Raw genomic sequence first — 71,094 nt, 5'->3', positions numbered from 1 at the left:
TAGAATTCTTTTACTTATTACCTTCACTTAAGTACGATGTGGTGCAACAAAATTCTATGTCACATATTCCCTTTCCAAACATGTTCATCATCATATCTGAATCAAATATACAGTATTGTATCCATCCTGAACAGAGTTCAATATTTCCATTTAATGTAAAACCTCTATACATTAATGTGCATGTCTCAGACCTGTGTGGTGTATAACAGGATTGCACTTATAGTTAAAGAGGATTCATTCTTCTAGTGCTGAAAACATCGCTAGTAAACGTCCATGGCTGTTTTTATTTTGTACAGTAAATTATAATTTTTCTCATTTTGGAAAAGTAGCTCCTGTGTATTTAGCTACTTTATAAAATTAGGGTCTAGTGTAGCTAACTGTTTGTTGTTAAAACAGATCATTTAAATCAAGTAACTTCTATCTTGCAATGATACATTTGGACTGTAGCATCTCCAGCTGTGTGTGAGTGTTTGTGTGTGTGTGTGTGTGTGTGTGTGTGTGTGTGCTTGAGAGTAAAGGAGAAATACTGAAGGAACAGGAAGGAAGAGTCTAGTCATTCACAAAACTTATCAGACAGATATTCATTTTTGTGTGGTTCTTTTTAGGAAAAATTTCATATGGCTCGATTCAATCAGGTCATAAGTGCATCGTCCATCACTGCCACACCCAGAGACACGGTGTCCTTCTGGAGCCGTTGCCTGGCGACGGGGGCTGATTGAGTTTCGTCGGATGTGTGTTTGTGTGTGTGTGTGTTGCTATGGTGTAAACTTAAAATTGAAAACTTAATAATTGTTTAAGCTAATACAGTAAATGTCTAGAAATACTGCCTGATACACTAAACATCACACAGTTTTATCTTGAATATAAGTATGATTAGAGTTGCATACCTACATTTTAAAATGTGTGTGTTTGTGTGTGTGGGGGTTGGTAGGTAAAGTTCAATGTGTTCTCCCCACTGTGATGCAGTGATATGAGTGTTAATAAACCTAATCCAATCTGACAGACAATAAAAGGTTCTCCCGAACTCCTAGGGTCTTTACACCTGAAGGAGTCTCTCCATCTCTCTCTTCCTTTTCTCTCTCACACATGCACACATAAGTACGCATAGCAGTCGAGAGTGATGCTGAAGGCTACAGTATGTAAGAACTTCTTTTCAAAGCAAAATATAGATAAAGATAGATAGACATTTAGATACTCCGATTAATTTATATTGTAAATAATTCAGTTTTTTTTCATTACTTAACTATCCTCACATTCAAATTTATAGCAATCATTCATTGAAACCATGAGAGTTGAATTAATAGCTGATTTAGTAGTTTTTTTTCTTCGTGTATTATAGCTCTGCTTTCACTTATATTGTACTCTTTAGTAGTTCTCTCTCTGGCATGATTGTGTGGTCTGTCACTACCACACGAGAAGACGCAGTATTCTTCTGTATCCTCCTTCCATTTAATTTCATTACAGATTTGATTATTTTCATTCACTTTTTGGGCATATTTCTTCATTTCATTCTCCAGTTTGTACCTTCATGTTGATGTTTATTTATTCGTGTATTAATACTGTATTTCATAAGACATAAATCTGACAGGCAGATGTGTTGATGGCTGTATGTTTATTACTGTCTAAGATGTTTATTTATAAAGAGAAAAGGTGAAGATATAAATTTCATTCATATGCTTCATATTTCATTCATATGTAGATGGTTATACATGGTTTGGCTTTACTTCCTAATGCAACAGGTGATTTTTTTTTATAAATATGATTGATTGTGTGATTGAAATTGATATTATTTCTCTCTTGTTTGATTTTTAATTCATGCATTTAATTTGTCAAGTTTCAAAGATTAGACAAACTGTTGTTGTTTACAAAAATTTATTCATACAAATCTTACAACACCTTATTTTTGACATTTTTTTTTTTACTGGTGATCTCTTTTGTGGTTCCCATTTTTTTTAGAATCTACTATTTATCTACACAAGAAATAGGTTTGTTTATTTAAGATTCATCTAAAGTAAGGCTTCAGGCGCTTTCAGACGTTACACACAGGATGAATTTCAGTGTGAGTGTCCTATGATTTCTACTCTGCTATCAAATACACACTATGCATAGTGAAGCTAAGACAAAGAACAGGAAATGGTGCAGGAAGTCAAACAAAATAGAGTGGGCCAGGTGACCACTGAATGAAAGTTATGTGATCCAGTGAAATGGAAAGAGTGTGAGCAGGTGATGTGCAGCATTGGAGGGCCACTAACGTGCCATCTGAGATTGGTGGCCATTTTTAAAGTCGAAGCAAAGGCACCCGAGCTGCAAGCTGCCCTCCTGCGTCACAAAGCCTGCAGGAGAATGCATAATTAAACAAACATTGATTTCACACTCACACCCTCTCTCTTACACTTTCACACATACATTCACTGCAGTTTTGAGTAGGTGTGTTTTAAGCAGCTCCCCCCAAGCCCCCACCCATCATCCTTTACTAACTCTGTAATTTTAGTCAATCCATTCTCATCCTGTTGCACACATAAACATTAACATCAGCAAACTGATTGTAATATGGTTACATTTAAGACTGCACATAGGCTCATACAGCTGTGAAATCCTAATTAATACTATTTGCATTTGCAACAAAAGAGAGATGTTACACTAAAAGTACCCAGAAGTCCCAAATCACGTCTCCACACAAAGCAATAGGATGAAAACAGGGAGAGCTGAACATGGAAAACACAGATAACTGGCATTAAGCAGATTTCAGGGCCAGTTTTGTCAGAAGGAGAGACTTTAATCTGTAATTCTGTAGATGCCCAGTGTGTTTTTGCAACAGAAGGAAAAAATTAGTTCAAATACAGAATAGAAGAATAGAAAGAAAAAAAAATCCCAGATCGAATTTTCTACCACCAATAAAATTCTACCAAGAAACATTTTACACACATACACATACACCATCACTATAACAGCTGAACTGTATGCTTGTAATAAATAAGTAAACACATTCACAAGCTCCCACTCGCAAGACAGAAAGGTGAGGAATAACAGCTTGGAAAATAGTAGATCAGGTGCTTGGATATTCTTTTACAGAAATAGGAAAGATTGTGTAGTGGCTCATATCTGAGGAGTTCTCTACTCTACTGTGTTCTGGAGAGTGTGTCATATTTACTTCATGAAAGGAACCCAAGAGTTATTTTCAGAGCAATCTTCTGAAGTGAGAATATACCAAGGTGTGAAAATTAATGTGCTTATCAAGTACAGTGTGAACAGGTGAGAAAGGAAAGGACTTGGCTCATGAAATTTAAGTTCTAGATGACAGAAGGGGAGAACGTCACGGGAGAAAGAAGGAAGAGTGAGAGGCACTTTTCCAAAAAGTAAAGGGCTAAGGTACGGACCAGAGCCACAAAGCCACTCACCAGGAGCCTCAGCCAGTTGCTCATAAATGCCTCAAACTCATCCCCATCCGGGAGCTCCCCAATGTCTATGCCTTGTAGAAATTGGTGCAAATCTAAGTCTTCAGGGCTGTTGTAAATAAAGAAGACTTCACGCTTAATTTCACGTTCCAGCAAATAAAGAAGAGAGGTAACATTCAGTGCAATGATTGTCTTTAAGACAAATTTATTTACTCATACTCATAATGGTAGATTGATATATTTGAAAGACAAAATATCGGAAGCATACCCTTTAAGTGCACATACACTTTGTTAAGGTCTAAAAAATAAATAAGGAAATATAGACTATATTTGGTCAGACTTAACAATTGGTCCACATAGTAGTGTTGTGCGCTTTCAAGTGCTCCAATACAAAAAAAAAAAGGAAAAGAAAAAGAAAGAAACAGTGTCATTATCAAAATATTCATTTCAACGTCTTTACTTCATACATAAAGTACATGTTTGAAAGAAACAGAGGTCGCACTCTTCAACTCAACACTCTTGACTGACCCGGGACAGCACAGAACAAGGTGGATTAAGCGGCTGTGGGGGTTTTTTTGTGTGTTTTGAAAGCACTAAAAATAGGTGAATCGTCGTCCTTTGGTTCTAACTCTCTGTCTGTACCTTTTGCCGAGGACCGCGGCCAGATATTTCCGCACGGCCATTTGCTTCCGGTAGCGGCTGTAGCTGTCAGTGAACACGCCGTCCGAGTGGCGCTTAGCCAGTGTGTCTGCCTCATCCATAGCACTGCCTCCTCTAATAGAGAGAGAGAGAGAGACAGACAGAGAGAGAGAGAGAGAGAGAGAGAGAGAGAGAGAGAGAGAGAGCCGAATCAACATAGTTAATTAGTGATAACGAAACGAAATATATAACAAAAATTGAAACAGGATGAAATTGTTGTTTTTGTGTATGTTGATCTTGTCTGAGCGGCTACACTATACACCATACACCCTACACCATACACCCTACACCATACCCCCTACACCATACCCCCTACATCCTACACCATACACCATACACCCTACACTATACCCCCTACAGCCTACACCATACACCCTACACCATACACCCTACACCATACACTCTACACCCTACACCATACACCATACACCCTACACCTGAAGCCATAAACACCTTTTATGTAAACAGGCATCAAGACTGCATACTAAAAACTTGTTGATTTGTTGTTTGTTGGTTGTACTACTATAGTATTCAGCTTCTAACATAATAACATAACTAATAAATAGATTTCTGCTGGGGGGCAGAGCATCAAGGTACACAGATAGAAGGTAGACAGGACAGATAGAAAACATTGAAACATGAAATGACGGTGTGAGCATCCAAAAAATAAAGACGAACTAAAAAGGATCAAATAGTACAAATAAGTGTGCTGAGAGAGATAGAGAGAGAGAGAGAGAGAGAGAGAGAGAGAGAGAGAGAGATAAAAGAGGGGGGTAGAGAGAGAAGGGGGAGAGAGCGAGACAGAGAGAGAGAGAGAGATGCACTTACCCTACGCGTTTTGCCATCAGAGAATGCAGGTATTTCCGGGCTGATAACTGACCCAACGCTTGCCTGTAGGCTTTATTAAACATCCCGTCTGCATGTCTTTCCGTTCTGGGATGACAAAAAGCCAAACATTCACATCGTCATATTCCTTGCATGGCGAGATCAACATGCTGGACCACAAAGACAATCATACTTTTACAAAACCAAGACAAAGCTCTTTTACATGTCTGTGTTCAATTCGTTCCCCACACACTCAGAGTGTGTGAGATAAATCTGTTTAATATAACTAGATCTACAACCTCCTGACATAAAACATACATGTCTATCTCACACCGGTGAACAAAACATTTGTGACAATACTGTGCTTTAGTACAAGACTAATAATGTTTAAATGCATGTAAGAAAGTGTCTGTTAAAACTTCACCTTTTTTCTGGAGGAGAAATGATCTCGTAGACATCATCTGTCCCTGATGGGGAGCTTCTGAGTGCGATCTGCTCTGAGTCAAAAGCCATGTCTGCTAATGAAGTGCCATCTTCATCATAAGCTGCAGTCTCCAGTCTGTAATAAACAACACGGCATTAGAGGATGCTGCTTTTACATTAAACAGTTTTCCTTTTTTGCATATAGAATTAATCTGATATGCGACACATCTGTGTGTGACTCAGGATGGAAAGACCAAGTGATTCTGTAAAGCTATAAAAAAAACTGACAATGATGATTAATAAACTTAAGCCTCTGAAATGTCTAGGTGTTACATCCCACAACTCCCACAAAGGGCTTTGTTCCATTATAAATTTATTCACTACAATATTACAGTATTAAATTAAACTCTAAACATTACTATTTATGTACATTTAAGTTCATTGTTTTCCCCCTGCTTTATATATATATAGTATAAATAGATATAATCTTTAAATAGATATAATCCTTTAATATAGGGCACTATTTGGAACAATTCCAGCTACATTCCTTTTGGCATTTTTATAGGTGAGAACCAAATGAATCCCACAAAAAAATCTTTTTCTTAGACATTACGCACGCGCCATCGGTTATGGTTTTGGTCCATTTTACCATCGAAAAATAAACGTAAGTTCCGACTTTTGTCCTTTAATTACCCCCTGATTCCCCACCACACTGCCCCGTTGTTCTTGCGCACGGTCTTGTTGTTGTACCTGAGCGGAGAGGACGCACTGCACTGCACCAGGAGCGCGTAGATGAGGAAGCCTAAAGTCCCTCTGCTACCCGACATGATCATTCTGTAGGAGAAAAAAAGACCAGACCACATTATAACAGTACACACATTGGCTAAAATGGCGTTAAGGTGTAAAAGCAAATGTTTGAATGGTTTTAAAGAGGTTTTAGGAGAAGGATGTAAAGTTGTTTGGATAAAGCGCAGCAGGTGTCCCGGGTTCCAACGCACGGAGAGAAGAGACATGAAACAATGAAGTCGAACAGATAATGGGACAGATTGCTGTTTAAATCACTACGCCTTTACAAAACCATATATTACCAATAAGTTCAAGCTAAAATGTTTATTGAAATAATCATCCAACGTTTTCTGCTCATTTTTTATATATTTGTTCTAGAAGTTTGTGGGGCTTTGACATACCTACCACGGTGAAAATTGCGGGATGCAGTCCGGTGAGGCTGCGAGATAAGATCTCTCTCTCTCTCTCTCTCTCTCTCTATCTCTATCTCTGTACTGCGCTTCCCCAATTCCTATAAAACTTAACTGTCGCGCTCCCTATTCTCTGCCCACCGGTAGCGCACAAGACTCCTAGTCTTCTAAATACTCAGAGTTCTCCCATGTGCTGGACGCTAAAAAGATCGCGTGTCGCCATCATATGTCCCACTATCACGACGGCAGTGCGAGTTTTATTCTGCTGTAGCGAGGCGAGCCCTTTTTCACTCCCTGTCGACGTCACTCACCTCGTTCCACCGGGACCGACGCGCTTTCTTCGTCATTTACTTGGGCTGTACGTGTAGAAAAAAAAGAGAGAAGAGCTGATTTGAGACCAGGAGTGAATACTAATATTTGTTTTTGTGTGCGTGTGTGTATGCGTGTGTGCGTGAGTGTGCGTGCGTGCGTGCGTGCGGGTGTGTGTGTGTGTGTGTGTGGTGGGGTGGGGGGTGTTGTCTCTGGTGAGCAGGTTCAGGTAGACGCTGAATGACTCATCCTTGACAGCCCAGTGTTCCGCGCTTGTACGCGGTGCCGTCCGTCTCCATCGGTCCGGAAATCGCCCCTTTTAGATTCATCAAACTAATCTGAACTTCTTAAGAGTGTTATAGAAAGGCCACAATACCAGGGGGAAAGTGGACGCTGGCGTAACTGATTTTAGAAACATCAGTGAATCCATGCGCAACAGTCTGTCTTTTATAGGCAGATCTTCAGCGTTAGTTAGTTAGTTAGTTAGTTAGTTAGTTAGTTAGTTAAAGAAAGGAAGATGGAGTGAGTTTAATAATGAGAATTGAGTTGAAGTACATGGTCACATTTTTACAATCTGTTTGATGTGAATGTAGACACCAAGCTTCCTAAAGGTCTCCATACTGATGAAAGGATTTGGTTTTAATTCCACTCTACTTTAGTGAATGAATCACCCAGCTTCTTACGTCATGCAGCCATGTGATGAATATTCCCGAGTAAAAGCTGATGAACTTCAGTTAAAGTTCTAGGATCTGGGATCTTTTTCTTCACTTCACAAACTACACGGTGCGCAAATGACTTGACCGCGCGCGCCATCCAGTGTTTTACATTAATAAATAAATACGTTATTGAGAGTATACATGCATGAGTACATCAATCATGTAGGGGAGGCATACTATTAACAATAATTATTCTTTTTTATATAAAAACCGGATGATATATTTACAGGAATCCAAGTGAGCTCTGTGTTTTTAGCCTATTCCAATTGCCTGATAAACCTAAGCAAAATCTATAAAACATGATGCCGCATCATATCGTGTTCTACAACAATACCCCAGCTCTAGAGTCTCGTTCCTAAATCTCTGGAGAACTCTGTGAGCTGCTCTTCCCCGAAATAAAACCACACCGGTAAATAGACCAAATCTAATACTGGAGTCACCATCAATATCCCAGCGGCATGACGACCTCAAACCGGGGAAGCGGTAAACATGTCGGAGTCCCGTCATGCAACTGATAACACCATATTTACTTCATTATATTTTGATGTTTAGAATAGAGACTTTTTCAGATAGGATCTGGTTACAGCCTCAGATTAGATTACCTAAGAATTTTGTTAATGAGAGCTATTTCATGAGTAATAAGGTGGATTGATGTAATCTGTTGTAAACTGTATAGTCTCTCTCTCTCTCTCTCTCTCTCTCTCTCTCTCTCTCTCTCTCTCAATCTTTCTCACTTACTCTCTCTATGCCAAGAAACTGTCAGTGCTACATGCCACAGCCAAGACAGGAAGGTTATTTACTTATTCAGAGGTCATTAGGAACTTAAACAGATACATTACATGATTATAATCAACCCATTTAACCTTTTAACTGATAGCGATTTTGTTGGAGGTGTATAAAATGAGTAGAAAATCTATGAGGAGTAGGACGTCTTTCTAAATTATGCATGTTGCTGGATTTGACTGAGCTTGGACTGAGAAATATTCCTTACTTCATGTCCAGTAATCATAATACTGGAACGTGATCACTTTATCCGTAATCCCAGCAATGCCCAATGCCATCATCACTATTTGGTTACCTAACAGACAAAACAAAGAATACAATATTAACGTGCTTGTCATTTTACAAATGATTTTTGGCTCTACTGATGTTTTGTGTCATATCCAGTCTACAAAGCATATCAAATTATCTCACTGTTAAAAACTTTTTGTTACAGCTCACTACCTGGACGTTGCATGACTAGTAATGACAAGTAATGTTGAATCTTCCAAATGCAACTGGTAGTTTGTATAGTCTGTTAGATGGATCTGCAGAACCAAGTTTCCTTCAGTTTCCTTCAGCATTGCTCTGTTAATTAATCAACCATTTTGTCCATTTTTGAATTATTTGGTGCTTACTATACAGATATATATTGTCAATACAGATATTCATTCATTCATCTTCTACCGCTTATCCTGTGCCTGTGCCTATCTTAGGCGTCATCGGGCATCAAGGCAGGATACACCCTGGACGGAGTGCCAACCCATCACAGGGCACACACACACTCTCATTCAGTCACGCACTAGGGACAATTTTCCAGAGATGCCAATCAACCTACCATGCATGTCTTTGGACCGGGGGAGGAAACCGGAGTACCCGGAGGAAACCCCCGAGGCATGGGGAGAACATGCAAACTCCACACACACAAGGTGGAGGCGGGACTCGAACTCCGACCCTGGAGGTGTGAGGCGAACGTGCTAACCACTAAGCCACCGTGCCCCCTCTAATTATTCAGAAGTAACTTAATTAAAACCGAATTAACTGATTCTGTATTTTTACACGTACTTTAGTTCATTAGAGAACTGAAAGCAATATCCCGTGATATAACGTTTCTATTTGTGAACATTTCAGAATGATCTCAGACCCTCACAAACGAATCGCACTGAGACGACATCAGGAGGTGTACCTTGAGTTGCCATCTTCCATCACTGCTAAAAACAAAACTTTTCACAATATCTTGTGGTCTTAGGACACTACTGCACTTGATATTGAGAGAGATTTGCATGAAACATAACATCTTCAACATATTAACTCAAATAATACAAAAGTTTACCCTATTTTGCAAGTAATGGAGTTACTGCAGAAGTACAGAAAATATATATCAACAGATATAATATAATTTGAACACCAAATTCTTGAACACCATATTCTGGTTCACTTTAACTGTGTGTGGTTTATTTAAAGTGTAAATCACCATAAGTACAATTTAAGATATTGGCCCCCAAATAAAGTACCTTGTGTACACACACACACACACACACACACACACAAAACTCAGGACTTCTGTTAGATCCCAAAATATCAAAGTCTACTAAAGGTGGTAGAACATTTTTTCGTGTTTAGTTCTTAAACTTTGCAATAGCCTCCCTGACAGTGTTTGAGGGCTCAGACAAACTCTTTCAATTTAAACGTAGATTAAAGACATGTCTCTTTAGCCAGACATACACATAATACATCCTACAAACATAGATATACATTATTACCTAATTATGGTTAATATTATGAACAGCAGCTACTGTACACTAATTCCTCTCCACTTGCTTCTCTTTTTTCTACATATCCCATATCATCCAGAGATTGTGCTAGCTCCAGTTGTGTTCCGCTTCTTGTAGATTGCGACCATTTGAAGAGAAGTTACGAACTCCATGTGGTCTCTGAGGAGAACAACCTACTAATGAATACACAATTGTCGGACTGTATATGACTGTAGAAATGACATTATTTATAATAACACTTGCCTGTGTTTATAATAATTTATAATCACACCCTCTAGTGTCACCTAATTGAGGGTGGGTTTCCCCTTTACATCTGGTTCCTGTTAAAGTTTCTTCCTCTTCCATCTAAGGGAGTTTTTCCTCACCACAGTTGCCTCAGTCACCTCAGGCTTGCTCATAGGAGGTAAATACAAACACACTTAAATATGTCTAATATTCATCTTAAATCTTGAACTATATAATGTTAACCTATTTGTACTTTTTGCAACATTTCTTATGTTCTGTAAAGCTGCTTTGAGACAATGTCCATTGTTAAAAGCACTATACAAATAAATACAAATTAAATTGAATTGAACACATACACACATACACATACACACATACTGTACACTCACTGTTGAGGACACTTCCTATTAACCGTTCAGTTTATTTTGTTTTCTGTCATTTTTCACACAGGTATGACTAACATTCTTTAAAAAAACACCTAATCAGAGTGTGCTACCTGGAATTATTTGCATGCTGTGGTGTTTAATGTATATAATGAACAGTATGAAGTAAGCTGTTAGTGTGTTAGTGAGACCACATGATCCCACAGCATGGCAGCAAATTTGTTTTTCTGGCTTGTTTTTCGCTTTATTATCTAGTACCTACTGAATGGTGACAGGATGTTTTGGCAATTAATCTAGAAACACAATAAAAAGGTTTGTGAATCTTTATAAAAAAAAGAAACTAAAATGTTTCACATACGTTTTCATACACCTTATATACTACTTTGTAAAAGCATCTATTTAATTCTTATTGGCCAAGCTTTGCACACCTGCATTTGAATAGTTTCTCCCATTCCCTCCATCAGATCCTCTCAGACTCAGATCAGATGGGGAGAATCTGAGAAACTACTGTATCTTCCTGGCTCAGGCAGTGCAGTCCAGTATTGCCATAGCTGTTTGCTTTGGGTTGTTTACATGCTAAAAGATTCATTTGAATTTGTGTGTACCATGGAGAACATTTTCTTCAAGGACCGTCCTTTTCTCAGTTCGGAATTATCGTGTCTTAAGCCCTTTGCCTTACTCAGGATGGGCTTCCATCTTTGCCACTTTCAGCCTCCTCCTTTCTACAACCATGGAGCCCACTGTTTAACCTCCTGGTAACATTCGTTGCTTTAGTAGTGGTTTTATACCTTTTCTTAGATATAAAAGATAAAAATAATATTTGCTTGTAGAGGTCATTTAAGAGATGGTCTGACATGCACTGTGAAGGTCCAGTCAATTCAATTTGAAACAAATTCTAGAAAAATTTGCTTTCATTATCAAGCCAAGGAAATATTGGAAGTATATTTGTAACCTTTTAATATTATTCCTCCAGCTTTCAGTTCCAGCTCAAATTAATGTGTGTACAAGGGGTCCTATGATGGCAGACCAACCATAGTGTCTTCCTACCTGATACATAAGTGTTACTGTGGTAGGCTTCAGATCCACCACAATCATGACAAGCAAAAATAATTTATTTAAGCAATATTGCGCTCACAAGAGTGCAGTTATATTGTATATCAAGAGGTAATCACAGTATGATGATGTATGTGTGTATGATTGTGTTAGATATATTGCTTTTAAACTACATTTAATATTATTGAAAAGCGACAATTATGGCCAAATAAATTGTTTATCTTTGCTCTGTGAATGGAAAGAGATCCAGACAAAACCACACCCATTGAAAGACTGTTGACAATCTTCATCTGTGGAGCTTCATTCATTCATTCACTACCGCTTATCCGAACTACCTCGGGTCACGGGGAGCCTGTGCCTATCTCAGGCGTCATCGGGCATCAAGGCAGGATACACCCTGGACGGAGTGCCAACCCATCGCAGTGCCAATACTCATCGAATGAATGAGTACCCGGAGGAAACCCCCGAGGCACAGGGAGAACATGCAAACTCCACACACACAAGGCGGAGGCAGGAATTAAACCCCCAACCCTGGAGGTGTGAGGCGAACATGCTAACCACTAAGCCACCGTGCCCCCCATCTGTGGAGATTTGAATTCAAAAGTTCTTGTTATAAAAAATTTATCCTATGCCATGTCCACTGATGCTGCTAACACGGCTGTAGGAACCGCTTCGTTGGGACTGTTGCTAAAATTTAAATTTTACATTAAAATAAAACCAAGAGGATTAATGAATGATAGCCTATTTGTTGATAAATTTATTCCATCTTCTGTTATAACAAGTTAGTTATGCACAATGGTGCATTTGTCCTCCACATGGCAGTGTTCTCCCTGCTCTAACAAACCATTTAAACTAATCAGCTAATTACAAAATGTCCTGAGTTAAAGTGGAAAAATACTAAAACTCCATGATGAGGCTTGGGAACACGCTCCTTGGTACTTGTCCCACAAGAAGTCTAATTTGTGATAGCCTAGTGGTTAAGGTGTTGGACTACTGATTGGAAGGTCATGAGTTCAAGTCCCAGGTCCACCAAGCTACCACTGAGCAAGGCTCAATTGCTCAGGTGAATGAAATAAAATGTAAGTCACTCTGGATAAAAATGTAATCTGTTGTTGATCTTTGCTGTAAGTAAATGTAATCTATACCGTTGATGAGGGCGAGAAAAACTGCTGATTTATACGCGTACAAAGTTTTACAGCTAAACAATAAATTCTTGCTTAAAGCCTGGGTGCCTTTACTGAGACAGGTACAGTATAAGCTGACCAATCATAGCCTTAGGGGGAGGGATGTGTGGTCCAAGTTCACCAGTTTCCCCAAAGCATTTCAAACTATTGATAAGACGCCAACATGCTGAAATCCATCATCACCAAGCTGACTGTAAAAGATGTGAGGTTTCCCACCTCTTTGGAGCAGCATGGATCGGACGCCATGGTGTGTATAAACATAATACAAAAACATTTTGCACTTGAGCAAATTCAGCACAATACACTTACTTCCGCAGGAAGTCCGATCTAGTTAACTTTTTTTTATTTTTCTGATGTTTTTTTTTTTTTTGGAATAAAGTAAAGGACACAGCAGGTTTTATGTAGAACTCGTCGATCATTGTATATGTTTCCAGCACACCGTTAACATTTGGACTGTTGTTTTGTTTGGGTCATGTGACCTGTTTCAGCACACAGACCCGGATTACTCTGTTGCTTATGTTACCATCGACACAGACTGTGAAAGTCTTAAAGGATACGGAATAACTTTCACTGTGGGAAGAGGCACTGAAATCGGTGAGCTTTAGCGATAATAAATAAACATTTATTTTATTGAATGAAGCTTTCGGCGGCACTGTGACAATAAACAGTCTGTACAATTCCTGCTTCCTGTTTCTGTCACCTTACAGTTTGCTGTAATAAGGCGCCACCACGTGGTGGTATTAATATTGTTGTTAATATTGTCTCTCTCTCTCTCTCTCTCTCTCTCTCTCTCTCTCTCTCTCTCACACTGTCTCTCTGTCTCTCTCTCTGTCACTCACCCACTCACTTTCTCTCACTTTCACTCACTCTTTCTCTCTCTCTCTCTCTCTCTCTCTCTCTCTCTCTCTCTCTCTCTCGCTCACTCACTCTCGCACTCTCTCTCTCTCTCACACTCTCTCTCTCTCTCACTGTCTCTCTCTCTCACTCATTCAACTCACTCTCTCTCTCTCACTCACTCTCGCACTCTCTCTCTCTCTCTCACACTCTCTCTCTCACTCATTCACTCACTCTCTCTCTCTCACACTCTCTCTCTCTCTCTCTCACTCTCGCACTCTCTCTCTCTCTCTCTCTCTCTCTCTCACTGTCTCTCTCTCTCACTCATTCACTCACTCTCTCTCGCACACTCTCTCTCTCTCTCACTCACTCTCGCACTCTCTCTCTCACTCTCTCACGCTCACTCACTCTCTCACTCTCTCTCTCTCACTGTCTCTCTCTCACTCATTCACTCTCTCTCTCTCTCTCTCTCTCTCTCTCTCTCACACACCCCTATATTTTTGCGATGAGGGAGGAAACTTGACATCGTGAGAATATGCAAAGAAAATTCACACAGATATTAACCAAGCTTGTGATTAAATCCCAGATTTGTGAAACAACAACACTATTTGCTGTAGCAACCATGTTGCCCTATAATACTACTAATTATAATATTAATAAACTAAAAATAAGACATTACAATAAATAACATGTAATAACAATAAAGTGTCTCTGTGTAGTTGTGTGTGCAGTAAAGGTTTTGTCAGCTCTGGTGATTGGAAAAACACTGGAAGAAATAGTGAGTGATTTCAGAGGATTCTACAGACTCCTGACAAATGATGGGCAATTGAGATGGGTAAGTAAACCAAGCACATGCCAACATGTGAAGGCATGTTGACAGTTAGAACCATATTTACTGACTTTACATTGTGCCAGATTGGTCCAGAGAAGGGGGTCATCCAGCTCGCAGTGGCCGCCATCCTCAATGCTATCTGGGATATGTGGGCACGTGCAGAGGACAAGGTGAAACTTTTCAGTTGGCAAATTCTTTCCTTCTTATACTCTGATACTCTTATATATTTATTGATGTGCACCAATGTCACTGAGCCCCTTGTAAATATACAGATATCTTTCACACCAGTAAAAATACAAGAAAACTGATTAAATATAAATACCTATAACTTAATGTATTATTGCCTGTAATGTCATTTTGTTTTTATTAATGCAGCCCCTCTGGAAGCTCCTTGTGGACATGGTAAGAAGACAGTATAACCTAAGTTTTTAAATCTATCTTCTCAGGCTGTGGCAGTTTTGCTTCTGTGACTGTGATAACGTATTGTCAGAAGATTAAGAGAGATTTGTAGAAGTGGTTGTGAATATGTGTATGTGTGTGGTCTCACAGGACCCAAAGCAGCTTATCCGCTGTATAGATTTCACTTACATCACCGATGCGCTCACTGAACAGGAAGCATTAGGTAAGGTCATTATTGTTATTAAATGATGTTTACACAGAATGATGTGACCGCTTTTCTTTTTAAAAACCTCTCTCTCTCTCTCTCTCTCTCTCTGTAAATAGATATCCTGGCAAAAGCCAACAAGGGAAAGCAGGAGAGAGGTAGGAATTACACGTTCTGATTAATTTTATGATGTAACAGATATCTAATGGACGTTGGTTGTCACTAACATGCATAATGTAGTAGAACCAAACATGACGTCATACTAAGAGTATGCAGAAAGTTGCAATCCTTTGCCACCTACTTGGACAGGAAAAAATGGCTTTGAACCGAACAGATATTGTAGCCCAGTTTTAATAAGATTATTAAGAATTCCTGTGTCTAAGATAATAAGACCATTGTGGCATGATTTATCAGCAAAGATAAATATTTACTTTACCTGTTTTTTACTTTAATTCTCATCACCTTTCCAGAGACATAGTTCAAGTAGATTTTCTTATACTTTGCTCTGGACTTCCGAAGCACTGATACAATTTAGTTAGGATGTGTGGAAAATCAACTTGGAAATTTTTAAGCACTATGGATTGCTGAAATAGAATTAATATTTGGACATAAGTTTTGGTTTGTTTGAATATACAGGGTTGTCCAGGATGGTGCATGTAACAACAATTGCATAAGACAACAATTGATATGAACATAATTTTGTTACACAGCTATTTTGGGCACATTTTCCACTTTTAAGCACTTTTTCCTGAAGATTCCTATATCACACCTATTATGAAGTGTGAGATCAAAGTGCAGAGGAGTGATGTAGATTAAAATGTGTGCACAATCAGATTTTCCCAACAGTCATACAGTCGCCCAACTTCATTTTGAATTCTTTGTGACTTTCACCAGCAACTTACCATACAGACCGTACCATACAACCATATCAGCAAGTTTCACTAATAATGACATTATGACCCCTTTGATCCTTGTAGAGGACCAGATGCTGAAGGAAGGATATCCAGCCTACACCACATCCTGTGCCTGGCTAGGATATTCAGATGAACAGCTCACACAGGTGTGTCTGTGTTTTGATCATTGATTAATGAGAAACACCGCAGCATAAAAATGTGAGTGTGCATATGCATTCAGGTTAATTATACTTGTGTATGCGTGTGTAGCTGTGTTCTGCTGCACTAGGTGAAGGATGGACCAGGTTTAAAGTGAAGGTAGGGGTGGACTTGCAGGATGACATTCGCAGATGCAAGCTCATTCGAAACATGATCGGCCCAGAAAACAAGCTGGTAAATCTAAATCATATACTAGTACTGTGATTTAAAAAATGTATGTTCAGACTTCAGCAAATATTATATGGATGTTTGTTTGCAAAATAAGTTATAAGTGACCAAATCGTATCGCAACTTTGGTTGTTAAAGTATAATAGTAATATAGAGTAATACAGTATATGCATTCCTTTAGTCCTCAGGAGGTAAAAGAACTCGGTGTGGATTCATTTAAACATTAGCATTAACATATAACTTTATAAAAGCTTGGTGTGCAGATGCAATCATTCATTCATTCATTCATTTTCTACCGCTTATCCGAACTACCTTGGGTCACGGGGAGCCTGTTTATCTTTGCTCTGTGAATGGAAAGAGATCCAGACAAAACCACACCCATTGAAAGACTGTTGACAATCTTCATCTGTGGAGCTTCATTCATTCATTCACTACCGCTTATCCGAACTACCTCGGGTCACGGGGAGCCTGTGCCTATCTCAGGCGTCATCGGGCATCAAGGCAGGATACACCCTGGACGGAGTGCCAACCCATCGCAGTGCCAATACTCATCGAATGAATGAGTACCCGGAGGAAACCCCCGAGGCACAGGGAGAACATGCAAACTCCACACACACAAGGCGGAGGCAGGAATTAAACCCCCAACCCTGGAGGTGTGAGGCGAACATGCTAACCACTAAGCCACCGTGCCCCCCATCTGTGGAGATTTGAATTCAAAAGTTCTTGTTATAAAAAATTTATCCTATGCCATGTCCACTGATGCTGCTAACACGGCTGTAGGAACCGCTTCGTTGGGACTGTTGCTAAAATTTAAATTTTACATTAAAATAAAACCAAGAGGATTAATGAATGATAGCCTATTTGTTGATAAATTTATTCCATCTTCTGTTATAACAAGTTAGTTATGCACAATGGTGCATTTGTCCTCCACATGACAGTGTTCTCCCTGCTCTAACAAACCATTTAAACTAATCAGCTAATTACAAAATGTCCTGAGTTAAAGTGGAAAAATACTAAAACTCCATGATGAGGCTTGGGAACACGCTCCTTGGTACTTGTCCCACAAGAAGTCTAATTTGTGATAGCCTAGTGGTTAAGGTGTTGGACTACTGATTGGAAGGTCATGAGTTCAAGTCCCAGGTCCACCAAGCTACCACTGAGCAAGGCTCAATTGCTCAGGTGAATGAAATAAAATGTAAGTCACTCTGGATAAAAATGTAATCTGTTGTTGATCTTTGCTGTAAGTAAATGTAATCTATACCGTTGATGAGGGCGAGAAAAACTGCTGATTTATACGCGTACAAAGTTTTACAGCTAAACAATAAATTCTTGCTTAAAGCCTGGGTGCCTTTACTGAGACAGGTACAGTATAAGCTGACCAATCATAGCCTTAGGGGGAGGGATGTGTGGTCCAAGTTCACCAGTTTCCCCAAAGCATTTCAAACTATTGATAAGACGCCAACATGCTGAAATCCATCATCACCAAGCTGACTGTAAAAGATGTGAGGTTTCCCACCTCTTTGGAGCAGCATGGATCGGACGCCATGGTGTGTATAAACATAATACAAAAACATTTTGCACTTGAGCAAATTCAGCACAATACACTTACTTCCGCAGGAAGTCCGATCTAGTTAACTTTTTTTTATTTTTCTGATGTTTTTTTTTTTTTGGAATAAAGTAAAGGACACAGCAGGTTTTATGTAGAACTCGTCGATCATTGTATATGTTTCCAGCACACCGTTAACATTTGGACTGTTGTTTTGTTTGGGTCATGTGACCTGTTTCAGCACACAGACCCGGATTACTCTGTTGCTTATGTTACCATCGACACAGACTGTGAAAGTCTTAAAGGATACGGAATAACTTTCACTGTGGGAAGAGGCACTGAAATCGGTGAGCTTTAGCGATAATAAATAAACATTTATTTTATTGAATGAAGCTTTCGGCGGCACTGTGACAATAAACAGTCTGTACAATTCCTGCTTCCTGTTTCTGTCACCTTACAGTTTGCTGTAATAAGGCGCCACCACGTGGTGGTATTAATATTGTTGTTAATATTGTCTCTCTCTCTCTCTCTCTCTCTCTCTCTCTCTCTCTCTCACACTGTCTCTCTGTCTCTCTCTCTGTCACTCACCCACTCACTTTCTCTCACTTTCACTCACTCTTTCTCTCTCTCTCTCTCTCTCTCTCTCTCTCTCTCTCTCTCTCGCTCACTCACTCTCGCACTCTCTCTCTCTCTCACACTCTCTCTCTCTCTCACTGTCTCTCTCTCTCACTCATTCAACTCACTCTCTCTCTCTCACTCACTCTCGCACTCTCTCTCTCTCTCTCACACTCTCTCTCTCACTCATTCACTCACTCTCTCTCTCTCACACTCTCTCTCTCACTCTCGCACTCTCTCTCTCTCTCTCTCTCTCTCACTGTCTCTCTCTCTCACTCATTCACTCACTCTCTCTCGCACACTCTCTCTCTCTCTCACTCACTCTCGCACTCTCTCTCTCTCTCTCACTGTCTCTCTCTCTCACTCATTCACTCACTCTCTCTCTCTCTCTCTCTCTCTCTCTCTCTCTCTCTCTCTCTCTCTCTCCCACACACACCTATATTTATGCGATGAGGGAGGAAACTTGACATCGTGAGAATATGCAAAGAAAATTCACACAGATATTAACCAAGCTTGTGATTAAATCCCAGATTTGTGAAACAACAACACTATTTGCTGTAGCAACCATGTTGCCCTATAATACTACTAATTATAATATTAATAAACTAAAAATAAGACATTACAATAAATAACATGTAATAACAATAAAGTGTCTCTGTGTAGTTGTGTGTGCAGTAAAGGTTTTGTCAGCTCTGGTGATTGGAAAAACACTGGAAGAAATAGTGAGTGATTTCAGAGGATTCTACAGACTCCTGACAAATGATGGGCAATTGAGATGGGTAAGTAAACCAAGCACATGCCAACATGTGAAGGCATGTTGACAGTTAGAACCATATTTACTGACTTTACATTGTGCCAGATTGGTCCAGAGAAGGGGGTCATCCAGCTCGCAGTGGCCGCCATCCTCAATGCTATCTGGGATATGTGGGCACGTGCAGAGGACAAGGTGAAACTTTTCAGTTGGCAAATTCTTTCCTTCTTATACTCTGATACTCTTATATATTTATTGATGTGCACCAATGTCACTGAGCCCCTTGTAAATATACAGATATCTTTCACACCAGTAAAAATACAAGAAAACTGATTAAATATAAATACCTATAACTTAATGTATTATTGCCTGTAATGTCATTTTGTTTTTATTAATGCAGCCCCTCTGGAAGCTCCTTGTGGACATGGTAAGAAGACAGTATAACCTAAGTTTTTAAATCTATCTTCTCAGGCTGTGGCAGTTTTGCTTCTGTGACTGTGATAACGTATTGTCAGAAGATTAAGAGAGATTTGTAGAAGTGGTTGTGAATATGTGTATGTGTGTGGTCTCACAGGACCCAAAGCAGCTTATCCGCTGTATAGATTTCACTTACATCACCGATGCGCTCACTGAACAGGAAGCATTAGGTAAGGTCATTATTGTTATTAAATGATGTTTACACAGAATGATGTGACCGCTTTTCTTTTTAAAAACCTCTCTCTCTCTCTCTCTCTCTCTCTCTCTCTCTCTCTCTCTCTCTCTCTCTCTCTCTCTGTAAATAGATATCCTGGCAAAAGCCAACAAGGGAAAGCAGGAGAGAGGTAGGAATTACACGTTCTGTTTAATTTTATGATGTAACATATCTAATGGACTTTGGTTGTCACTAACATGCATAATGTAGTAGAACCAAACATGACGTCATACTAAGAGTATGCAGAAAGTTGCAATCCTTTGCCACCTACTTGGAGAGGAAAAAATGGCTTTGAACCGAACAGATATTGTAGCCCAGTTTTAATAAGATTATTAAGAATTCCTGTGTCTAAGATAATAAGACCATTGTGGCATGATTTATCAGCAAAGATAAATATTTACTTTACCTGTTTTTTACTTTAATTCTCATCACCTTTCCAGAGACATAGTTCAAGTAGATTTTCTTATACTTTGCTCTGGACTTCCGAAGCACTGATACAATTTAGTTAGGATGTGTGGAAAATCAACTTGGAAATTTTTAAGCACTATGGATTGCTGAAATAGAATTAATATTTGGACATAAGTTTTGGTTTGTTTGAATATACAGGGTTGTCCAGGATGGTGCATGTAACAACAATTGCATAAGACAACAATTGATATGAACATAATTTTGTTACACAGCTATTTTGGGCACATTTTCCACTTTTAAGCACTTTTTCCTGAAGATTCCTATATCACACCTATTATGAAGTGTGAGATCAAAGTGCAGAGGAGTGATGTAGATTAAAATGTGTGCACAATCAGATTTTCCCAACAGTCATACAGTCGCCCAACTTCATTTTGAATTCTTTGTGACTTTCACCAGCAACTTACCATACAGACCATACCATACAACCATATCAGCAAGTTTCACTAATAATGACATTATGACCCCTTTGATCCTTGTAGAGGACCAGATGCTGAAGGAAGGATATCCAGCCTACACCACATCCTGTGCCTGGCTAGGATATTCAGATGAACAGCTCACACAGGTGTGTCTGTGTTTTGATCATTGATTAATGAGAAACACCGCATCATAAAAATGTGAGTGTGCATATGCATTCAGGTTAATTATACTTGTGTATGCGTGTGTAGCTGTGTTCTGCTGCACTAGGTGAAGGATGGACCAGGTTTAAAGTGAAGGTAGGGGTGGACTTGCAGGATGACATTCGCAGATGCAAGCTCATTCGAAACATGATCGGCCTAGAAAACAAGCTGGTAAATCTAAATCATATACTAGTACTGTGATTTAAAAAATGTATGTTCAGACTTCAGCAAATATTATATGGATGTTTGTTTGCAAAATAAGTTATAAGTGACCAAATCGTATCGCAACTTTGGTTGTTAAAGTATAATAGTAATATAGAGTAATACAGTATATGCATTCCTTTAGTCCTCAGGAGGTAAAAGAACTCGGTGTGGATTCATTTAAACATTAGCATTAACATATAACTTTATAAAAGCTTGGTGTGCAGATGCAATCATTCATTCATTCATTCATTTTCTACCGCTTATCCGAACTACCTCGGGTCACGGGGAGCCTGTGCCTATCTCAGGCGTCATCGGGCATCAAGGCAGGATACACCCTGGATGGAGTGCCAACCCATCGCAGGGCACACACACACTCTCATTCACTCACACAATCACACACTACGGACAATTTTCCAGAGATGCCAATCAACCTACCATGCATATATCTCTGATATACCCCTCAGATGCAATCAATTATTAATTATTTTATAATTTTATTTGGAACAGACCAAAGCTTATTTAGATTCATGAACCTTAAAACGAAAGGTGAAAAAAGAAACTCTTAAGCAAAGAAAATTAAGTGAAGGAATCATCATTTCAACATTATTATTATTATTTTTTTAATCTATTAAAAACAATTATTTCAATCCAGACATGTTACTCTCATCTCTGGTCCTCTTGTTCACTGTATGCAACTCTTGCATAGAACATTTAAATCAGAGACATTTTTTTGGAATAGGTTTTATATAAATGTACAAGACAAAGCAGATGTCCAGAAAAAAAAGGGTTCCAGTTGCATTATTGATGAATATACATTAAGAAGATATAAGAATGGCTTAAATCCGATTGAAAAACTAAGAGTATGTGGTTTCCTTTCCTGCATTAACAAGATACCGCTGTCTAAACAGAGACTTTGTGATTGAAATAGTTCAGTGACTTGTGACCTAACTACTGTTAGATGATTGACGCCAACCAACGATGGGACGTCAATGAGGCCATTTCTTGGGTAAGCAGCCTAGCAGAGTTCCGTCCTCTGTGGATTGAAGAACCCACCTCTCCTGATGACATCCTTGGACATGCTGCCATCTCAAAGGTAATCAATAAGTGTCAGCATGTGTGGGAATAGCAATGAGAAAGTGTCAGTTATTGATTTGAACCTTATTCTTTATGTGGCTTTAGATATATAGTCAGGTATCATAACATTCATATCTGTGTTTCAGGCTCTGGCACCATTGGGTATTGGAGTTGCCACAGGAGAGCAGGTTGGCAAGAGTGATTCAACCCTTTTTCTACAACAAGTTAATAAGTGATTTATTGTGTGTATTTTTGTTTTTCAGTGCCACAACAGGGTGATGTTTAAGCAGTTTCTGCAAGCTTCTGCTCTGCAGTTTGTTCAGATTGACAGCTGTAGGGTGGGCAGCGTTAACGAAAACCTCGCCATCTTATTAATGGCTGCGAAGTTTAAAGGTGAGATCTGTATGTATGTGATGGTTAGAATAGTTGGTGTTTAAATACTCTTAGTAGGTGTTTGTTTGTATGTGTGGCTCATATTAAACTTGTGTTTCTTAAGATTGTATGTGTCTTTTTTTGCCATTTCAAGTCCCCGTGTGTCCTCATGCTGGTGGAGTGGGACTTTGTGAGCTTGTTCAGCATCTCATTCTGTTTGACTATATCTCAGTGTCAGCCAGCTTGGACAACAGGTGAGTTGGTGTAAGTTTGAATAATTAGGTAAAATTCTTTTAATGTACTGTAGTGCTTAGAAGGATGTGATCTAATGTGTATCAGTAAAAACACGGAATTGTAAAAATCATAACAGCATTTAAAATATAATAAAATGTCTACTTGTGTTTTAAAGGTTGACTCGTTCTTATAGGTAAACGTTAAATATGGCAATGTGTAATAAAATATTTTTTAATATGGTTTTAATATTAGAATACATTTAGCAATGCTAAACATGGGTTTGATCTTTAGTATAGAGTTTGGCAAGGGTTTGAATTAGGGATTTGGAATCAGGTTTGTTTTGTCATGCAGTCACACAGCCATTTATTGTAGAATGTGTTTTGACTTCCAATGTCTGATTTGAATGCAGCATTTTGTTAATTCCCAGAAGCCGCTGTCTTGGAATTGTGTTCTGAATTCGAATCAGTATCGCAGAGACATCATGCCATAATTAGTATTGTGTGTAGATAATGCAGGTTTCTTTTAGAGTGAACAGACCAATGTCAAAGAAATTTTAATCCATTTTCCAATTATAATTGGTGCTTTAAAAATATTGCAAATAATTGTTTTGCATTTATTAACAAAATCACTCATTTCGCATAATGTAAAAACATAACATAGTCACTCTAGTAATGTGATTGTCAATATTGTATCTAATAGTAACATATTAGACACCAGAATCTTGCCATTATACGTTGTTATGATTAAAAGGGATGCTTAGATGAATGGCCGGTTGATTGGATGGATGATTTGATGGTTTATAGTTCCTAGAGGAAATCCCCAACCCTCTTACCCATATTTTATATCTCAAAAAGAATATATTAATATCGTAATATTATCAATATTTTAACCTTTCTGCTCATGTTCCATAACAACACATTCCTTCACCAGTTATAATTAATTATATTCCTCCTAAGTCTATACAAGACTAGTAGAATAAAATGGAGCAAATTTTATGCTAGCACACATTGCATGTTAGCTAAGCTGTTTGAAGTCAGTAATGAATTTACATCGTTTTATGTTGAGAAAATATTTCTAGCAACAGAATTTGAGGTTTCATAGTCCATGAACTGAAGCCATGTAACTTTATACATGTTTGTGCTGCACAATGCATGTAAAATGCTATATGAACTGAAATCATGTGAGATCTGAGGCAAGATTTAAACAGCAAGCTAGTGGGCTACATCTAATAAAAATTTAAAAAAACAACAACGTTATGCAGGAATATGTTTAAAATAAACACTTGAAGGAATATGACATTTATCCAAAAAGTGATGTATGTAGATTTGACTGCAAAACTAAATGTTCCAAAGCATTTAATTACGATTATTACAAATACTGAATATTTTCATATTATCTTGCACTTTTAATAACTCTGCAGTGATATTTTAGAATTGTTGTCATCACTCAGATGGGTTCCATTTTTGAGTCTGGTTCTTCTCGAGGTTTCTTCATCATAACTTCTCAGGGAGTTTTCCCTTGCCACAGTCACCTCAGGCTTGCTCATCAGGGATAAATACAAATAAATTTAAATACAAGTCTAATAATAAATCTTTTTTCTATATTTCTTATATTCTGTAAATCTGCTTTGAGACATTGTTCGTTGTTAAAAGTGCTATACAAATAAAAATATCTGAAATATAGATATAAAAATGAATGTACACCATCACTAAAAAGCCTTAGGAAATTGAGTGTATTGGGTGTGTATTTTTTTTAATACATTCACTGTTCTGTTGGAAGGATGTGTGAATATGTGGACCACCTTCATGAACATTTTAAAAGTCCAACCGTAATCAGAAAGGCCTGCTACATTCCTCCTAAGGTGAGTGAACATTACAAAGTATAAGGCAGCAGGCTTGTGACAGGTCATCCACATAAAATTTGCAACAACAGATGGCCACTAGATTGTGATTAGCATAATGCATGTGTGATTCAGATCTAAAGTATTTGTTCACTGTTACTTTTACGGTACACTGATTTATTCATAGAGTTTTTCGGTATTCAATCCAAGTTTGAATTTTCTGCAGTGTTTTTGTCTCATGTTTGGTTTGGGTCTCATTAGGATCCTGGATTCTCGTGTGAGATGTTGGAGACATCGGTGCAGAAACATCAGTTTCCTCACGGAGAGGTGTGGGGACGTGTTCTGGCGCAGAAACACTCGCCAATAATCTGAGTGACTGCTGATTAACGAAACACTAAATACATAAATACATTTTTCATTTTGATATTTCTGACTGAATAAATAACAAAAATAATGTTTACAAAGTAATGAATACTGTATAGAACACAGACAGAAATTAGACTGTGTTTGATTGACACTTTTTCTGCTATCCTAATTATGTGAATGATGCAATAACAGACACTGTAATTGTTACCTAAATGACTGAAACTTTGGAATAACTTTTTTTTCCACAGATTAAACTGTACTTTAATCTGGTTGAGTCTGTCTATTTACACTTTTCAGAAGTTTTACATTACCCATGCTGATAATGACATTTTATTTTCAACTATAGTGAGCCTACTGTTAGTTATACTCTGCTATACACCTTCACACAGATTTGTATGGATTGTTTATTTCGAATTTATATTAGCAAAACAAATTTTAGGATAAATATTTACAGTAACAGTAAACATTACAAAACTGGCTGTTTACATTTAGCAAGAAACTGTGATTATACTGCCATCTGCATCTTGATTGTAGGATATGGATCATAGTCACATATCTCAAAATCCTCAGCTGTAAAATCATCAATGCGTTCGACGTTGCGACGGATCTTTAGCTTAGGGAAAGGCCGTGGCTCCCTCTGAAGCTATAAAGGGGGAGAAAATGTGAACATAGACTAATATTTGTGCTAATTATTTGCAAAGACTTTAATATGACATCCAGCTTACCTGTATTTTTAGAGGCTCAATGTGGTTGAGGTAGATGTGAGCGTCACCAAGAGTATGTACAAAATCACCAGGCTATAGAGGATGGAAGGAAAAAAAAATAATATGCACGACATAGACAGAATTTATTAGTCTACATCACTGTGGAATTATTATGGAATAAAAATTTCTTATGATTTATATATATCATAGATTTACATTATATATATATATATATATATATATATATATATATATATATATATATATATATATATATATATGAATGAGAGAGAGAGAATATTGGCACAAAACCTAAGAAATCAATATTATATGTACGTATAATAAAATGCTGTTTGCTAAAGGCAAACTAGAATGTTAGTCAAATGGCTTTAAATAAAGTACACTGATAGTTATGCCTTAAAAAAGAAAACCGGAACGCAAGTGATTTATATTCTCTCTCTCTGTGTGTGTACATACCTTCAGCCCTGTGATGTGGGCGATCATGTATGTGAGTAGGGCATAGCTAGCAATGTTGAAGGGGACACCCAGGCCGATGTCTCCGGAGCGCTGGTATAACTGACATGACAGCTCACCGTCAGAGATGTAAAACTGGCACAGAGCGTGACAAGGTGGCAGAGCCATCAGGGGCAGATCTGAGATGCGGCAGGAAGATCACAAAAGTGAAATGAAATGATGACCTTCCAAATCAGGACTAAAACAGCGAAAAAAGGAAAGAATAAATGCTGCCATTGGGAAATTGTGTTAGTCTATATACACTCATTGTCCACGTATTTATGTAACTCAGCCAATCATGTATCAGCTGCAGGTCAAGAGCTACAGTTAATCTTCTCATTAAACATCATAATGGGGAAAATGTGTGATCTCTGTGACTATAACTGTGACATGGATGTTGATTTGAGTCTTTCAAAAACTGCTGATCACCTGGGATTTTCCACATTCAACCTTAAACAAAATGGTGAGAAAAACAAAAAACACTGTGTGCGTGACAGTTCTATTGGTGGAAACTTGTTGTAAAGGGAGTTCTAAAGGGAGAATTGTTGAAAATGGCGAGATTGGTTTGAGCTGTCGGGAAGGATATCATTCAAGAATCATTCACTTTTACAAGTGTAGTTAATTGACAACATTGTTGTTTTGCCACGTGTTTGGTTAACTGAATAAATGAGCATGTGCACCGGGTGTTCCTAATAAAAGTGGATGGTTAATGCACAGGATACTGCTCTAATGGAAAGCATGACTACCACAATCAATTCAGAGCAACTTTCCATTTATTAAAAAATAAATCAAAAAGGAACTTTATGTCCAGAAAAGTCATAAATCACTGTGTTACTGTGAAAAGTACAGCTGTCATTAAAGGAAATGCTGAGCAAACCAACTAAAGAGAAGCTCATTAATGGGATTATTATAAAATCCGTAAGTTAAATATTTTCCTTTAAATCATTATCAAACAAAATGATATTTAAAATCAAGGCAGCTGTTTAGCCCCCTGATCTGCTCAGCATTACACACCTGAGATACTATACATGGTCAATGTCTTTACCTTTAGGGTTCCAGGCACACATGATGATCCTCCGGTCCTCTGGATTGGATTTGATGGTGTTAATAACGTTCTGCAACTGGTCGACACCTTGGCCGGAGTAATCTGATAGTATTAAAATAGATTGCAATATATAAACAAGCCTTGTTGCATTTCATATTTATTCTAGCCGTCTGTGGTATGAATTTTAATAAAGTCATTATTAAACTGTTAACATTTAATACAATATAAAAATATAGGACATAAAAATGCACATTTGTTTCCATTTATAAACAAATCATTTTTCTGACTACACATCATTGGGCTTTATATAGTTTTAACTGGCAAATATTGTATTTTTATGCTGCAATAGTTTTAATAGGACACAACACCCACCAGAATGCATGTCTTTGTACTCTGCTCCAAAGTGTCTCCACTGGAAGCCATACACAGGGCCCAGGTCACCTTCCTCACGCTCGGTGAATCCGTTCTTATCAAGAAACTCCCGTGAGCCGTTGGCATCCCAAATCTTCACACCTTTCTCTGAAAGCTCTTTTGCGTTAGTTGAACCCTACAAGATCAATCAATCTGTGTTAGATTGCTGCCCTCTATTGGTAACTTGTGGACAAACTGTTCATTGTTCAACATTTTCTTCCCTCAAGACATTAGGCTCCACAACAGCCAGTACTGAACTGTTACCGATTACACACACAGTGTGATCTGCACTTACACATTCACTCAATTGCTGATTTGCACACCACATTTCAATACCTCATCCAACTGCTATAACTTAGTGTATATGTTTTCAAGATCCCTCTTTGTTTTAAGCAATGTACTGTATAATATACAGAATACACACTGGTCATCCATTTTGGGTATACTGTCTTGTAGTATTTTGTATTGTCTGTTTGCTCTGTCTTTTGTCTTGCACTAGGTTGCACACGATGCACTTTATGTGGCTAGAACTAACTTACTTTAAGTCCTTAGCTCTGTGTTGTTTTATGTAGCACTATGGTCCTGGAGAAACCGTGTTCGTGATGTACTGCGTCAGCTATGTATGCTTCAAATGACGATAAAAAACTTCTTGCGTTGACTCGACTAATGTGAGAGCAGGAACATATTGATTCTGAAGCAGCATTCCTTTTCTCAAAGCCGGAATGCGTGCCTCAGTGTTAGCTGTGTGTAACTAGAGCAACACAAAAACATGTATTAAGGTCTCTAAAAGTTACATAGAGTTGGTAAGTTTTGAATGACTCTTTTTTTTTGCCTAACTCGCTGAGCCCAACGATATTTCCAGCCATGTACACAAAGCTCCACCGCAAAACCTGTGGTGTCTCAGCAAGAGTTAGCATACTAACTAGAGCTACCTTTAGCAAAGACTTTCAAGTGCACTTGAACATTTGACTATATGAAAGCCTAGTTTTAACTGTGTAAACATGCAGCTTTCCCTCAAAATTACTGTATTATTATGAGGAAGTGAATAGGTGTAAGTGAAGTGTCTATAAAATGACTGACATTAAGCCAATCCAAGCTCAAGCAAACATTCCTAACTGGACACATAATACACTTGCTCTAAGACAATGGAGAAAACTATTATTTTATCCTTTCTACATAATGTTCCACATTACTGGTGTTAGTAAGAAATGAAAACGATTAAATGTCGCACCTATAAGAGACATTGTATTCCTTTCCTTTAGTTTTAGACACAAACTTTTGCATAAAATACATTAATATGTACATAATTTATTATTTATTATAATTCATGAAGGTTTACGTTGAATTGTACAGTTCAATATAACAATACAAGTTTAGTAAAGAAGCAAATCCAACTGAAGGCTGCATTTTAAACTCAACAAAACTGTCTTATAACATTGTGGACTGTGGATAATCACTTACCTTGATGAACCACAGTAGCTCCTCCAAAATCCCCTTCCAGAAGACACGTTTTGTTGTTAGCAAAGGAAACTGATCTGAAATGGAAACACAATGTAAGATTAGCTACATAACCAACCACAGTGCATGTGGATCAGACCTTTTGCCTTTGGCTCAGCAGGTTGGCCCACAGTGTCAAGATTATTGTTCCCTTCATGTGCTATCAGAATGATCCTATTTCTCACTTCTCAAGTTACCGGCTTTTTGTATTCACATTCTTTGTTCATGCGCACACACATACATACATACATACATAAATATACATTAAATACACACACATACATACATAAATATACATTAAATACACACACATACATAAATATACATTAAATACACACACATACATACACACACAAACAAATATACATCATACACACAAATATACATTAAATACACACACACATAAATATACATTACACACACACACATACACACATATATAAATATACATTATACACTCACACACACACACACACACACACACACACACACACACACACACACACATATGTATATAGCATGTGTAGATAAATTAGCTGCATTTAGAAAAATAGAGGTAAATTCAGTACAGAAACCGTAATCTCCAGTTCAGTACTCTACAAAGTTCAGTACTTTTCCAATCTGTTATCGAGATAATCTCGGAGTTTTCCAGTCGTAATTACAACTTGAGGGGTCATTCATGTGCAACTTCCTAGTGGGAAACTCGTATTCACTCAAATTTTAGCACTCACATTTTAAGTCAAATAGCACGTGAGTCTCATATCTAGAATCATAACCTGTAAATGCACCATGAAAAGTACTAAATAATGGCTCTTCTAGATCCTGCTGTAGTGTGCTACATATCTCTAATAAGCCGTTTGTGATGTAGCTGTACAGAATAGTCTACTATATTAAGTGCAAAATTAAATATGTGCTTATTGACAGACTGTGGGTTTAGTTGGGGGGAAGCCACTTTGTCCTCGTTTAGACTTTAGGATTTGTGTACTAAACACAGCAATGCATAAAATGTAAATAAAAATAATAATAATAATAATAATAATAATAATAAGTATAACAATAATAACAACAATAATAATAGAAACAATAATAACAATAAATAATAATAAACAGTATAATAATAACAGTAAGTATAATACTAATAGTAATAATAAGAATAACTATAACAATAATAAACAAAATAATAATAATATTCATAATAATAAACAAAATAATAATCATAATAATAAACATAATAATAATAATAATAATAACAATAATAATAATAATAACAAAAATAATAACAACAACAACAATAATAATCATAATAATAATAATAATAATAAACATAATAATAATAATAACAATAATAATAATAACAAAAACAATAACAACAACAACAATAATAATAATAAACATAATAATAATAATAATAATAATAATAATAATAATAATAATAATAATAACACACCTCTGAGGCTGTATCGGGCCTGTAACCCAAACACAGACACGACTCCTGTTCCTGTTCGGTCTCCTTTTCTCACTCCATTGTGTAAAATGTATTTAATCTGGTTCAGATATCCGCGTTCATCACAGAACAGAGAGAAATGAACTGCATCCTCAGGACTCTGCTTTTCTGCTGCTGCTGCTGACTTAAACTCTCCTGCTGGATGTATATCACTCGTGGCTGGCATTATGTGCAGAAAACTGGTCAAATAGTGCAAGATTAAAGCAGTTTGTTCACATAACAGGCGGTTGTAGGACTTGTTGAACCAAATACTCGCGGGTTTTTTCCCCTTTAACAGTGGATAAAATCGTCCAATCAGATTGCTGCTTTGCAGTAGACGTCTGGTTTTCGTCAACAGACAGCGGGAAGCCTTCCGATTGGCTGCTTCTAATCACGTGACCGTTTGGAACACTTGCAAATAATAAGCCACCTAGCCTCACTCCTAGTAGTAGTAATAATAATAATAATAATAATAATCATAATCATAATAATCACAAATATTGATTGTAGTCAGAACTTTCTGCCAATACACAAAAAAAAATTACAAAAATTACCATCCCCTTGTACACCTCCTCATTTATCTAAATCAGCCAATCATGTTTCAGCAGTGAAATGCATAAAAATACGTAAATACAAAGGGTTCATTTAATGTTCATATATCAGAATAATATAGCATGAAAGATGTTGACAGATTGGTTTGAGTAGTTCAGAAACTGCTGATCTGAGATTTTTACATGCAACAATCTCTAGAGTTTACACAGATGGTGCAAAAGTCAAAAAAAAAGTCCATCCACTTCATGGTCTATGTTTTGTGCATGTGGAAATGCTTTTCTGCTTACTGAAGTAGAGATACAAGATCCTTCTTGGCAGCTCAACTCTGGCCATTTTCCTCTGACCACTCTTATCAACAAGGCATTGCCAATACCAGATCTGTCACTCACTCCATTTTTTTCTCCTGTTTACACCATTCTGTGTAAACGCTAGCAACAAAAAAATCCCCAGAGATCAGCAATTTGTGAAATAATCCACCCATTCTGCTACACTTTTTTCCCCATTATGAAGTTTGATGTCAAGTCAAGACAAGAAGCTTTTATTGTCATTTCAACCACATACAGCTGAAGCAGTACATGAATAAAAAACACACAATATCTCCAGGACCATGGAGATATAGACTTAAAATAAGTTGTCCTAACCACATAAAGTGCATCTGTGCAACCTAGTGCAAACACTAAAAGACAATACACAAAAGACAATACACAAAAGCAGAGCCAACCAGAGTACATATTGTATATTGATGTGAACATTAGCTGAAGCTCTTGATCAGTTTCTGAATATTTTGCTGCCCTTGCCCTGCTTCCACATGAATAAATAACTGAATAAGGAGGTGTACAGGTGTTTCTGCCTTCAGAATTGCCCTCAAATGGCGTTCTGTTTTTGAAGTGCATTTATTACCAAAAACACAATTCTCTGTGTAATATATTAGTCGTGCTGGACATCCAAAAAGGACATAGGACAGGCTAGGGGTGGGTGGAATTACCAAAAATCTGTTTCACGGAATAAGTTATTTTATTTCACGGTAGCGGTATATATCACGGAATAATAATTTTTCAGGTAAATCAACAAAAGGAATGTGCTTAATATATTAAATACCACTTTAACACTTTAAAAATAAAGAATAGACTTTCTTGTCTTATTTTATTAATTTTTCTTTTATTTAGCATTAGTAGTGAATGAGACTCAACTTTTAGATCAACCTCAACATAATAAATAGGCCTCATTTTTAGAGTTTAAAGAGAACAGACTTTTTTAATAATATCAGAACAGATTATTAATACTTTCTCAAAGCAATGAAATAAATTAAACTTCAGTAACAGAAAACAAATTTTGCAGAAAGTATAAAAATGTAAACATTTGAGGAAAATGTCAAACACTTGTCCTAAAAACAAAATTCTGACTGTAAACACTTCCTGAGAATAAGAAATTTAAACTCTCTTTGAAACATTTAAAAAAAACCTAATAAATATAAACACTTCAATAAATTAAACACAATAAATAAAAAATTCTGTCAAACAAAACAATTACAAATTGTGTGCAAGAAAAACAAGCTGGTCAACTCTCTCAGGTTTAATGCTGATCTGCGGCATGTGACAATATTCCCCACTTGTGCAGAAAGCACACTCAGATGGAGCACTTGTGGCAGGGATGCAAAGATATTTTTTGCCAGGTTGGCCACACGTGGAAAATTAGCCTCGTGCTGCCTCCACCATTCCAGGGGGTTTGTCTCACCATCCACTTCAACCGTTTGTAAATAGCTGTTCAGTTCTATTTCAATGGACTCTCTTTCTGATTGGGGGACAGCTTACTCGTGATAGCATGGCTAACGGTTACATTCGTGTGACAGTTTGCAAATCACATTTGTCTGCTTTGTCAGCCTTTGTAAACCCGAACCACGTCCATACCACTGATGTCGCGCCTCGTTTCACAACAAGTTCCTCCTCCTGCTCGGGATTGGTTTGTGGGATTTCTTTATCAGCATGCATGTCTTTCTCCATGTTTTTCTTCTTATCTACGCTTATGTGCCGCTTCTCAATCGTTCTCAGATTCAGGCGTGCTACATGTGAGGTTAATCACGCCCACTAATTTACATTTCACGGTATGCACGGAATAGAAAAACCTGTAAAGGTAGACATTTTATTCCGCGGAAACGGAATATACCGTCATACCGCCCAGTCCTACGACAGGCCTATGTTTTCAGCAAACTAATCCCATTAATGTTGCACTGTAACAACAATTACATCACATTCAACTGATGCAAAATTGTGACACTACTTAATATATTAAAGCATATCATAGTGATTATTATATGGACACTGTTTTGGAGATCATCACACCCATATTGTACTTGGTTGAGGAGGCTTGGCATGTTGTCTGCATTCCAAATCATCCCAAAGTGTTCAGTGGGGTTGAGGTCAGTGCTCTGCAGATGACACTCAGTTTCTTCCACACTGACCCTGTTAATCCAGGTCTTAATGGACTTTGCTTTGTGCTTAGGGACACTGTCATGCCTAAAGAGGTTTTAGCCTCTTAGTGGCAGGGGCGGTAAACTGTAATGCTACAGCAGACAAAAACAGCTGTGTACTTTATGGCAGCAGATGGGGAAAGATACTTTTAGCCATATATTGTATTTGGTCAGCTAGACACCTTCTTTCAATGCCTTATAATTGTCCAGGACAGGAGGCTAAAAGATGTCAAAGAAAATATGCACATCCACTCACTCACTTTCTACCGCTTATCCGAACTACCTCGGGTCACGGGGAGCCTGTGCCTATCTCAGGCATCATCGGGCATCAAGGCAGGATACACCCTGGACGGAGTGCCAACCCATCACATGGCACACACACACTCTCATTCACTCACGCACTCACACACTACGGACAATTTTCCAGAGATGCCAATCAACCTACCATGCATGTCTTTGGACCGGGGGAGGAAACCGGAGTACCCGGAGGAAACCCCCGAGGCTCGGGGAGAACATGCAAACTCCACACACACAAGGTGGAGGCGGGAATCGAACCCCCAACCCTCGAGGTGTGAGGCAAACGTGCTAATCACTAAGCCACTGTATGCACATCCAAAATATGTTAAATAAATAAATAAATAAATATTGTGCGTGAATACTTGACATTTTGCAGAACTTATTCAGACTAACAAAGCTGGGTGTGTTTACATGTGGGCTGAGTCAAATGTGGGCTCTTCACATTTGTTGACTTTGTAAACCAAGACCTATCCATCTGGTGCACTACAGCCAGTAAAAGGGGTGAAATCCCTTTTATCAGGACAAGCAGGGAGCTGGAAAAACACCAAGATTATATCAAGGCGATAAATCAGTGCCACAAGACCTTCAACAAAGACTCTGACTTTAATTAACGTCAACTTTTACGCACATCACTCCATATGAACACACACACACACACACACACACACACACACACACACACACACACACACACCTGAAGTACAGAGAAAAAGATGTGTGTCTGTGTGTCAGGAGATCAGGAAACACAAAGGCACAGTTACTTGAATCCCCAACACTTTAAAATGCGCATTTCCTTTTGCTTTCTGGATTTTTGGCCTCTGTTCCAGCGCGCTAACCGAAAGCTTTGAAAAGTTTCTTAATGATTTGCAGATGTTTGACCCGTAGCTGAGCGCTCCATTGGGGTTTGGTAATGTAATCCCGAGCCGCGCCGAGCCAAATAACCATCTCCCCAAATCCCTTCAACCTTCGCGCACTTGGCAGCTTCAGAAGTCATGTGGTCTTTCCAGTATGGCGTAGGTGCAGTGCCGAGAAATTGCACGACAGTGTTGCCAGTTGCACTATTATCCATCGAAAACTTCTACACTTGATGTGCTACCGCGGGATTTAAAAAAAAAACGATTATTGTACTATATACACACACACACACTTTAAAAAAAAAGGTAAAAAGTTAAATAAGTTTAAAATTCAAAAATAAATGAAGCCACTGCATCTGTTTTTGAGTGACTGCATCACTTATTTATGGTCAGTGGGCCTGTTAGTGCTTTATTATAAGTGAGTACAGACTGTCAGTTAAGAGAATATTAAAGACTGCAATTTATCCTACAAATATACATTATATGACCAATAGTATATGCACACCTGACCATCAGAGCCATATGTGGTTCCTCCTTAAACTGTTGCAGCAATGGAAGCACACATTATGTATGTGCACGCTCGCCTCACACCACGAGGGTTGGGGGTTCGTTTCCCGGCTCCGCCTTGTGTGTGTGGAGTTTGCATGTTCTTCCCGTGCCTCGGGGGTTTCCTCCGGATACTCCGGTTTCCTCCCCCGGTCCAAAGACATGCATGGTAGGTAGGTTGATTGGCATCTCCGTGACCTCAACCCCACTGAAATTCTTTGGGATGATATTGAAACATAGCTGCACAGCAGGCGTTCTCTCTCAACATTAATGCCCAGTCTCTTACATCCATGTGGCTGAATAAGGGCCTCACAGGCATGTTCCAAAGTCTAGTAGAAAGGGGAACAATTCAGTATTAGTGCACATGCTTTTATAATGGGATACACAGTACTCAGATGTACACATACTTTTGGCCATACAGTTTATCTTATGTGCAAGTGATCCAATCCAGATAGGCCCTTTTCACTTAGATTTACAATGGCCAGGAAGTAGGACTTGAATTGAAGCTGGAACTATTTTTGGTGCTGCTGTTATATAACATTAATCAGCACCTCCAACCATCATTTCAAACCATTTCACTCACCAACTACAGTTCAGTAACCCTTCACTTGTAGCTGTAATGAATGAAGTAAAGTTTGACATTTCTCCTGATCTCATTTTCACTGTTAACAATGTACTACTCTTTGGCAAAGCTATAGTTATAGTTTAAGACAATATCTACAATAAGGATTAATGTGTGGATTTATTAAACAATGCTGCCCATTTATTTGGTTTTAATGATTATTGAGCCTGTTTGCAGAATTGTTTGTTGTTGATGTTTATATTTGTACAGACCTGGCAACCCAGGCGCAGTACCACAGCGAGGAGACTCAGTTCGGTAACGCAGTAACAGTAACGCAGTGAGATACGTGATCAACTTTGCAAACACTTTGGACGTTTCTGTGAAAAGTGAGTCGATACAAATATTGTTTCTGTTTCGGCTGAATATTATATAGAGACAGAAACCAGAAGAGTTTTTTTTTTCTTTGCTGAATCTTTGTGTCGTGTCGAGCGCGATGAAAGGTGGGTTACATTTTACACACATGACTGTAGAACATTTATTCTGTATTTGTTTATGTGTGTGTGTGTGTGTGTGTGTGTGTGCGTGTGTGTTTGTGCATGTGTGTGTATGTATGTATGTGTGTGTGTGTGTGTTTGTGAATGTGTGCGTGTGTGTGTGTGTGCGTGTGTGTTTGTGCATGTGTGTGTATGTATGTATGTATGTGTGTGTGTGTGTTTGTGAATGTGTGCGTGTGTGCGTGTGTGTTTGTGCATGTGTGTGTATGTATGTATGTGTGTGTGTGTGTTTGTGAATGTGTGTGTGTGTGTGTGTGCGTGTGTGTTTGTGCATGTGTGTGTATGTATGTATGTGTGTGTGTGTTTGTGAATGCGTGTGTGTGTGTGTGTGTGTGTGTGTGTGTGTGTGTGTATGCGCGCGCGTGGCGCCTGTTCAACATCTGGTTGAAATTGACAGCTCATCGTGTGATGTTTTCTTATTTAGACACAGTAGGGAGATATTTCCAGTAGCACTGAAAAACAAATGTTATCAAATTGTGGCACACACACATTGTGAAATCACTGTTTTGACAGTGTTCATAACATGGATTGTTATTTATCATCTCTCTCTCTCTCTCTCTCTCTCTCTCTCTCTCTCTCTCTCTCTCTCTCTGTATCTGTTTCTCTCTCTCTCTCTCTCTCTCTCTCTCTCTCTCTCTCTCTCTCTCTCTCTCTCTCTCTCTCTCTCTCAGACGAGTTTGCTGAAGAAGAGGATGTCCAGTCGTTTGGATACAAGAGATTTGGTAAGAGCTCATCCTTCATGGATACGTTAGAGCTTTGGCTCAATGGAATAAATCAAATAAATATCTTAAATATATTGAAAACACACATAAAGTCACGAGCAATCACTATGCAGTCGGTTTTGTTTGAAAAGCTTTTTGATTAAAACTAGCCATGCGTCTTTCAAAAACAACACAGACACCAACAGCTCATCTGTCTAACCAAAAACATCTGACAGCTCAAATTTTACGATTTTTGAAAAACACTACAAAAAAAAAACATCGGAGCAAATGAAAATATATCGAGAATATAGTCAAGTTTATCAAGAAGCAAAATGATCTGCCAGTAGAACAAGAAAATGTTTAGTCTGAAAGCTAGATAGGTTTAATAATCTTGGTCTGTTGAAATCTTATAATAGGAAATTCTAGATCAATCTGACTATATATCTCTGACAGGATATTTTCACTTAGGAAGCTGTCAGTTTTTGCAGTTCAATAGATGTGTTTAATAGGAGTCAGAATTCTCTGAGGTTTTAAAATAAGTTTTCTGTCTTTTCACTTCTGGATAATTTACTTGTTTGTGGTTGAGATATAAAGAAATTGAATGGGACAGTATATACTTTTCTATGAAAAAAAAAAACAATAAACAACTTAAGTGTTGAATGTAACAAACAGCTTTAATACACAAAGATTCTACAAGAAGTGAATGGCTGAAACACCGTTATAGACCCCTGAAGTATACCCATGAAAAGAGCCAGCAATCAGCTTGTTCATGATTTAAGTCTTATATCTGATATATTGTTAAATATTGAAAAAAAAATAAAAAATGAAGGTCTCGTTTCTCTTCTATGCAGAGATTAAATAAATAGGTGAATAATGATTGTGGATCTGATTGCAGGTTTTCAGGAGGGAACTCAGTGTACTAAGTGTAAGAGTGATTGGACACTGAAGGCTGCTATAGGTCTGCTCTACGTTCTGCTCAGCTTCCTCACCATTGCTGTTGCCATACTGGGTTACAAAGGTACCATATATACATATAGTGTGTATTTCTTGCTTTCTGGTAATCTGGAACTCTGTCAGTAGTGATCTTAAAGTCTTTGGCTCCTCTAAGTTGTTTTGTATTTTGTTTGGGAGGATTGTTCCACTTTTATTGGCATGTTTATATTAGTTCATGTTCCAATTGTTTGTGTGTGCAAATGAGGTCATGTTTTTCTGTGGGGTCTTATTCCAGCCAACAATAAGGACTCAGAGCTGTTTGAATGCCATGGATACAGAAGTGGGTTTGCTTGTTTTGTGGTGGCTGTAACCACAAAAAATATATGTGTGTGTGTGTGTGTGTGTGTGTATATATATATATGTATGTGTGTGTGCATATATATATGTATAGATGATACTTTTTTTAAATTTTTTTTTACATGCATGATACATTACAACTACATTCAAGGGTGACCCTGCAAGGACAAGACAGATGTTAGTAATCAACACCACCACTTAACTGTATCTGTAAACCTTTTTCTCAGTTCTTTTAGTTTCCAGATGTTCCCATATTCTTTAACGGTTTGGCTAGTGACTGTTATTGTGTGTGTGGCTGTGTGTGTGCATGAGAGAGAGAGAAAGACGGGAGAGAGAGAGAGAGAGAGAGAGAGAGAGAGAGAGAGAGAGAGAGAGAGAACTTATAGTTGGAGCAAAGATCAAGACTATTAGTACTGTTCTAACTTGGCCCTTTCTCATTCTCGGTATAATGTAGTGTTGAAGCTAGGCTAAACACTATCTGAAACTTTTTTGAGTGCAGTTGTGCATGTTTCTATTTTTGTGCTATTTTATGGGGAATATTTTATTGGGGAATATGGAATATTTTATTTTATGGGGACACATATCTGTATTACAAATTTTACAAAGATCTTAATTATAAACTGATGTAGCACTAGTTATATTTCTGCATAGACACTCTATTGTTTAGTGTAACCAATATTGGCTTATAAGAATTAAACTGGTTTAAAACAAGTAACCAGATGTGATTTGTGTCATAGTGTAGTGACGTGACATACGGCTAAGTATGGTGACCCATACTCAGAATTTGTTCTTTGCGTTTAACCCATCCAAAGTGCACACACACAGCAGTGAACACACACACACTGTGAACACACACCTGGAGCAGTGTAATGAAACTATATAAACAGTTGTGAATCTACACCTCCTGATCACTGTATCAATAATATATAAATGTTTTAAGATGATAGGTGAATTGAATTTGTAATTGAATGTTTCTAATAGTGGTTCAGAAAATGGATGGTGTTACTAAGGGAATACACAATTATGAGGACAAAATCAGTGCCATGGAGACAGATGTAAGAAAGATAGGTAAGTTCCAATGTAATTCCAACTACATACAGAATTTTAAATGAGAAGGTTATGTAATCTAATCAATATTTCTATTTTTTATTTGTCACCTTCTTTCTAAATATCCTCTCACTTCACTCTTATTTATTGGTTCTATTTCTATACTCTTCTATTTATTCCTTATGCCCTGTCTCAGATGCGTCTGGTATGAAGCTTAAGAACACTTCCAATGAGCTGCAGATGTTTCGTTCTGGGTTATCAGCATTGCGTCAAAAGCTAGCTGCAGCCTCAGACTCCGTCAACAGCAACGCAGCTGTCCTGCAGCACATCCGAACCTCATCACAAGATGTGCTTTCACTGCAGGAATATTTGCACTCACAGTTAAATGCGCATGCTAGAACTCTGCATTCTGCTAATGCTACGCTGTATTCTGTGGCTGCAAACACACCTGTGCTGCAGCAGGACACGGCACGGCTTCAGCACAACCTACAGACACACATCAACGCACAGCGCATGGTGAAGCTGTCCATCGACCGTCTCAACTTCACTCAAATGCAGCAGGACGCTGTCACAACTGCACTGCAGCGTACAATGGAAGTAGCGGATATGAATACACAGAGTGTCTTTGGTGACGTGCTAACACTGCGGCGGGAGACACAGCTAGTAGGCAGCATTGAGGACTGGATTAGGGAAAAGATCCTGAATTTGGAAAAAGCTGAATTTAATGCCTCGACACACATTCTCATCACTACACAGGGGCTGGGTGAGATGAACTCGCAGCTAGCTAGCATCTCCAGTCAAATTTTAAACATTAGCACACTCATCGATGGTAATGCTGCAAACCTGAGGGAGCTACAGGAACAGCAACAGTCTTATGGCAGTCGAACAAGTGCTCGCTTTGATAGAATGGAGGAAAGGCTGGATTCAGCAGAAGAAAATGTTAATAGGGTCACAGGGAACGTGAGCTATACTACTTGGATGCTGGGTGGAGTAAACGGAGCGCTAGGTGCTTTACGGAGCTGCTCGGACACAGTTGGACAACATTCGGATCTCCTGTTGATTTTAAATAGGAGTCTGGCTGAGACACAGGAAGATGGGTCTGCTCTAAAGTCCCAACAGGATTATCTATCAGCTCGGCTAGACAAAGAAGTCAGCAGTCTTTCCATTATCATGGAAGAAATGAAGCTTGTGGACAGCAAACACTCCCAGCTCATCACCAATTTTACAGTATTGCAGGGTATGAAATTATGATGACTAGACATTCATACACTGTCATAGCTTAGACCTTATAGTTTATTTCACCACAAAATTTTGGGTAGATAAAAACTATACATGCAAAATAATCATATACAGTTCCCCTCGAAATTATTGAAATGGCAAGGCCGGTACTTTTGTTTTTGTTATACAATAAAAACATTTAGTTTGAGATCAGAAGATCAGAATTTTAGCTTCATTTCCTGATATTCCTGCTAACCTGGCACTACTGGAAGTATAGAAATAAACAGTCTGTCTGGGTACTCCCGACTTTCTCACTAGTCCAGAGACGTGCATTTTCGGCTGATTGGCATCTCTGAGTTGTCCATTGCGTGTGTATGGGTGGGTGAGTGTGTGTCCCATTGTATTGTGTTAAGGTTGACTCTCACCTGGTTTGTAGGAACAATCCCCAGCTCCCAAAGGATAGGCTCTAAGTTTGCCCCAACCCTGTGTATGATAAGTGGAATAGAAAATGGATGGAAAGTTGGATGGAGCACTGAATATTTGTTGGGGTATACCTTGCTTGCAATAACTGCATCAATCCAGTGACCCACTGACATCACCAATCTGTTCTTCTTTTGTGTTGCTTTTCCAGGCTTTACTGCAGCTTCTTTAATTTTTTTAAGGGCTTTTTCACTTTACCGTATTTTCCGGACTATAAGCCGTAACTTTTTTCCCACGCTTTGAACCTTGCGGCTTAAACAATGACATGGCTAATATACTGTATGGATTTTTCCAGCTTTCCAATTTTTTTTTTTCAAAAAAATAAAAACACATTCTGTGACTTCAGTGGTTGACTTCAGTGGTTTCAGTGCACAGGAGGAGGAAGATAGTGATCAGTGACTTTCTTGGTAGGCTACTGTTTACTGCTAATTTTTTATTTTTTGTTACAAGCAGTGTTTCGTTAAAGCCTATTTATTTTTGTTACAAGCCGTGTTTCGTTAAAGCCTGTGTAAAGTTAATTTGTTTCAATGTACCTGTAGGCACCTGCGGCCTATAGACATAATTAAGCCTTATAGACAGGCTTATTTATGTTCAAAATAATACTTTTTTTTTAAATTCAGTGGGTGTGGCTTATATTCTTATATTCAATAGTCCGGAAATTACGGTAGTCTCTTCTTCAGGAGGGTTAGGGTAAGTTGATTGACTTGGCCAGTCTGAAACCTTCCACTTTTTTCCTTTTTTTTTGGAGGAATGTGATTACTGCCCTGTGAAGGTTGTTGGTGATCTTTCTCACTAATTTTTGGGTTTTCCTTATTAGCTCTTACAATGTATCTGTCAACAACTGCTGTTGTTTCCTTTGGCTGATCTATTCTGTTTCTGGTTCTAAATATACCAGTTTCTGTATTTTTCAGGACATTCCAGATTGTTGTATTGTCTATGCCCAATGCTTTTGCAATGCCTCTGAGAGATTTGCTTTCTTTTTCTGGCTTCAATATTGCTTGCTTTTTTCCCCAGAGACAGCTCTTTAGTCTTTACGATGATTTATAATTTTTAACAAATGCGGCCTTCACATGTGAAACCAAGGGTTCAAACCGAATGTAGACATTCGAATCTATTAATTGTTTAAACAATCAATCTTGCAGGACCCATGTGGGCAAAAAGAAACACCTGTTAGTCATATGTTCCAGTATTTTAATTGCTTGAAAGGAGTTGAGTAAACTGATAAATTGAGTAACACACATATATTTAAACATTTTTTCTTTAATTTAATATTTTATTCATCTTTTAATCTCAAACCCAAATGTCTTCAGTGTATAGCAAAAACAAAAGTCTTGATCTTGTTGTTCCAGTACTTTCGGAGGGGACTGTACCCTATATGTCAATTGGTGATTGCCAAAAGTATAAGTAGAATTTATTTTAAAGTAACTCATTTGTAATCTTTTCATCCACAATACAACTGATTACTATGTACTAATTTATTATTTATAATGTATAGATTCTATAGGAAGGCATTTACAGAATGAATTCTTAGTTGGGGGGCACGGTGGCTTAGTGGTTAGCACGTTCGCCTCACACCTCCAGGGTCGGGGTTCGATTCCCGCCTCCACCTTGTGTGTGTGGAGTTTGCATGTTCTCCCCGTGCCTCGGGGGTTTCCTCCGGGTACTCTGGTTTCCTCCCCCAGTCCAAAGACATGCATGGTAGGTTGATTGGCATCTCTGGAAAATTGTCCCTAGTGTGTGAGTGCGTGAGTGAATGAGAGTGTGTGCCCTGCGATGGGTTGGCACTCCGTCCAGGGTGTATCCTGCCTTGATGCCCGATGACGCCTGAGATAGGCACAGGCTCCCTGTGACCCGAGGTAGTTCGGATAAGCGGTAGAAGATGAATGAATGAATGAATGAATTCTTAGTTGGAGTTGCATCTTAATTGGAAATGAGAAATAACATATGGTTTAAATTTAGTGTGAATTGGAAGATTATTCTTATGACCATAGTCCTATAAATTGGTGGAGATCTACCAGGCCACCTATGTGGCTGGGGTAGAATGACCAGAGAAGATGAGCATTCATCTTTTATTGGCTACCCACATAGGGTCACAGTCTCGATAATTTTATTCATGAAAACAGGAGTACATGACTAGTTGTGAAGGAGTCTGATGGTACTCCACTTAGAAGTTAACTATAGAACAACAGTTCTTTTAACCTTCTGGACAACCAGTTCAATACTTCTTTGTTTTTTTAGGCCCTCCTGGTCCAAGGGGTCGCCGTGGTGAAAAAGGCCCAGCAGGTGCAGTTGGTCCTCCTGGTCAGAAGGGGGAGAGGGGTGATAAAGGAGAAGTGGGTGTTCTAGGCACTCAGGGAGAAAAAGGAAGCGCTGGACCTCCTGGTATTCCAGGTATCCCAGGTATGCAAGGGCCTCGTGGTAACCCAGGACCAAAAGGCTCACGAGGGTCAGGAGGGCGTGCAGGACCCCAAGGCACAAAAGGAGAGCCTGGCACACCTGGCCTGCCAGGCAGAGATGGGATGCCAGGGCCCGAGGGTTTTCAAGGACCATCGGGTAGTCGTGGACCAGTTGGTCCTTTAGGGGACCCAGGAGACATGGGACCACCAGGACCTATGGGACCTCCAGGACCACCAGGGTTGCCAGGCAGAGCAGCACCAGTGCCAACATTACCTGCCCTACCAGATGATGCATCACTTCTAATTGCTACAAAATCTCTGCTAGGTGAGACACATTACAAATGGGCAGCATGTTTCCAAGACTTAGGAAAGAGATTTTGACATTCATTTAACAAGATGGAAATTGGTGCACCAACTATATCTACTACATGGGTTTTAATCAGTGGGTACAATTACATAATCACATATTGTCCAGATGTAAATCTTGGATTAGACCCCAGAAGTCCTGCATATTACTGCTATTGTATAATGTATTTGGTGTGATTTTTATGTATTTATTTATTGGCTCTTAGTTCCAGTGAAGGGAAATTGCATTGCTACAGCATATAAATATATTCTATACATTTGTATGCTTCCAATTTTGTGAATAAATAATTTAGGAAAGGGTCCAGGCAATTGAGGAAGCCCTGTAGACATCCTTTTTAACTATTTCTGGGATTAAACTGAAGTCCAAGTTTTCTGTTCCTTTGGCTAAATGAATTTCCTATTATTATTATTATTATCACTTAGTGTTATTAAGAATGTTTTGTATTATTGAACAATTTTTGCTATAGTTAGGTTGCTGTAAACTCTTTCCAAGCGTTTACAAAATATTTGTAAAATTATTTTGTTAACGTTTAGGGAGATTTTACAGTGACCTAACTGTAGCTGAAAAACTACAAGCACGTTGAAGACAGAATTAGTACTTACTTTTTCATGTGATTGGATAAGCAGACATAATTACACACGACGCATTGCAATCATAGGCACACAAAAACACCCAGGCAATCTGCTACGTCCTTTCAAATTAAACATCTTAGAGACAATCAGTTTACACGGTGCTCTCAAGAAGGGTGGTGTAAATAGTCTCTGATGTAAATATACTCTACCCACATCTGAGCTATGTGTGTATGTGTTATATAGGTGGAGTTGGCTGCCCTGCTGGCTGGGTAAGGTTCAAAACCAGCTGTTACTTCTTCTCTACTGAAAAGCTCAATTTTGACAACGCTGTTCAAAAGTGCAATGGCATGTCTTCGTCCATGGTCATCATCAACGATAATGAAGAACAGGTAAGAGGAGAACTCAAAGTTGGTGAAAGATATTGTTTTAAAATACTGGTTTCAATTCTTACAGATTCAAATAAATTTACCTTGTGTAAGCAAATAAATCAGCACTGTATGTAGGAGATATTATATGGTCATCGGTGCAGTATGTTACAGTAAAGGTTTATCGTCGTATTACATCATCAGGGCTGGTTACATCATCACACAGTTGCTAGAGGCTATTTCTGGTTGGGATTGACAGATCGACAAAATGAGAATGTTTGGCGTTGGGTCGATGGCTCAGAGCCTACTTTCAAGTAAGTATATCTGTGCATGTTTGTGTGAGCATTGTGTTTTGCTGGGATGTAGCCTTAAGTTACAATCCCACATACAGCAAGTCATCGGTCTCTTTACTAGAACTGGTTGCCCATAGTATAACATTTAATTGGGTGGCATTCTACTTGACAACAAATCAGTTTTCTTGCCGCTAAAATGAAATATTCTGGAGGGAGACTGTATATAAAATTCATGCCGGACGCTCCCACATCTAACCACTATGTTGGCCATGGCACTGGAATTTCCTAGCTCTCATTGAAAATAAGCTGTTAGTTGCAGTATAAGTGTAACATTAGGAGGTGGGCTACATTGTATTTGTGTTTGTGTGTGCATGTAGAAACTGGAGGCCTGGTCAGCCTGATAACTGGAGCCATGGACATGAGGAAGGTGAGGACTGCGCAGGCCTTGTTTATGGGGGCATGTGGAACGACTTCTACTGTGATGACCAGCTCGGTTTCATCTGCAAGAGAGCAGTAAACAGCTGAAATCTGTAACAATGGAACACTGAACAGATAACTATGGTCAAATGACCTCACAGCTTGTGTCAGAGACAGAAGACTCTCTTTGACAAGTAGACGGGATACAGGTACAAACAATGAGGAAAGACCATGTAGTAGAAGTTGTATGCTGCAGTGTTTGGTGCGAGATGAATTGTTGGACACTCAGTTCATAACCATCAATGAGCCATTAACATTCAGCTGTGAGTTAAAACAGGTGCAAATTAGATGTGCATCTCAATACTCTATGGAATTTTCTTCTATTATATGTATATAATTTTGAACAGTTTTATTACATATTTTTTCTTGCATTTTTCAATGAATCCTAATCTGCCATTTCTTTATATATGCTCCTCTTCCCCCGCACATACCTATAAAGATCTACCTATAAATAAATACAGAAATAATACAACAAAGGATGTAATATATATAGACTTCATCCCTATCATGTTTGTTCAACTAGAATTCAGCAGTTATTATTGACGTGATAAATAAGAAAGTCATTAAAAAAAATTGTACACCATAAGTGCATTGTCATAGTCATGTTTATTGTTTCATCGTTTTTACTTATTCCATACGCTTATTAACGACGGATCTTCAATACACTTAAAAACTTTCAGTGCACTTATTTGAATGAACATATATTCATTTTCTTAAGTATTCACATTTTTTAATTTCATTCCACTTCTTTTTCCTAATCGTTGTCTATAACTCCTCTTCCTTTAATCCACAGCTGCACAGAAGAATGAAAGTATGTAACAGTAGCACCTTATAGAGAGAGACACTACTCAACTAAAAAAAAAAAAAAAAAAAAATGTTACTTAAAAAAACAACACAAACAATATAAGAAGCCACTCCATGTCATCATTTTCAGGCTATTTTTTTTTTGACCTCCAGACCTAATCATCACAGTTCTTGGAGCCATTTCAGTCAGAATAAGAGTGAAAATGGCTTAGAGTATGCAGTAAAGTTGTGCAATAATTCTAATTATAATCTAATATTTCGCTCACAGTAATTTTGTAAAATGAATTTAAGACCATGTACTATGTTAGCTATGAATTCGGGCGGTCTCGTACATCAAATCATATACTGGTGCAATCCTGTTATAACACGTTGTTATAATTGGTTGTAAGGTATTAGATGAACTCTATGACGTAAGTAAGGTTATAATGAGAAATAACACTGGTAGCTCAAATTTGTCTTCCAAGCATAACCTAAATGGCATTTATGTAAATTGGGTTTGTTGATCGAGTGCTTTTATTTCATGTTACCTGTTATTTAGGTTCTGTGAGGTTCATAGATTGTAGTGAGATCCTGATTTTGTCTTACTGAGTTGGAATCTTTTAGCAAAAACAATTCATTTCTAACATTGAAATAGAAAACACTTTGTATCGTCTGATTTAGTGCTTACTAGATCTGTAATAGATGTCAACATAGATGTTAGCCTTACTTAGAATAAACCAAAACATAACATGACACCAAGCTATGAAGACTGACAGAGCTAGTCAGGGTTCAGTACAGATTTATTGCCTCACTCTTTATAATATACTGTATTTGATTTCCTAAGAATCTGAAATCAAAGTGAGATCATGCTGACCTGTCGGTTAGCGGTTTTATTTCTGTTTATCCCTGAACAATTCTCACCAAATGTGAATGACCGGTTATTGACGTAAACATTTAAGAAACACAGAGTCATAGTGCAGTCGAAGTATTCAAAAAGATTTCAAACATTTGCAACATTTTCCCCCTTCATCCTGACACCATGCTCATGTATATACATTTTAAATAAAAGCATCTAAAGAGCAAATTCTGATAAAAAGAATCTGGTAAAAATATATTGAAATTTATACCATAGCCTGATTGAATTCTCAATTCTGATTGGTCAGAAAGGGTTGATTTCCGTTCTCTAACAACACAACTCGGTAGTGTAGTGGTGGCTGCAAGCCAAGGCACAGGATTATATTAATGTGCTTGTTGTTATATAATGTTTTATAACAGCAGCTCGTTTACAGGGATTGTTTAATTGATGCTCCACCTAATCAATGACTCAATGATTCAATTGTAATTAACAGACCAACTCATTATTTAACCAAGAAAAATGGATAATCGATACGGCAAACCTTATCTTACATTTGTGAGAGAAATCTCTGGTGTCTTCTGGAGCACTTTGCAACATTTGAACTTTGTACTTTCTGGTTCTCAGTTTTTTCTTTTGTGTCATTCAAGTAATGAATAAGAAAATAGAAAGCCTGATGACGGTATGGCTGTTCATGGCGATTACGAACAGGAACTATCCTGCTTTGTACAACATTAAACATTCTTAAAGTGTTTTAATTACCACAATAAATTTAATCAATGGATGTAGAGATTAACGAGAACGAGAAATATAGCACTTATGGTGTTAATGGTATTATGCCACCTACACATTAATTGTATTCCTCTAACACCATGTTTTATGATGTTTCATTCCTTACATAACACACCAGGTTTGACTCATTTACAATACAGAGCCAACCCAATTATTTATTTATTTATTTATTGCCTGAATGTACAATGTTTCTCACGAGTGAAACGCTGTAAAATCAATTTCTAAAACTTAAGATATGCTTTTCTGCATTAACCTGTCATTATTGGAGCAGTTAAAAATACTTTCCTGGTGTTTCTTGAGTAAACATGCCAAGTCCAAACTTTCAAATGGCATTCAGAGTAATTAGCAATTTACAAATTCACCCTTTTTCTTCACCTTTTCTTCACTCTTGGCTACGTTCCAAATACGAATAAGGCTGAATCCAGTGAAAGGTGAAATTATATCCAAACTAAAGATTTAATCCAGAATGAGACTTAATCCACTAGAAACTAAAGAAGAGGATGTGAGAGAACTAAAGGTGTAATCCAGAATAGATGACGTTTAATCCAGTGAGAGTTCTTGTTGTGATGAACCTTCTTGTGACTTCTTTAAACTGACCATAATTTGGATGCGTTCGGGAATTCTGGGAGTATTTGCATCCAAGTGAAGCGCATCCAGTTCTTAATGACAGAAGAATGAGTGGCTGTAGTAGAGATTGGGTACTGGAGCATTTCCACTGGTTTACAATTTGTATGTTGGGTTACTGATCTTCCTGTCTGATATTATCTATTACAATCTTCTCTGTTGTTATACAGGTCTGAGCATAAATTGATTGCTGTGGTGGTTGGTACGGTATGCTATGTTTTCCTACTCGTCCTTCTCTACTATCACCTCCCCATGAAGCACCTTTCTCCTCTGACGCAGCATGTGGAAGTACAACTGGGGAAACACTAAAACAAACAGAATGAATTGATAAGCATTAAGATAACAAAAAAAAAAAAAACAACAAAAAAAAAAATCACTGAGTATGTGAATAGAAAATAAAAGAACAATCACAAACGTCTTGTGAATCTGAAATAGATTGGATGGACATCTAGGCCTAAAACTAGGCATTAAATAAATATTTAGCATTTTACAATTTAGTGCTTCGAGCAAATAGTCAATTCAGCTGTCTGGCTCCAAAATAGAAACCCCAAAACTTTACAATACCCCGTTTAAGAGTGTGGTTAAATTCTGTGTGTAGGACTTTAAAAGCTTAGTGACCAAATCCAGATGATGTCCAGGTTTCTAAACCACGTTAGTTTGACTTTTGCACTCCACAAACAAAGCAATGTTGCAGTCTACATATATCTAGCATAAACATACTAGCATACCATATCTTTTCATACGACAAACATATTGAGACAATGTTGTGATTTAAACATTGTGATGATAGAATGTTGATGCTTGATAAAGCTAAATCATTTACTTTAACTGAGAAATTAAGCGGCATATAAATAACACAAAAACACACAAATTCCAAGCTTTTTTTTCCAACAACTACAGCTGACTTCCGTTGTTAGCTTTTCTAATTTCAATTGAATTACTAGCTACAGCAGTATGACTGTGCATGGATGAACGATTCTTACGTGGGATGTAGGAGAGCATTACAATGATGAGGAAGTAGTAATAGTCGAAGGAGACGTTGTATTTGTTTGGGAGCCTTAAAGAGTACATGCCCGCTTTCCGAACATATGGCAGAGCAGCGTATATGGTCATCAGTTCACCGATCACACCCAAAGGATACATGATGATGAACATATTATATCTGAAAATCAGAGATAATAATAGAGATTTTAGTCAGATCACATTCAGAACAAATCTTCCACCTTCCATCTTTCTTGATCTTGAATGTGCAAAAATTTTAACCTATAGCTATTTTATATCTTCTTCTTACAGCACTGGAAATTTTTAAAAAAATCATATCTGTCATTCGGATAGAGAGCTACACTGAAGAACAGGTTCTGTGCCATAACGTGTAGAGAAATCTAAAGCCAGTAAATAAAGTAAAGTAGTATAATAATCAGCATTAACTGCTGCAATGCACAGATTAAACAATAATGTGTTGTTATTAAACAGTCTGGTTTTAAACTGAAACTTGATAAGCCGACTGTACCATTCGTTTTTTTTTTGTGTTTTTAAGGTTTGCTTTATTTACCAATGACTCAGTTCTTGTAGGTATAGCTAAGCTCTACAGGGTAGACAATTATTACATTCTACATTGCTATACAACATAGTAAAACATCAATAATTCAGAATTGATTTCAATTTCATTAGGAAATAAAAAGGACGATTTACGAGACTTTTAAATATCAAAACTTACTCTTGTCCATGGATAGTTGGTAGTGGTAGTGCATGTTAACTATAGCTCTCTATTTTTAGGTTGTATACGTTAAAGAATTTGTGGCATAGTTTGTGGCACAAGGTGAGTAAATAAGGTCTTGGGTATAAGGACAAAACCTTGTATGCATGTAGTGAATAGATGCTAATAGAGGACAGGCATACCAGTGCCCAAAACAGTCACTCTTAAAAACAGGGGCAGCTGAACATGAGGTCTATATATATATATATATTGTACTCTGTTTAAAGATCTGAAATGAACAAAAATAACTACATTGAGCTTACTTAACATGTATAGTGTGTGTACCTGGCCCATTTGATGAAGTAAGGCAGATGATTAAGCAAACTGAAAGTGTAGAATGAGTAGCGTGTAATCTCAGTGACTGTCCACACCAGCAAAAACAAGATCACACTCTCTTGATTCTGAACCTAAAAAAAGCAAAAAATAAAACAGCAATAGTAAGTAACGATTCCCTCTCTGAATAACACGCAGTAGCAAATTATAGTGTTGTTTGATTGTATTTCATTTCTAGGTATATCATTAGGCGGTGTTGTATACTGTACAGTAAAAGCCTTGTTTGCGACATCTTGTCTAAATTAATATTTGGTCCTGAAATATTTTACCCACAATGTGCTGGGGCGATTTTTTTCAACAACAAAGCATTCAAGTATTTGTTTTATTGAATATACTGTGTAATCAAAACTTGCCTTGATATACTATGTAATTAAATAGCCTAGATAAAAATTTGTACAGATTCAGTTAAGGGAATCTGCTGGCAAAGAACATGACAACAACAGTGTGTAATGCATTGATAATAACGATGTTACATAATTACACATTTAAATATATCTAATATTAATCTTGAGCTTTCTGTATTATATTAATCTTTATATTATTCTTTTTTATTAACCTTTTGTTTTATGTTTATGTTCTGTAAAGCTGCTTTGAGACAATGTCAACTGTTAAAAGCGCTATACAAATAAATTTGAATTGAACTGAATGTTGTTTCGGTATCCTTAAAAAATAGCACAAAATGTGAGCACAACATGACAACATTCAGTAACATACGACATTATTGACTAACGGTTAGGAGAAGGTCAGCAGTGTTCCAAAGGGTTGGTCCTTCTTTTGCAGTCTTGTAACAATACAAGACAAAAGCGCTGTCTTTTTATCAAGCTATAATACTGAGTATGTGAGTACTAGCCTCAAATAGATTCATTTGTTAATAACTGGACTGCATCGCAAATTACATTCTACATTCATAGCAGGTTTTCTTTGCCACAACAAAACTACTGAGTCCAAATTGACTGCTACAACTAAACTAATAGCTAATCAAAAGTGGAGCACCACTGGCAAGCTTTGTAAATGTATTACTGCATAACCTTGAAAACATGTTTCTTTACCTGTGGTAAATTTCACTTTCATACACAGATCTTTTAGTTAATTGTACATTGCCTTACCTGTCTGATACTATGTGCGATGAACCAAACCATAAATATTCGAGAGGATACTTGGACCCCAGTTACGATCACAGATGTCCGTACAATTCCTGCAAAACACGAAGACATATAACTATCTACTCCTTGATAACCGCATAATAAATATTCAAATGCTTGTGTTTTTTGGAAATTACATACCAATTGCACAGTGCCCAACCTGACATACAGGATGGAAACAAGACAGAGAAGAAGGAAACGATAGTGTGAAACAAAAACTTTAAGTCGAGCGAAACAAACATGGCTAGATGAAGGACAACAATTCTAGTGGACATTTCTGTCCCTAGAAGACTACAATGATCAACTGATAGTTGGTGAAAAGAAAGAATAAAAGAAAGACAGACAGAGAGAAAGACAGAGAGAATGAGGACGGTGACACTTACCTCCAGAAGAGCAAAGGTCTGGAAAAACTTAAGTATCCGTGCTATACTTCTGTACAAGCCCTTATGTGTGCCTTTCTGGAGATAGAAGCGAGTCATTGCAACAGCCAGAACTAGCCACCTAGAGAACATACATTACATTTAATAATCTTAATAAAGCACAATCTCTGCAAGATGTATGGACATTCACGACTCCCCTATATTACACATTAAAGCAGTCTTATTATAAAGTTATCCGAAACATTCTAAAAGAAACCGTGTATGCTTTAAATGGTATCTCATTATGTTCTTCCACTGGGATTAAGATTTAGATTATAATAAACCCAAGGTTGCTCACAGGATTGCATTTGACTGCACTAATTGTGCCAAAAAATTCATAATGTTACAGTTTTACATCAAGAACACACACACAGACACACACACAGACACACACACACACACACACACACCAGACAATTTAGAGATGCCAATCAGCCTGTAATGCATATCTCTGAACTGGGATGGAATCCATAATGAAAAAAAAAACCCTTAGATAACTGTTAAGCCCCATTTGTAAACTGATTTGTAATTATTAACCGTTTCCTATAGCTACATATTCTATATTAAGTAAGCACATGAGACATAAACAAATAAGATTCTACATTATTAGGTTTAAAGCCCTAAACAGTTTAGGTCCAGCATGTCTTGAAGCAGTGTATCCCATCTGACTATTTACTTCAGCTTAGGCTTCCTGCTATTGATACTATGGTTCAATTACATTTGAACCAGCAGAAGATATTCTTCTTACACCCCAACTAAACTTTGGAATATTGTTAGAGTAAATCTTCCTTTTATTTTTTTAGATTAAATTACCATAGAATTAAATTACCATTTTTTAGATTAAATCTTATTCATGGTCCCTGCAGCTTTTATCTTGTTACATACACTAAAGAGCCAAAAAGTCAGTCAACCCTTAACCATGACACTCGTTTGTGTTTTTGAACATTCCATTCCAGATTTTGTCCCATTACACTATTATAATAATCTCTACTCTTCTGGAAAGGCTTTCCACTAGATTTTAGAGCATGTGTAAGGTGCTAAGTTCTGGGGTTCAGTCAGTGTTTCAGGGGTTCAGTTTATCCTAAAGATGTCCAGTTGGGTTAAGATCAGGGCTTTGTGAAGGTCACTCAAGCAAACCATGTTTCCATGGACCTCATTTTGTGCAAAGGGAACAGCTTTGGGAGAAGGAAAACTTTAATCCTACGGAATACAGAGGCATTCTAGTCAACAGTGTGCTTACAACTTTGAGCAGGAACCACATAATGACATACTGATGGTTAGATGTCTGTATACTTTTGGCCATATAGTGTCTACAGTTTATGAGTAATAAATATAGACGAGTTTACTTTTAATGTTCAACTCGACCTTAATCTTTCCTAAATAACTAAATGCGAGATTTTTTTACTCATCATGAAAATTGCTATTAAATAATCCTCATATCATTTATTTCTGAGAGATACTAGAGAGAGAGGGAGGGAGAGAGAGAGAGAGAGAGAGAGAGAGAGGAGAGAGAAAAGAGAGAGAAGGAGAGTGTGTGTGTGTGTGTGTGTGAGTGAGAGAGAGAGGGACAGAGAGAGAAAAGAGAGAGAAGGAGAGTGTGTGTGTGTGTGTGTGTGTGTGAGAGAGAGAGAGAGAGAGAGAGAGAGAGACAGAGAGAGGAGAGAGAGAAAAGAGAGAGAAGGAGTGTGTGTGTGTGTGAGAGAGAGAGAGAGAGAGAGAGGGAGAGAGAGAGAGAGAGACTGAGAAAGAGAATGAGAGTGAGAGAGAGAGTGTGTGTGAGAGAGAGAGAAAGAGAGAGAATGAGAGACTGAGAGAGAGAGAATGAGAGAAGGAGAGAGAGAATGAGAGAAGGAGAGAGAGAGAATGAGAGAAGGAGAGAGAGAGAATGAGAGAAGGAGAGAGAGAGAATGAGAGAAGGAGAGAGAGAGAAGGAGAGTATGTGTGTGTGTGTGTGTGTGTGTGAGTGTGTGAGAGAGAGAGAGAGAGAGAGAGAGAGAGAGAGAGAGAGAATGAGAAAGAGAATGACAGTGAGAGAGAGAGTGTGTGAGAGAGAGAGAAAGAGAGAGAATGAGAGACAGAGAGAGAAAGAGAGAGAGACTGAGAGAGAGAATGAGAGAAGGAGAGAGAATGAGAGACTGAGAGAGAGAATGAGAGAAGGAGAGAGAATGAGAGACTGAGAGAGAGAATAAGAGAATGAGAGAAGGAGAGAGAATGAGAGACTGAGAGAGAGAATAAGAGAATGAGAGAAGGAGAGAGAGAGAGAGAGAGAGAGAGAGAGAGAGAACCAGGTATACACAGTGAGTATTTAATGCATATAGGCGTTAGTACTGAGTGAAGCTCCGGTGTCAGCGTGCGGCTAAACTTATCGCCCGCGCTGCACCGACGCTCGCGCAGCACCGGACACCGTATTTGGCAAGACAGCAGCGCTCCGACGGCCCCAATGAAAACCCCGGTTTATTCTCTCACTCTGCTTATTCGACAAAGTCAAACGCATCTGAATGACAGCCTTGCGACCCGTTCTGTCTCAGTTCACGTCTCTCTGTGGTACATTAAGGTTGACCATAAACGGTTACAGAGTTCGGAAACTATAAACAGCAACGCGAGCTTTCAGTGTCGGTGTAGCGGCTGCACCGAACAGGCTTTATAGGTAAATGTAACACTTTCAGTCGTCACATACCCGGCCGTCATGGCGATATTGTAGAACATGAGCCATGCTGTGGCAATAATACTCTTCGTCCGCTTTTTGTTGTTTGTTTCCTTTTCCTCGAGCGCTCCGTCCTCCTCTCCGGACGCCATGGCACCGGGGCGCGAGACCGACACCGAGTCACAGACAGGAACAGTGCACGAGCGCAGCTGTCAGTCATCGAAGAAGGGGCGTGTCCGTGCCTTTACATTCCAATAAAATAGACTTACTATGTTAAAATGCGAAATTGATTACAAACCATTAACGACTGAGATATCAGTAAACAGGACAATTTTTAAAAAAATATATATTTGAAAAGAAAACAAGGCCACTACAGTAAACTAAAGGACTGATCTATTAAAACTACTTTTCCCAGCATGCATAAAAGTGGGGTCAGTAGGTCATAACACTTGTGCATATTTTTTTGAGTCAACTGTTAGGCTAGAGCACAGCTGAGAACAACAAACCATTGACTCAACAACTATTGACTAGATCCCTTTGCTCATGAGCTCATGAAAAGGCATTGCAGTTCTGTATTGGATTATTCTATTAGGGACAATATATAATAAATAGGAAAAGAAATTGTACAATGCTATTAATCCACACTGTGTTTTCTGAATTATATAACTAAGGCATGTATGTTGCATGAACTGTGTGGATCAGGCTTGGTTGTAATTATCTGTGGTTTCAGACAAATGAACTTACAAGGAGCATTTTCATTGCACTAGATGGCAAATGTGATTGCCTGTGTAAGCTGATAAGCATTTGTAGGCCAGAGGCGGTGTCTGAGAAAGTACTTCACAGTAGCTTCTATAATTAGCCTCTACCAGGCACCCAGTAGAAATCAGAGTTAAGCAAAGACACCACCATATATAGTTCAGCCCACATAATCTTGATCCTGCTACATATACCCATACTGTACACATACAAGCTACAACCATCATGATGAGAAGTTTTAAACCTATAAAACTCAGGGGTCTTATAAAATAGCCCCAATCTTAATCTCTAAATATTAAACACTCAATAAAAATGTACAGACCCCTTCAAAGCATCATCATACACACAAGAAAGCTATAAATACACAACTCTTAAATCCCACAAAAGAAATAGCTTTATTCAGAGGCTAATAAGCATGGCAGTTTGATATCATACCATCAATGACCACATGATGGAGCTATACAACAAAAGCACAAAGATTATGTGAAAATCTGCACATGCCCTGAAACCATCATTCAATTACTGATCGAAGTGAAAGGTGAAACAGAACAATCAGATGTGAAGATGTTTAGATTTGCAAAGTAGCTTAAGATCCTGTTATGTATACATTTAATTTATTTAAACATAAACATTCTTGATAAGGATATAATTGAATGGACTGATGTGGTAGTGCAGTGTGTGTGTGTGTGCCCTGCGATGGGTTGGCACTCCATCCAGGGTGTATCCTGCCTTGATGCCCGATGACGCCTGAGATAGGCACAGGCTCCCCGTGACCCGAGGTAGTTCGGATAAGCGGTAGAAGATGAATGAATGATGTGGTAGTGCTAATGTGTGTGTGTGTGTGTGTGTGTGTGTGTGTGTGTGTGTGTGTGTGTGTCTATACTGTATGTATGTTTACGTGTGTGTTTAAGTGGGTTATCACTTTCCTAATGCTATTGCTTAGTGTGTTTCTACATTGAAAATAGTAGTCACAGAACAGAGTTCCTATGTGTTTTGTTTACACCCAGTTTAATCTCTCTCTCTCCAACACAATAGTGAGTGCAGAGTAAGCAGTGGCATTAGTATGTGTTTGTGGAACATGCTAGCACTCAGTCACAATGCATTCGTTTCATAGGGAAGTTCATCCTACAGTACCCTTTCCCTTTTCTCCCTTTCCTTTTCCGTTACATTTTTGTTCCTCTTCTCTGTATTATGGGTTCAGGGAGCAGAATTAAGTTTGCCATTTGTGAAGTACTGCAGTTTGCTGCATTCTGTGTACCATTTTTCATTGTGATGCAGCGCTTTGCCTTCATCCTAGCACAAGCGAAGAGGCAGATGCAGCCCTCTGGTGGAAACTCTAGCATGGCTTACTGGTTGATCGTGACTTCGTCTGTTGCCTATCTGACAACTGTGGCACTTTTGGTGTGGCTGCCAATTAAATACATGGTGTTCATGAAGAAGAAAGCCCTGGTTGGGAGAAAGAAGTGGTGAGAGAAAGAGAGAGAAAGCTCATTGTTTTTTGTGTACTTTGTTCTCAATCATTATCTAAAAAATATGGGAATATTTTTTAAATTATAACTATGCCTTGTAAGTGTTTAGACGTTTCTTTAAGTTTGTGTAGTTTAGCTGATTTAGTATTATTATTATTATTATTGTTATTATTTGTCACTGAATCAAAATGTCACGCACAGCACATGCATAAACAGACATAATTCCTACTGTTTAGTCATTAAACTGAACTAGAATTTTCTTTCTCTTTAGGAGACCTGTTGCTCTGGCTTATGTGCTGCTCTCCACACTACCCACCTTTGCATTCCTAATAGCCAGTTCTGAGGTAAAGAGATGTTGGATAATATTCGATATTAGTGTTCTGGGATGCATATTGCTTGGTAAAGAGGGGAAATGTCTAGAATTCTACATCATTCATAGTTAACTTTATACATTGAAAGGGGATTTGAGGAGGGGGAACACTTACACAGTGCTGCACTGCCGAAACATTTGGAAAACTGCAAGAACTACTTGGGAAAAATATATGGGAACTTGAGAGGTTTATTGCTGTTCTTATAATGAGCTGTGATAAAGGCCTAGGTGTCCATTGTCCCCTGGCAGAGGAGCTGACCACTGGTTCCAAAACAATCTTAAAGTTAGATCTCTGTGAGGACAATCTGGTCATGCTGCATCAACCTCATGGAATTTGTTACTCATGCTGGATTATTGTGCTACTGTACATGCTGATGGCTCCAATATACTGTATACTATATGGCCAAACATTTATAGACACCTGACCATCACACCCATACAGTATGTGGGCCCATATGTTCCCAAAAAATGCTGCCTCTAATGGCCCCATGAAAACACGGTTTGCCAAGACTGGTTTGATAGATTCTGCCAAGAGCGCTGACCTCAACCCCAATAAACACCTATGTTTTGAATTGGAACTGTAAATGTGTGGTTCAGTGCCCATCTTTACTAATACTTTTGAGGCTGAATGGGAAATTCACATGCAAAAATCTAGTTAAAATCCTTTCAAAAAGTGGAGTCAACAAGCACATATGAATGTGACGGTCAGCTGTCCACAAATTTTGGGCCATATAGTGTTGTTCTGTCCCAGCTTCATCACAGCACAGACATTTTCTTTGCCTTTGATATTCAGCTTAGCTAAGGCGAAATATTTAGAGGGTGAGTTTGAGACCATCTCTTGGTACAAATAACAATGGCATATATGCCTTTATGAGCAAGCGTTTACATTGCACAGAGACCACCTGGCCTTTTCAGTCTCACTTGCTACATCTGGTTCCAGTCAGAAACCTCTTAAGATTCAACACTGAGCTGGCAGTCTTCATTATACTGAAGTTCACTCCAAGTCTGGAGAACATGGCAGTCTATTCCCAGTGACTTGGACCTGAAAATAGTGCCTGATCTTATCCAGATTCTTTACATTCTACTTGTCTTTCCCCTAACTTTCACTTAGCCTTTGAGCAGGACTCAAGCTGACTATAATTCATATATTCATACATGCCCTTAGAGGTACTGGAGGACCTGACGTGATCTTATGTGAAGAGAAATAAGCATAAGCCATTCAAAGCAAAGCCATATCTGCCCTCTTTCACATACATGAGCTTCTAGATGACTATGATTGTCTATTGGCACTGTGATTGATGGGATCCCTACCACCCAGAGAGTACAGCCACTATGGCTCTTTTGGACTCATAGCTGTGTCTTCAGTGGCATAAAAATTATTCAAACTATTGAAGATATAATGAGCATGTCCAGTTCTTAATTCAATTCAGTTCAGTTCATTTTATTTGTATAGTGCTTTTAACAATTCCCATGGTTTCAAAGCAGCTTTGGAACAAAAGAGAGAGAAAAGAAAGAATTATATAATAATAATAATAATAATAATAATAATAATAATAATAATAAGAAGAAGAAGAAGAAGAAGAAGAAGAAGAAGAAGAAGAAGAAGAAAATAAATAAATATATACAATTAAAGTTTCAAATTAATAAAAAAATATTAACTTAAAATTTAAAATACTATATATATATATATATATATATATATATATATATATATATATATATATATATATATATATATATATATATATATATATATACTAAAATTTAAAGAACTAATGGGTCATCATAAACTCTGAGTTCAGGGCAGACCTGATTGCTGATAAAGACCAGACCATACAGCTGACTGACACAACAGTGGTTCAAAGAAGGCATGACAGTCTCCGGGCGGCTCCATCCACAACAATCCCAGGAGATACTGGCTGACCATGCAGATCGACCCCTGGCAGGGTGGCCACCAGGCGATGGTACTCCAACCAGGGGTAGATCATAAGGATTGATGAAGTAGCTCCATAAGAAGAGACGATCAGGCTAGGAACTTGGAACACCGGGAGCTCGGGAGTGGGATTTATAGCTCGACAGAGACAGAGAAAAAATTGTTATGATTGTAATCGGGTGATGGACAATATAAATTATGTGCAAAGTACAGACAGGGACTCTGGCAAGACTAGCTATGACAGCATAACTAAAAGGCTAGAACCAGAAGGTGTGACAGACATTAGGGCTTCGTGGGATGTAAAATGTCCCACCACCACAGTCTGCAAACCTGAGCGACTTGCGGGGGTGGTATTCCAACAGCATCCAGACATCCCAGTTCACCAAACACTCTATGCCCATGAGCCCTCCAGATCTACTCCTTTACCTAAGAAAAGCTATTCATAAAACGCTGGACTAAACAAATGTGTTTTTAGCCTGGACTTCCCGAACACTAATTGGAAGTCTGTTCCATAACTGTGGGGCTCTTTGAGAAAAAGCTCTGCCCCCTGCTGTAGCCTTTGGTACTTGAGGTACTACCACATAACCCACACCTTTTGATGGAAACCAAATAGCCTGACCTTTGAAGATGATGTATATTAAATATATTCAACAGATAACAAACATACCATTTTCTAGTGGTGGGGTCAAAGTGAATAATTAGCAAGAGGAAATGTTCTCATCACATGATGCTGCTGCTTCATCTGCTGAAAATAATACAGTACCAGTTAAGCTGACAGAATTGACAGAATTTATCATTTCCATAAATAAATTATTTGAAAAAAGAACAGAGCTGTATATGTTTTAAATCTCTCTCTCTCTCTCTCTCTCTCTCTCTCTCTCTCTCTCTCTCTCTCTCTCTCTCTCTCTCTCTCTCTCTCTCTCTCTCTGTTTTCTAGGTGCAGATTAGAAATAATATGCAGTTTGATACATTCCCTGAGTTACCTGTGTCTTTAGTCCTATTTTCACTCATCCTAGTTGACATTGTGGAAAGAATCCGTCACTGCAGACTCACTGGACGGGGTAAAAACATTTTTTCTCCGACTTGAGTGGACACAAATAAATATATTTAATCAGATTATATTACATTAGATTTGGAATTAGGTTACCACTAGACAAAGAAAAGCATTTTCTTCTCTTCACATGTGGACTGTGCTTTTTAAATCATTAGCAAAACATTGCATAGATTTCCCAATTCTAAATTTGTTTAGATTGGGTTCTGATTCATGAGACAATTTTTAATTAAATTATGACCCAATCTCACAGACTGTCAGACTTTTCCAATTTTTTTTATTCTCATAGAAATCTGATTTCGAATTCAACCTTCTCTGTACTGGGTGTGACATTTCATTATTACCACATGGATAATTTATCCCCAGTCACCCATTTTTCTAAAAAAAAAAATTCAAAAAAATGTTTTTTTCTATAAAATCCCAAAAAATGAGTACAAATACTGTTGAAGTACTGTAGTTACAATTGTACACAAAAAAAAACAGTTGTAGTAAAACTTCATTAAAAATGTAAGAATTTGAAAGTAAAGGATATTTGTCTTTGTAGAAATATTTAAATTAACAAGGTGCACATTCCTTTTATATTTTATTAACCTCTGTGTTTAAGAATATATCAGCAATATGTTCTGAAACTAACACAGGATACATAAGTTTCTATCCGAGAGAACTCCACGCTGCATCAGGGCTGACGCTGTAGGTACGCTTCTTCACGGAACTCATGTCTGAAACTTCAATTTAATGGCTCGGAAAGGACACGTGATGAAGTGATTATGTGCCAGCAAGTCCATATAAGTCCATCCTACATCACATGACTCCTGCTTCTTCTTCTTAAGGAAGCGTTCTGCGTATGTTTATACATACTTGCGTATATATATTTTTTGCGTATATATATATATATATATATATATATATATATATATATATATATATATATATATATATATATATATATACATGAGTATACATGAGTTGGCAGAGCAGGATTTGCTGCATTTGCTTTGCCTAGTAAAGGCCTTGAGGCCTTTCTTGGCGTAACCCCTCCTCCCTGTTTGTCTGTTTTGGGAGCCAGAACAGGGGTAAAACAAAAAGGGGTCTCCAAACAGTGCCTGGCACACTGGGTAGTAAAGTTTTTTTTTCATTACTCAGGCCAGACAGAGCCTCAGACAAAACTTCTTTGAAGAAGCGTTCCCATTGAGTCAGCCATGACGCAATGTCTCTTTCCCTTCTCAGTAACCTGGTGTTTTAATTAATATATTAGTATTAGTAAGACAGTTAATCACTATGGCTTTTGTGCACATCATGAACAAACCAACATGATTTTATGGGTATTTGTAATTGTGTGTATGTTTAGTTAATGAAGTACACCGAAATGCAGACATCCCAACCCTTAGCCACATTGAGATGATGATGCCAATAGCCACTACAGCCACTGTGCCATCTCCAGCAGCAGCAAGTACTATTATGGGGCAAATACAAAATGGCGCAAGGGCAACTAATGGGCACACAACAAGGATACCTGGAAGAACTGCAATTACAGGGTTATCAGGCAACGGTATGGTTGGTGGGTTGCCTGCCAATGGGACAATTACCGGGATTCCAGTCAACACAACTGGTCCAGCTGTGCCCAACATTGGAGCAGTTCCAGTACTGTCAACCAATAACCAGAGGCAACCATATACTATACCTGGGATTTGTCCAAGCACTAGCCTTCCATTAGGAAATTTGGAATATGGCTCTGCATACACAGGGCCACTTCACTTTTTGCTAGCAAGCGATGTGCGTGCTGAAGCTTTTGCTGATAGCTTCCTGTTTTGGTTGGACACAGCTGAAATGGTGCGAGTTGTAAATCACACCTCTGTCTACTTCTCAGGTTGGGCTTTACCAGTGTACCTCTTAAGCTATCTTTCAATGCTGCGACTGGCTCTAATGCCCCACAGTCCCCTTCTCTCACCACTGGGGGTGGCCCTACAGGACCTCCCCTTCCTTGTTTTAAGAGTGGCCCTTCTAGCCATTTTTGGGTTTGTCACACCAATCCTGTTTGTGATGAAGAACTTCTTGGTGTGTTTGGCTTACATTTACTTTAACTTCATGACCAAGCTTAAAGTTTTCAACACTGAGAGGATGTTCTGACTGGGCTCATATGTAAAGATACATTGAACTGAACAGCAGAAGAAAATAAAATTATACTGACTATTATAGTCAATCTGAACTGCCGTAAGGCTGGATTAGAAATGGATCTGCTTTCATATCACACAATTTATGTAGTAGATACGGTGCTGTTGCATATATTGTCATTACAAAAAACAAAAATGACATTAATACTATGTTTTCTCACTAACTTAATGAATGATTTAATGTATTACTATAAAGAATTGGCAGTTCCATAAGATTTGTGTTTTGTAAGAGACATAACTGAAATCCTATTTGTTGCATTTTGTTTGTTTCAAATGATATAAGTTTATTCATATTTCATGTTACTTTATCTTAATTTTCATGTAGATTAAACATTTGTACACGAATAGATGCCTTCCATTATACCTGTACCCTTTTCTGGAAAAATACTTGTACTGATTTAAAAAAGAAAAGTAGTGTTCTTTAATATTTTTTTAATATTTATTTTTTTTTTTAAAGTTATAACTTTACTTTTTTACACTAACTTTAACATATTGTTTTGGATTTGGTCTGTAATACCAGAAATAAAAATGTAAACTGAAAATGAGAGTTCCCTAGAAATATGTCTCTCTGCACATAAACCTTTATGGAATTTAGTGTGTTTAATTTCTTTGCTTAATGTTTTATCTTTCTAGTTTGCCTTATCACCTTTAAATGTTTTTTTTTAGGGAATTTACAACTGAAAACGTAATACTTCTTTAATAATATTATATGTACCCATGTTTATAAGAAATGCTAGTATGTTTGCCACATCTCACGCACACACACTTGAAAATCAATGTTAAATTTGAGTTCATGTGTGTATTATTTTCTTTCTGATCATATGAAACCTTCTGATATTCTGTATTCAATGTACACCTCAAACCAGGTTGACCCTCCTATCTGATGGGTGTGTTAGTGTGTTAATCACTCTGTTTATCACACTGTTAATGTTAGCCAACCTCTTAGTTGATCTTAGCTACAGTAATCCCATTAGCAAACCCTGCATCATTAAAAATATTAAAGCAAGACTTGTATTCCCTTCACTGTCATTTCTCTTGTTGGCCTCTTGTGTATGTTTCTCTGTAATAACATGTTCATTGAAAATAACTATGAACTAATGAACAGTTTTGGTGCCATATAAAGAACAATCTAGATCAAGGATAAACATTAATGTATTGTTTTTTTTTCCTATGGCATATTTTAAATGTGTTGAAAGATCACTTAAATAAATAAATAAGTCATAATAAGTATGACTAACGTAGTCTACGATGACAAGTGGATGATATGTTGTAAATATAATCCCTATTTTCACTAGAGGGTTTGTGTTTTAGAAGTACTCATTAGAATAATAGAAATCTGACAAGAGGAAGAGCTATGCAAAGACAAAAAAATGCTGTGGTAGTTAGTGGATGACTTTCCTGTTTTACTGTGTCCTGTATTGGAGCCATAAAACTGAGGTCAGTTCCAAAATCAAGGAAACAAACACATCCTTTTAAGTTGTTTCCTCTGTGTTTCCCTGTTTTAATCCACATAGTAAGATAGTATTAGTATTTTAGATGTCAACAATAAAAACGTAAGTAAAAGTTTTTATTGTTTTATTGTTGACATCTAAAATGGACCAGTGTGACCTGCAGTAGTAAACTGGGCTAAATCTGGGCTTAAATAACATCTTTAGTGGATAGGATCTGGATGCACATACTGTAATACACCTGAAAAGCTTGGAATGATAGATGGTCCCATATAAATACCCAATAGATCGCTGTTATGATCCCACATACAAACCATAAAGATTACACTTCCCAAAAACAGTCTTAACATTTTCAGTAGCAAGTCTGACCTGGATACTGTAGACTTGTTCTTGTCTACAGCTCTTAAAAGTTCTTCCTTTCAACACAGCTAGTACTGTATGGACTATATAGCACTTAACAATGGACATTAGGACAAAGTAGCTTTACGGAAGGAAAAAGTCCCTGAAACATGGATAGAAACTTTAGCTTCCCCAATGCATGTTTCCGGGACTTTTTCCTTCCGATTGTCACTTCTCATCTATTATGGAACAAAATATAATCTACATTTAAACTTCTTTGTGACATTGTGTTTTAAAGTATTAAAATAAAATGAAAATAAAATAAAATCAACAGTGTACAGTAATACATTCATTCATCTTCTACCGCTTATCCGAACTACCTCGGGTCACGGGGAGCCAGGCGTCATCAGGCATCAAGGCAGGATACACCCTGGACGGAGTGCCAACCCATCGCAGGGCACACACACACTCTCCTTCACTCACGCAATCACACAATACGGACAGTTTTCCCAGAGATGCCAATCAACCTACCATGCATGTCTTTGGACCGGGGGAGGAAACCGGAGTATCCGGAGGAAACCACTGAGGCACGGGGAGAACATGCAAACTCCACACACACAAGGTGGAGGCGGGAATCGAACCCTGACCCTGGAGGTGTGAGGCGAACGTGCTAACCACTAAGCCACCGTTCCCCCCCACAGTAATACAGTGTATGTTTATTAACATGAAATATTTTTCTGCCATTTGGCTAAATTTAAAGAAACATGTTGTATACCTGATTCATTTTCATTATAGTCCTGCATTTAAAACAGACTGTAACTATATTATAGTAATGAAACTATAGTAATATTCTGATCTCTTTCTAATGATAGAGGGCTGGAAAATACACATGTACTGTATATGTCAACCTGACTCAACTAAATGTACACACCTGATTGTATGAATATGTTAAAATGAGAGTTTTTAAATAATTAAAAAGTCAACTGTTACACAAAAACGAATGTCATTTTGTGAAATATGTTGAAATAAGGGTACATACAAATTAAAATTCAAATTGTATTTGTCACATACACAAAACTCCACAGAATTACATGAAATGCTGTTTGACTGTGTCAGAAAAGTAGAATAAAGATCTAATAAATTGAATTAAAATAGGGTTACAATAAAAGTTAGAAATATCTATCTATCTATCTATCTATCTATCTATCTATCTATCTATCTATCTATCTATCTATCTATCTATCTATCTATCTATCTATCTATCTATCTATCTATCTATCTATCTATCTATCTATCTATCTATCTATCTATCTATCTATCCATCTATCTACAAAAGCTTGTTTGACCTCTAGGCCACTCTTCCCAGGGTTCTAACTTACTTTGTCTGTTATTTCACACGTTTCCTGTTTCTTTGGAATTTTCATTAGATATAAAGCTCTGCAATATGCCTTCAGCCTCAAGTCTGTGATGCATAAAATGTGAGTTATTAGGTCAAACACAGCACATTTTAGGTGTCATAAAAGGTCATATTTGCAGAAAGAGAATTGTGCAGCTTAAATTGAAGTGAAGCAGATTTCTAAACTGATCCAACATTTGGACTTTAATCATTTTCTCTGATTTACATATTTTTTACATGTAATACATACAACTCTACTGCACTTACCATCAGCAATTTTTTCTGTCCCCTACCTAAGCTTTTTTTGAAGACAAAAGTATTTTATAGACAGCAGCGCCCTGTGAATTAGACCCCGTAATTGAGACTGCGCCTTATAATTCGGTGCGCTTTATAGTGCGGAAAATACGGTATTCACAAACATACACTGGGGATTTTGGTAGTGATTTTTGTTTCATTGTGCTATTTTTAGCCTGCATCCATTACGGCTATTATCTCAGATAATTTTATAAAATGAAGGTGTGTTGAGCGGAAACTGCATTCATTAATACTTAATTGTCTATTGTTTTTTTTTAAAAATCAATCAATTTTACACAGCACTTCAATTATCATCACCCTTATCCCTTCATCCACTGCTTAATCCTTTTTAGCCCTTAGCCAAAGACAGATCTTGTCTTTGTTCTATCAGTGTACTTTTTCTTTGCGCAGTTGATTTATTTACCTTTCCCAAAATATTAATAGAAATATTCTTAGATTTATAAAAATAAACCCATGATAAGAAATATTAGGTAAATTCATCTATATTCAATTCAATTAATTCAGGGGTCACCAACGCGGTGCCCGCGGGCACCTGGTCGCCCGCAAGGAGCACTTAAGGCGCCCGCGAGGCACGTTCTAAAATAGCACTGGTCAAAATATAGCTACGCCTAAAAAAATTTTCTTGCTGTAGTTTTTGAAAAAAAAACGGTTGCATTAACGTAGATTTTAAAATGACGATATTTAATTTCATTTTATTTAATTAAAAAAAATTAAAACAAAAATGTTTTATGTATATAACGAACTCTGGCCTTTTCTGAAGTCAAATGTCAATATTGCGCGCGCGCGTCACGTCCGACTCCTGACACAAGGAAGTGGTGCAGCAACAATGAGGAGTTAGTTGTGATTTACCCCCCCAAAAAATGGCAGAAAAGCGACAGAAAACAAGTGTGTGTGTCTCATTTGCGGGACGACTGTTGCGACGGCAGAGCGGCACAATGTGGCGAGACACTTCAGTCTGCGTCACGAAAGTTTCAATGCTAACTACCCACCTGACGGCGCATTAAGGACAGAAAAAGCCGTTACAAATCCTTTCATGCAAGTGAACATGACATGCACTGCTGAGCAACTAAGTGCTCTGTTCAAATTGGATGCTGGACAGGTAGAGATAGAAATCCTAACGTTGCAAAATGACCTCCACCTCAAAGCCCATCAGTCTGCATCAAACTTTTGGTGCCTTGTGGACACAGAAAAGTACAGTGGTGTATGAACAGCAGCTATGAAAGTTGCCTGCCTTTTTGGTTCAACCTATCTCTGTGAATCAGCCTTTTCTAAAATGAACTTTATCAAGAACAAACACAGAACACGCCTTACTGATGCACATTTACAAGACTCACTCAGACTTGCAGTGTCAAATTATTCACCAGATTACCTTACAATGGTGAGCATAATGCAGCGCCAGGCTTCCCACTAACAGACATTTACAGACAAAGAAGAGATAACATGTGTTCATTGAAAACACCATAACATTAAACTAAAAATGGTGCACAGAAATGTGAAATTTTTTTGAAAAAGACTAAATTACTTGTGAATATTCCTTCCATCATTGTTGTATAAATCATTGTTAATAATTGTGGAGAATAATTAACATTGACATGTGAGCAGTCTCTTCACCATATTATTATTATTATTATTATTATTATTATTATTATTATTATTATTATTATTATTATTATTAAAAAGTGATCTGTGCAATTTTGCTCTTGAGGTAGTTTGTATCAAACAGGTAGCCCTTCGTACTACTCAGTTCCCTTGAAGTAGCCCTCAGTCTTAAAAAGGTTGGTGACCCCGGAATGAATGAATGAATTAATATATATATTTTTTTTTGCTGTGCAAAGTCTTCATTCACACAAGACATGGGAAGACAAGAGAAGTTTATTGACAACACAATGGACAAATATCATATAAATGAATCTGTATTTAAGGTTTTGCACTCTGATTTTTTTTTTGTTGTTCCCTATTTTTCTTTTCTCCCTCTTTTTTCTTTGTTATTTGATATGTGTCACCAGAACAGAAAGAATGCTGACTCTTCCTAACCTCTGGACTGACCTCCTATTTCCTGCTGCTGTCCCGTGTGCACATACTGAACCAGTTTATGACATGTTGCATGAGAGACAAGTGGATTTCGGGAAGGAGGATGCTGACAGTACAGTTTGAAATATTCTGTAGAATTCAACTTTGCACTGTGTCTTAAAATCTTTTTACATGCTAAAAACAGGAACATTTCAAAATCAAGTCATTGATAGAACAGTGTGTATGTAGCAAGTCAAAAGGTTAAAGCACACATGTACTGTAATATATTATCGTAGCTATAGTAAAAGCTCATATGCAGAAACTTGTATAACAGCCAGCAAGCTTCGGGACAAGGGAGTATCTTTAAATTTTGTGCTGTTTGTTATTCGGTAACATGACAAGCTGAGCAGTTTATCTTATTAACTTTGTAAGAGAAAGAAAAAAGACAGGCTGGTTAGAGATTGACTGTTAGAATGTTGACTTTAATGTACAGTAAGTGATAACTAACATCCATAACTAGTTTTTCTTGTGGGCGTTCCATTATATTCTCTTCCAGTAAATAGCATGTGAATTAATAACCATGAAACAAAATCCACTTTGGGGGTCATAATATCATAATATTATGATAGCATCTCAATTAATTATTGTATGTATTGAAGCTTTGTGAATATTCGTTCTAAATGAATAAATTGGTTATTGTTTGTTAGTAAATTATAGATAATTAGATATTAGACTAATGTGCATGAATATAGTATTTATAGAAAGTATTACTATTACTATACATACTTTGAAATCATATATGTATCATCCTCTTCAGGGACATCTAGGAATAAATGTAGACTGTGGGATCATATTGGTTACCATGAATTACAGCATTGCCTAGGGTAAGAGAGAGGATCCAAAAACACAAGTACAAGCTCATGAATTGGGGCATGGTAGCCTTTATTCTCACCAAATATACATTACAACACAGCGGAATTAACCAAATATCCTCATATCCCAACTGACGAGGTTGGGTCGGCGCGCAAGGGCAGTCCAACAGTGGCAGCTTGGCAGTGTATTGTATATTGCTTGGGCTCACATGGCTACTTCTGGAACAGATTCATTAATTTCATTAAGGAGAGAGGACTTAATGTACTCAAGAAAAGACATCCACGTAACAGAGAACTTCATCAGGGGAAGAGTGAAAAGGTTTAAGACTGGCCAAATTCCTCACCAGACCTTGAGACCTTGAGCCAAATGAGCATAAATTTCTACTCCTGAAGATGATACTAAAGGAAGAAACAAAACAAACAACAACTACAGTAAAACCAAGGAAAAAACGCCACAAAGAAAGAAGTCAACAATTTTGTGATGCCAATTAGCTCTGTTCTTGTGCAGTTATTGCAAGTATTGTGTACATTAATTTACTTTAGGCCTGTCTGTACATTGGGTGGCCTAAAACAAAGGTTTCTAGGTTTAATATTGTTCAACACAAGTAGATATAAATGCCAGAAAATAAAATTTGAAATCCCAAACTCTCATCTTATATCTATAAATGTCTTTGGTGTGGCCTTGCTGTTCCAATAGTTTTGGAGCAGATTGTACATCTAACTGCTCAGGTTAAGACTTATGTTAAGAAGAATTGGTTTTGTAAAAGAATATTTTGTTCTAAACAGCTTCAGAGTAATTTGTGACACATCTGAACCTCAAGCAAATATGTTGACCTGTTGTCACATTTTCAAAGTAAATAATAAAAGGAAAGGGTATAGTACATGTGATTTCCTGACGATATTCCAGGAGCAGCTAAACAGACATATTTTAGCATTTCCTGAGTCAAATCCCAATCCGCAATGGTATCTCATCGACACTAACAGGGGCAGGTTTAACATATTTTCAGGCAGGTCTGAGTCTTCTAGTTGAATTTATGAGTAAAAATGAACAAATATCTGAGACAAAGATTAGACATGATAAGTAGATGAATCTATTTACTGACTTCCCTGGGTGTAAGATACAATAGCTACTTTTCTGCTGACCCCATTCAAACGTAAAACCCCATTTCAGCAGATCCTTCCTTTTTTTTAACCATAACCAAGATTAAAGATTACTCAACAGACGTCAAATGTGAGAAACATTAATAATAATTTCTAGAAGTAATGAATCATATGAGTCAACATAAAATACTTGAAATACGTTTCATTTGTAACAAATGAATCCTTTTTTCATCTGAATGATGAACTAGTATTTAGGCTAGATGACGAGAATACACAAACCAGATAGAAGATAAGTAGTTGTTTTGTGTGTTTCTGTGTATTTATATATAGTTTAAATTCTGTCTTTTCACCACCAGTATGTGTTTTGCATTCACCAATCTATCTTTAAGTGACCCACCATGATAGTTTAGTTTTATTCACTGTAGTAGGCAATTGGCTTTGGAGAACAGCATTATGTTCATCCCACAGACCAGAGCCAAGCAACACACTGTGAGACTTATCACACATTCACATTTACAGCATTTAGCAGACGCCCTTATCCAGAGCGACTTACATT

At 37.8% G+C, this 71,094-nt stretch overlaps 6 protein-coding genes across 8 annotated transcripts; 3 read left to right on the top strand and 3 right to left on the bottom strand.

The window, feature by feature from the left end:
• Positions 1–1,870: 1,870 nt before the first annotated feature.
• adcyap1a (adenylate cyclase activating polypeptide 1a) lies at positions 1,871–6,781 on the bottom strand. 2 transcript variants are annotated; one of them, XM_060873421.1, is made up of 7 exons: positions 6,530–6,781; positions 6,093–6,176; positions 5,344–5,478; positions 4,923–5,027; positions 4,038–4,169; positions 3,399–3,504; positions 1,871–2,333 (listed from the first exon to the last, which is right to left on the bottom strand). In XM_060873421.1, the coding sequence occupies exons 2-7, from the start codon at positions 6,173–6,175 to the stop codon at positions 2,325–2,327; spliced, it is 570 nt and encodes a 189-aa protein (XP_060729404.1). In that variant the 5' UTR covers position 6,176; positions 6,530–6,781; the 3' UTR covers positions 1,871–2,324. The 2 variants fall into 2 exon arrangements, with proteins under 2 accessions (XP_060729404.1, XP_060729405.1); XM_060873422.1 differs by having other exon boundaries at positions 6,534–6,781.
• A 6,249-nt stretch (positions 6,782–13,030) lies between these two features.
• Positions 13,031–25,544, top strand: enosf1 (enolase superfamily member 1). 2 transcript variants are annotated; one of them, XM_060874173.1, is made up of 15 exons: positions 13,031–13,189; positions 13,431–13,536; positions 14,496–14,611; positions 14,692–14,778; positions 14,984–15,010; positions 15,158–15,230; positions 15,332–15,370; positions 16,190–16,272; positions 16,376–16,498; positions 22,343–22,477; positions 22,605–22,646; positions 22,722–22,851; positions 22,985–23,084; positions 24,844–24,925; positions 25,166–25,544. In XM_060874173.1, exons 1-15 carry the CDS (start codon positions 13,106–13,108, stop codon positions 25,274–25,276), a joined length of 1,338 nt encoding a protein of 445 aa, XP_060730156.1. In that variant the 5' UTR covers positions 13,031–13,105; the 3' UTR covers positions 25,277–25,544. The 2 variants fall into 2 exon arrangements, with proteins under 2 accessions (XP_060730156.1, XP_060730155.1); XM_060874172.1 differs by lacking the exons at positions 13,031–13,189; positions 13,431–13,536; positions 14,496–14,611; ... (4 more) ...; positions 16,190–16,272; positions 16,376–16,498 and adding exons at positions 17,881–18,039; positions 18,280–18,385; positions 19,317–19,432; ... (4 more) ...; positions 21,043–21,125; positions 21,229–21,351.
• A 112-nt stretch (positions 25,545–25,656) lies between these two features.
• Positions 25,657–31,208, bottom strand: tyms (thymidylate synthetase). Its single transcript, XM_060874174.1, has 7 exons — positions 30,888–31,208; positions 29,405–29,478; positions 27,905–28,079; positions 27,533–27,634; positions 26,452–26,627; positions 25,996–26,067; positions 25,657–25,913 (listed from the first exon to the last, which is right to left on the bottom strand). The coding sequence occupies exons 1-7, from the start codon at positions 31,108–31,110 to the stop codon at positions 25,776–25,778; spliced, it is 960 nt and encodes a 319-aa protein (XP_060730157.1). The 5' UTR covers positions 31,111–31,208; the 3' UTR covers positions 25,657–25,775.
• A 5,281-nt stretch (positions 31,209–36,489) lies between these two features.
• LOC132848420 (collectin-12-like) lies at positions 36,490–46,555 on the top strand. Its single transcript, XM_060874106.1, has 9 exons — positions 36,490–36,701; positions 37,427–37,477; positions 38,352–38,474; positions 39,728–39,814; positions 39,990–41,030; positions 43,730–44,212; positions 45,070–45,215; positions 45,396–45,505; positions 45,862–46,555. Exons 1-9 carry the CDS (start codon positions 36,695–36,697, stop codon positions 46,007–46,009), a joined length of 2,196 nt encoding a protein of 731 aa, XP_060730089.1. The 5' UTR covers positions 36,490–36,694; the 3' UTR covers positions 46,010–46,555.
• Positions 46,549–55,505, bottom strand: hacd1 (3-hydroxyacyl-CoA dehydratase 1). Its single transcript, XM_060874159.1, has 7 exons — positions 55,341–55,505; positions 52,628–52,745; positions 52,386–52,404; positions 52,209–52,297; positions 51,055–51,176; positions 49,997–50,175; positions 46,549–49,318 (listed from the first exon to the last, which is right to left on the bottom strand). The coding sequence occupies exons 1-7, from the start codon at positions 55,457–55,459 to the stop codon at positions 49,236–49,238; spliced, it is 729 nt and encodes a 242-aa protein (XP_060730142.1). The 5' UTR covers positions 55,460–55,505; the 3' UTR covers positions 46,549–49,235.
• A 1,749-nt stretch (positions 55,506–57,254) lies between these two features.
• LOC132848438 (transmembrane protein 236) lies at positions 57,255–63,409 on the top strand. Its single transcript, XM_060874143.1, has 4 exons — positions 57,255–57,529; positions 57,804–57,876; positions 60,773–60,896; positions 62,235–63,409. The coding sequence occupies exons 1-4, from the start codon at positions 57,255–57,257 to the stop codon at positions 63,011–63,013; spliced, it is 1,251 nt and encodes a 416-aa protein (XP_060730126.1). The 3' UTR covers positions 63,014–63,409.
• Positions 63,410–71,094: the final 7,685 nt, after the last annotated feature.

The sequence above is a fragment of the Tachysurus vachellii genome, chromosome 7, assembly GCF_030014155.1.
Source record: "Tachysurus vachellii isolate PV-2020 chromosome 7, HZAU_Pvac_v1, whole genome shotgun sequence".
Classification (NCBI taxonomy): domain Eukaryota; kingdom Metazoa; phylum Chordata; class Actinopteri; order Siluriformes; family Bagridae; genus Tachysurus; species Tachysurus vachellii.
Note: the sequence above shows the minus strand (reverse complement) of the source record. Positions and strands in the feature narration are given on the sequence as shown.

Coding starts and splice junctions, on each gene's coding strand:
- adcyap1a (XM_060873421.1), bottom strand. CDS start 6,175: ATGATCATGTCGGGTAGCAGAGGGACTTTAGGCTTCCTCATCTACGCG. Junction 5,479..6,092: donor AGTGCGTCCTCTCCGCTCAG/GTACAACAACAA, acceptor TGTTTATTACAG/ACTGGAGACTGCAGCTTATG. Junction 3,505..4,037: donor GCCGCGGTCCTCGGCAAAAG/GTACAGACAGAG, acceptor TATTTACAACAG/CCCTGAAGACTTAGATTTGC.
- enosf1 (XM_060874173.1), top strand. CDS start 13,106: ATGCTGAAATCCATCATCACCAAGCTGACTGTAAAAGATGTGAGGTTT. Junction 13,537..14,495: donor GGGAAGAGGCACTGAAATCG/GTGAGCTTTAGC, acceptor GTCTCTGTGTAG/TTGTGTGTGCAGTAAAGGTT. Junction 15,011..15,157: donor GGAAGCTCCTTGTGGACATG/GTAAGAAGACAG, acceptor GTGGTCTCACAG/GACCCAAAGCAGCTTATCCG.
- tyms (XM_060874174.1), bottom strand. CDS start 31,110: ATGCCAGCCACGAGTGATATACATCCAGCAGGAGAGTTTAAGTCAGCA. Junction 29,479..30,887: donor GGCCCGATACAGCCTCAGAG/GTGTGTTATTAT, acceptor TTTCCATTTCAG/ATCAGTTTCCTTTGCTAACA. Junction 25,914..25,995: donor TTGAGCCTCTAAAAATACAG/GTAAGCTGGATG, acceptor CCCCCTTTATAG/CTTCAGAGGGAGCCACGGCC.
- LOC132848420 (XM_060874106.1), top strand. Junction 37,478..38,351: donor GTTTGGATACAAGAGATTTG/GTAAGAGCTCAT, acceptor ATCTGATTGCAG/GTTTTCAGGAGGGAACTCAG. Junction 38,475..39,727: donor TGCCATACTGGGTTACAAAG/GTACCATATATA, acceptor TGTTTCTAATAG/TGGTTCAGAAAATGGATGGT.
- hacd1 (XM_060874159.1), bottom strand. CDS start 55,459: ATGGCGTCCGGAGAGGAGGACGGAGCGCTCGAGGAAAAGGAAACAAAC. Junction 52,746..55,340: donor AATATCGCCATGACGGCCGG/GTATGTGACGAC, acceptor TATGTTCTCTAG/GTGGCTAGTTCTGGCTGTTG. Junction 51,177..52,208: donor TCGCACATAGTATCAGACAG/GTAAGGCAATGT, acceptor TGCTTTTTTTAG/GTTCAGAATCAAGAGAGTGT.
- LOC132848438 (XM_060874143.1), top strand. CDS start 57,255: ATGGGTTCAGGGAGCAGAATTAAGTTTGCCATTTGTGAAGTACTGCAG. Junction 57,877..60,772: donor TCCTAATAGCCAGTTCTGAG/GTAAAGAGATGT, acceptor TCTGTTTTCTAG/GTGCAGATTAGAAATAATAT. Junction 60,897..62,234: donor CTGCAGACTCACTGGACGGG/GTAAAAACATTT, acceptor GTGTATGTTTAG/TTAATGAAGTACACCGAAAT.